Raw genomic sequence first — 72,089 nt, 5'->3', positions numbered from 1 at the left:
GCATGACAATTTGAAACGTGTAAAATTTGTATGGATCTTTGTTTTTAATCGAAGTTAGTAGAAACTATTTATTTTGTATGTATATAAATGTTTAATTTTGACCCTTTAAGTATGGAAATGATAGTTAAATCTGAAAAATTTGGTTTTTGTAAGTTATATAATAATTTTTATAAACATTTTATATTAAACCCAAAAATTTATATAAATGTTTCCGAAATGATATAAATATTTTGTTTTGTTTATATATAAATGTTTTTGTAAATTATAAAATATTTATGTGAACTTTTTTGCTTTATCTAAATTTTACTTATTTAGACATTAATTTATAAATTTATTTTTGTAGTAACCAAAATGAAATTGCTTAAGGTACATTTTCAAAAAGAAAATTTTTTTTTTTCATTTACGATCTGAAATTTTTTATATATGTTATTTTTTACTCATTATCTGTAGTCTCTGAATATTTGCTCTAAACTCTAAAATTATAAATTTAGTTCAATTGGATTTTCTATTTTGTTTTGCACACTTCTGAATTTTGGTCGGGTCACCGAGATTACAGGTTACATATAATTCTAAAATTCTGATCGGGTTATCAGGAGTACAAGTGAAATTATGTGGCATGAGTCTTAAAAGACATTTCGGCTTAAGATCAGTATATGAAAGTTCAGAAATAATTTGGTATTTATACATTGTTTCATATGCTTACATATCTTGTTCTGTTTGATTTTCTTTGTCAATATTTGAAACTAAATGCTTTTGCATACATATATCACGTTTAGTTTTTGCTTATCGAGTTGAAGGTTCACCCCCTTGTTATTAATTTTTCTGCAAACTAGACTTGACATAGAGTGTGAGTGACTATTTATCAATTGGAGAATAAGAATAAATAAGGCTAACAGAGGAGATTGAACGCAAGAAAAAAAATTTAGTAATTATTTGATTTTGTGTTTTCTGTTAAAAACAATTTGTATTTAGGACTTTGTTTAGTTAAGAGATTTCTTAATCCTATTGTATGTATGTTTTGTGATGGTTTTTGGGATGTCACAATTGTGGTATTAGAGCCTGCAATATGAATCTGTAAAATTTAAGGAAAAATGTATTATGTTTGAATGTGTTTAAGACATGAATCTGGTTGTTTGCTGAAAAATAGTGTGAATATGGATTTTATAGTTAGATCTAATAAGTTTTATTTAGGATTTTGGCTATAAGACTTGTTCCCACCCAAGGTATAGTGAAATCCCAAAGTCCTACTCTTCAACTTTGAAAAACCCAAATACTCATTCATGAGATAATTTCTATTAAAAATCTCAGTTAAGGTTAGAGGTAAAATTATCATTTAATAAAAAAATTAAAATTTTATCATATTTTCCTCCCTCAGGTTTAAAAATCTCGCAATTTCCCTCCACCCAAAGTGTGAAAAGTGACAATTTTTCTTTCGGATTTTTTCTTTTATCTCTGATGATGATATGTCATCTTGGACTGTTGGCCGTCTTCCCTCCTATCTTATCTCACATTCTTGATCTCACTCTCTTTCCTCTTTGGTCACGAAATGACCCAAATTGTTTGGAAATCAAGACGATTTTTTTCTGGATATAGACAAAAAGATCTCTTTGTTTGGAAGACGAAGTGTCCAAACATTTTGTCTAGACATTGTCATCCAAATGAAAATCATTTGGATTTCCAGGCGATTTTCATCAAGTTGTAGTGGGAGAGGAAAAAGAGAGATCAAGAAGGAGAGATAAGCCAGGAGGGAGGATGACTAATGACCGAAGACGATAGATTGTCACCAGAGAAAAGAGAAAAAAACACCCTAAGGGAAATTGTCATTTTTCAAACTTTGAAGGAAAATTTAGAAAAGGGGTATTGTGAGATTTTCAAATTGAGAAGGGAAATGTGATAAAAGTTTTCTTTTTAAATTTTGTTGGTTAAATGATTATTTTACCCCTAACTCTATTTGAGATTTTTAATAGAAATTGTCTCATAGGTGAGTATTCAGGTTTTTTGAAAGTTAGATGGTAAGACTTTGAGATTTCACTATACCTTGGGTGGGAACAAGTATTTTGGCCTAGGATTTTTGATAACATGTGAGAATTTACAAAATATTTTGATTTAAGGTGTTTAGAATGCATAACATTGCCGATATACTAATATATGGTTTATAAAACTTGCATGGTTAATTTTAAAGGTAAGGAATTCGATGTAGATCTGCTATTATTAGACATGAACAACTTTTGAGGTTATGGTGATATGCGGATGGATAGGTTAGCAATGTATCATGCTAGTATGAATTCCTTTTAAAGAAGTTGTGCTTCAATCGTCTAAGGAAGTAGAATTTCAATTTTAGATAAAGTGAAATTTTCATACTACCTTAATCTTTACCATTAAAGCAAGTAAATATTTATGAAGGCTTGTAAAGGATTATTAGCTAGTGTAATCACAAATGTGGATGTTGGGACATGTCTTGAAGATATCTCTATATTTAAGAAGCTTTTTTATATTTTTCGAAAAGACTGGCTTGGTTGACCCTTCGAAAAAGAAGTTGAGTTTGCAATTGGCTTAGTATTAAAGATTGCTCTTATTTCAAAGGCTCCATATAGAGTAATGCCTTAATAGTTGAGAGAATTATATTCAATTATTAAATTTGTTGGATGAGAGTTTTATTCCCCTAATGTATCACCATTAAGTGTTTTAGTGTTATTTGTGAAACAAAAAATGATGGTACCATACTAAGGCATTAGAATGGATTAACAGTCACTGAATTATTTTTCAAACATGACCAATTATAACAAGTCACATAGTTATTGCAATGTAGTTAATGACTTATCACATGATTATGCTAGTGTACGAAGTAATCCTCTTACTTGAGATATCATGGTTAAATCAAATACGAATGCGTATGTTTCATATGGTGCATAAATACATGGCTAGTTATGTTCTATACAATAAAGCCAAGTTGGTCATATGTTGTTTCTATATGGAGACGAATGATGATAAAAAAGGGATTCATTGACTCAGAGTTATTGGATTCAACTCGAGAATAATCTGGTTTCAAGCTCTTGAATAAATGTTGATAAATATTGGAAACAAAATCTTTGACCAGAGTATAATATAAGTCATACGAAGGATGTTTGTGATGACACATTCTGAATATATTGATCGACGATTTGCAGAATATCAAGATTAGGGTTTTGACAATCCATAAATCTAAACTCAATTAAGATTTGAAAATGGAAGGATCTTACCTACATAAAACATATTAGAAAAATAGGTTCGATGGAATATTTCTTCATTGTGGTATAGGGATTATGACACATTACTAAATGTTTATCATAATTGTTAAGTTTTCAGACATATTTTTTGGATCATCTGAAAAGAGCTTACAACTACACCATGGTGAACCTAAAGGGTTACACCAATAAATCAATCATTTTTTAGAGTAAGAGTTGATTATCTAAGGTTAGCTAACACCTTCTGAAGGGTAATAAAGATAACATCATATGAAGTGTTATATGGGTGTAAAAGTAATATTTTTAAGAGTTAATATGTTTATGAGATAAAATTAAGATGACTAATGTATATGTATGATAAACATGCATGGCTATTAATTAAACTGAAAATTTGCAAGGGCCCATGCAACAATGAACAAATTGTTAATTACACCTACCAATAAATATGGTTGAAGTTAGTTCATTTAGACTAACTTGAACTCATTTTCACTAAAGAATTTCTCACTGGAAATCTCTCTCTAAACTATCGCCAAGGTATATTTTGCTTGGTTTGGTGCACTTCTTTGGAGATTTAACACTTAGGAAGCTTCTCTTCATCATCTTCATCAAATAAGCAAGCTAGGAGAAGATATAATCACTAACCTTTCTTCACACTTTATTTTACTGCATTGATTCTTGATTAAATGTTGTATGCATGTGATTTTCCTTCTCAATCTTCACAAAAAACTTTCAATTAGAGATTGTTGAAGAGCTAATGAAAGGTAATAAATTGAAATTCCGTTTGTCTAATAATGATATTTCAAGGTTTGAAAACTGGATATGTGTTCCTAAAAATGATAATTCAAGAATAGAAATTTTGAGTAAAGGATATGAGTTTGCTTATAATATTCATCCAAAAAGTACTAAAACGTATCATCATTAAAGTATAATTTTTTGTGGAAAAATATGAAGAATTATATCAATGGGTATGTCTTTAAATGTTTGGAGTCTCAACAAGTGAAGATTTAATATTAGAGACTTGGATGGTCATCTAAACCCTTAAGGATATGTTACGAGCTTGTATGTTTTTGGAAGGCTATTAACAATCGATAGAGTTTGTTTATAATAACAGTTTCACTCTAGTATTGTAAGTTGGACTTGAGTTATAGGACCAAGGCTTGTTCAAATTAATTTTGATAAAATCAATTATGTCTCGCATACAAGTTGATTGAACTATCGGGCTACTAACTATGATGATACCTTGATCACACGGGGAACTAGTCATAGTCCCTCCTTTACCACATATGCACAGCTAAGGGACCACTAACTGAAAACCACCCTCATGTGGCTTTTATCATGGGCACTTGTATGATGCATTCCGTTAACTACTTAAGGAATTAATTGTGAAACCACTCCCTTACCATGCACCCATAAACTAAATTATGTGGCTAATACGCCTCAATGCTAAGTGTATGATACATCTCATTGGTATATATCTCTTATATAGTCTAATTGCTTTCACATTACTAGCCACTTATATACATAGCGAGTGGCTAACTAAGTATACACCTCTTTTCTAGGTTGTTACTATTTTTTACTCGATTCTTACTTGGACAAGGTTTGTTATCATTGTCTATACAGTCGAGAACCTTTAATTGGGTAATTATCCTTTTTCTTTCTTTCTTAGGCTTTCCTAAGTTTTTCTAGTTTAAATCCCATCATGCACTTAACTTAAGGGTAAAAGGGTAATTTTGTCTATTTTGGACTACACTAAGAGCCTTTCTCCTCGTTTGCTAATTGTTACCATGAATAGACACTCATCCAATACTGAACATTTGTTCACCCTAAAAATTTAGAACAATTATCTCATATTTGAAGTGTCTAAAATCATATCACAGGGTACCATTCAAGAGCTTATTAGTGGCCCTAGGAAACAAAATTTTATAACCTAAACTTGCCGTACTCTCCTTAAAATTTTCTAGCCCAAAAACCAAACACCTAATGTGTCCAAAAACTCTCGGCTACACCATGCAAAGTCTCCTAAAATACCACAAGACATGCACACACACAAGTTTCTCCATGCAAGCGTTTTAATCTTTACCACATGCATGCAAACCTTGATGATTCGACACAAGATCTCTAAGACTAAAAACAAGGAAATACAACCTACATTGCTCTATCACAACAAACCATAATTGTTGCCAAACTTAACCTAAGCCATCCTTAATGCATTAATTATATTTGAGGTTCAAGAATGCAACCTCTTGCATCACTTGGAAAATTTCCAAGATTCTAGCCATGAAAATTATCAAAATAGTCCATAATTCATTCAAAAACTCATCCAAGATTCAAGGATAACAAACTAACAATAAAATTATATCAAGCATCCAAGAAAACTAACCAAGATGCAATATCTTGAAAGAACAAGCCTACACTACTTACCTAAAATTTTCCAACAAAGAAGACCAACGTTGTTGCTTCTTTTCTCCCTTTTTTTACTATTCTTGGTCTTCTCCTCCTAGGCTGTCGGTGGTTGGTTTCCCCTCTAGCTTTATTCTCTTTCTTTCTCAACGTATAGACACAAAAAAGGTAAGGTGACACCTTGGTTTTCTTTTCTTTGGCTATCGGTTCTTGTTTCTTTAAAGTTCCATTTCTTCCCCTTTCTTTTTTTCAACTCTCTCTTTTCTTTTCTCACTTAAGGTGGCTGAACCAAAGAACCCTAAAATTTGCGTGAAAAATAGCTTATATAGTCTATCAACCCTAAGGTACTTAAGACTTCTAACTAACGAAGTCTCTAATGTCTTTTAACTAATTAGAAATCCATCACTTGTGATTAATTTATATGGATCAAACATTAGGCCCAAACAAAACTTCCATATCTAATTTTAGCTCAGTAAAAATAATATCTTCAATTCTGACTCGGTTTAAAATTGAAATTAAAAAAAAAGACATTAATACGCTTAGAATTTACTTGTGGGTGTTACATGGACTAACAAGGTTAAAGGCCATGTTATTTGTCATGCATGAGTCTAGAGTTTTAGCCATCTTGATCAATTTAATTATATTAAACATTTGAGTTCCATTCTTTGTTTTGTCATCCATTTTCTAATTAAGGAAAATGAAAGAGAAGGTTTAGGATACTAGCAATGGTTACAAAGGATGATGGTAATGACCATTTTACCTATAAGAGGGATGATTATAAGAAAAACAAATAGTAAGACCCTAATGAAGACAATATGTGATGGAAACCATTATGAGTGTGTCCTATTATGTGGATGATGACACAAACCCTGACTAGAATAATTTCGAGTCAAAAATTAAAAATGATGTATTATATATTAAGCCACCAAGTTGTGTATAGTCTGGTCGTGAAAATGTTAGGGCTAGTTTGTGTGACTTGATACATTTTGATAAATTATACACTGATGTTGGGTGTCTTAGCATCTGAGATGCTTGTGCATACGCTGAGGTCAGACGTCTTAACATCTAGGATGTTTGTGCAATTTTGGAAAAGGTTCGGGGTCTTGTTCACTTGTGATATGGTATCCATAACCCAAAGTTCAGCCAATATGGGTACACCTTATGATAAACATTCAGGATGTCTCATACTTTGACCAAGCATTTAGGACACCAACATATATCATTTGGCACTAGTCATCCGGGATGACACTGCCATTGAAGATAAAGTGTTGAGGGTTGAGATACTTAGATGGGCATCTAAGATGCTTGGAAAACATCTAAGAAATCACAACATGATTGGATATGGAACACTGTGCTTACCTACTCACTGAGTATGTTTCATTCACCATGTTCTTTTATGATTTTGCACGTATGATAGTTGAGCAGCGAGGCATCAATGAAGTTAACGGGTTAGCTTGTGGTGGCACCTGAGTGCAAGGGCATTTTTGTAAAATCTATACGTTGGACATTTTGATGTACTTTATTTTTACCCTTTTATATGCTATTATTATTACGGTTTGATTTAAGATGTGTGTATTTTGTTTTACTGAATAACAAATGCACTTTTGAGATTGTAGGGATTTATTAAATATCATACATGCTTATCGTTGTTTAATTTATGTAAGAAATTTTAAGTCGACACATCTCTTCAGGTGCGTATTCCGTATAGAGATATGTATCTAGAAAGCAGTGTTACACTACCACCTACATTCACTGTTGTTATGAATTTTAGGGTTTTTTTTTTTTTCTACCTTCAATCAAGACTAAACCCTAAAATTGAATACAACTTTAAACCCTTATTTTAATTGTTGAAAATTCAGATTCTATATCTATGTTGTTGTTCTCTGATAACACATGTAAAATTTAAATCTGATTTAACTTAATCACGCATAACATATAGAATGTCGAATTACATGTTTAATCTAAATATATAATAAAGAATAGGAATGTAGAAAAATCTATTCGAGTCATGCTTTTGAATTTGAAGAACCTTAGAAATCACCTAAAAACTGAAAACACGTTATGACAGGTTTTCTGCTCTATGTCATTGTGCCTTTATAACGGTTTTCAATGGGTAAAGTTGTATAAAAAATTAGATTTTAGAGTAGGGATCTTGCCGATTTATATAAAAGATTACACCCTTTCATCAAAGATCCAATAACCTAAAAACCCACATTAAACCATCCACCTAGACTAATAACTTTTAAATGTATTTAATTTATCTTTATCAATCGTTATAGCCCCAACAAAAATTTCTAACATCTACCGCTCATATATGACTGCATAACACATTGCTTCACTGAATACAACTGAATTATCCTCCAGCCTTTTTCTTCTTGAGCATAATAATAAATGCTGATCGAGTGTGGCTTTCGTGAAACCCTCTGCACTAGTGCTCAATAATTGCGATTTCTTTGGAGCCCAATCAAAAGTATTCAAATTCATGCCAAGTCAAAGTAGAAGTAAGTGAACAATATCCCTTTTTGTATAATTCAGTTAAATCTTTAAAGATTGTAGAAAATGCATGCAAATCGTAGTTTATTTATATAATTTGTGGTGAGCATGTAAGTATGGTTCTTTGGTCTGCATATATTTTTAGCAATCTTTGATTGACTTCGAATCTCTTAATGTTATGAAGGTTTATCATTAAGCCATTAGTGGTGGAAGCAAGGGCAAATGCTCGAATGCAAAGTGCAAAAACCCGAAACAGGAGCATACAAAAGAAGGTAAATTATGGCTACCCTCTTTTTGGATATTTTTTGGAATCTCATCAGTGGAGCTCCTTAATGCTGCCTTCACAGGAATCTGCTGAACGTGTTGATGAAGAGCTTATCCAAAATTGTATTGATCTTAACATTAATGAAATATCACTCTAAGATTTGTGCTCACAGGACAAAAATGCAAGCCTTTGAGATTACAATATCTCATCACAGGTTTCTGCTGCACTAGATCAGCGTCTAATTCTTTTTTAACCTTGAGATTACAATATTTCTTGTGATGTAGAAAACGAGGCCACATAATGGCAGAATTTGTTGATTGTACTGCATATTTTTCTAGGAAGCATATGTTTTTTTTTTTTTTTGCTAATGAGAAATTTCATCTTAGCTTAATCATCACTTTCAGGACCGAATCAACTATATTGAATAAGACAAATCCAGTGACAGACTCTATAACCACTTAACAAGTAAATTAAAAGTTTAATTTTGATATATTTCAAGAAGAAACTTAAATTCATACATTTTTATATATGTGGCCGCATATAATAAGCATACATTCCCAACAGTTATTTTAGCTTTTTTCTTTTATATCCTTTGGAATGTGTTGAGCATGAGCGTGGTCCTTGCATATTTATTATTTGGGGAAAAAAGACTATTTCCCACCCAAATTTTAGTCAAATCTCAAAGTCACACCTATAGGAGATGAAAAACTCAAACTCCTATCCATGGCTAAACTGCCATCCAAATTTTCAGTTAAAGATAAGGGTAAGATCATCATTTTACTTATAAAATTTAAAACTTCAAAATTTTTATCATTTCCCCCTCCAAGTTTTAAAAAGTAACACTTCAACCCATCCTCAAAATTTGAAAAGTTTAGATTTCACCCTTGGGGTTTGCTTCCTTCTTTGGTCACCACCAACGGCCGATTGTTTCCACCGATCTCCCTTCTCTGGCTACAAAGGATGATGACGAACGAATCTTCATTGCCTAGATCTAGATGACGAAGCGTCATCCTGATCTGGAAGAATAGACGAAAGATGACGCTTCGTCGTCCTTCATCATCTAGGTTGTGCGACAAAGAGATTTTTGTCTCTTCGTCACACCGTGTGACGAAGAGATCTTCGTCTCTTCATTGCACGACCATCGTAGCACCAGGAGAAGGAAGAGGTCAGAGATGACACTGGAGATGATGCCGGAAGATAAAGTTGAAGAGTGGGGGTGAAATAACTATTTTTGAAAGTATGGGGGGTGGATGAGCTTTGAAAAATATGAAAACCCTAGGTTTGGGGGTGAAAATGTTACTTTTCAAAGTTAAAAAAACTTTAGGTAAAGGTGAAATATTAGTTTCTAAAACCTGAGGGGTGGAAAATAATAAACTTTATAACTTTTAATATAAACAGTAAAATAACTATTTTACCTCTCTCTTTAACAGAAAAAATTAACAGAAGTTTGACTATGAATATGAGTTTAGGTTTTTCATCTCTCAAAAGTGTGGGTTTGAAATTAGGCTAAAATTTGGGCGGAAAATAGTCCTTTTTCCTTATTATTTGTGTTGGTCAGTATAGGTTTTATTCTGTATGTTGGAATGCTTTTATATGCTTGAATGAACTTTTACTTTGGCTGGAGTGAAGTGAATCACTCTCTCACCAAAGGTTTCATCTTAGAAGTTAAAACATTTTTCTTCCCTCTAATTGATGTAAATAATATTTTTTTTAATAAAAATCAAACATAAATAATAATTTTTTACTCAAAATTAAATTGATAAAAAAAACAATATTAGAAAATAAAATTATCATTTTCTCTCTACTACTTTATTTTCAAAATTATCATATAATTCTAAATTACTAAAAATTAAAAATAATTTTTTAAATATTCAAATTATGTAAAAATCTTTTTAATTTTTTTTCCTTTCACCCTCCCCCTTTCTTTCTCACTTCCTATGGTTAGGGGTGTCTTTTTTATGCATCAATGAATAAACTATAATTTTTTTAAAATACTGGGGCCAATTTTGAAAAAATTTAGTGGTTATTAGAAATTGGAAAAAGTTTAAAGTCTTTTAAAAATTTTTAAATTATTAGTTCGCCCCAATAACTTTAAAAATTATAGTTACACTCCTAGATAATTGTGCATAATACAATAAGTTATAGGTATAAATGTTATATTACAACTATTGAGGTCATACAATAATTTCAAAATATATAAAAATTTAAAAAGATTTTAGAAATTGATTTGTGAATTTTAAATTTTTTTAAGGATTAAATTATCATGTCTAAAACGTTTGAATTTGATAGAAAGCTTCCGTTTTTTTAATCTTTTTCAAAGTTAATGAATGGTAAAATTACTTGTTTATGCTCACATTATTAATTCTTTTAAACAAAGTTTGATTTTAAATGAGAAACTATTATTTATGCCAACTAGAATTGGACATGTGTTTTTAGGCCAAAGTTTGGGTTTGGAAATTGTTAGTTACTCCTTAGGGAATAATACCTCTCGAATGTCAACTTTACTTTGTGGCAAAGACACCCTTGATTTCAAATAAAACCGTATTCATCATCCTTTCCAAGCAAAAGTCTAGTTTGCAGAAAGTCTTCCCAACTTTACTCCATTTTAAATATAAAATCTTACAACCATATTTGTGTTCGACATACTCCATCTTTATCTCTTTATCTTCACTCCATTTAGGCAAACCATAAACGAGAGGTGGCAAGCAGTCGGGTGTAAGACATTCTATGTTGAAAGAGACTTAGAATGGCTAGTAAACCATGTATGAAGTCTTCATTTTCTAGTTTAACCCAATTGGACAAATTCTTCGTGCATGATTCGGCTAACTTTTTTGGAGTTTAATAGTCATATTAAGGGTGAGGAAGAAACTTGGTCAATAATGGGTTTCAATAGAATCACAAGACTCGACTAGGATTTAATTAATATCTATTATAAGAATTCTAGTCAAATGGGCTTTTAGGCCAAAATCATTCAACATTTGTTTTGTCCAATTGGTTGAATTTGGCTCTCAAGAAGGGTTTGCTAATTTCTCCTCTATACCTAGGGGTGGATTCTAGTCGAACCGAGCCTGAACACCCCTTAACTCAAATTCAATTCAGATAAAAAATGATTTGACTTGAATTCAATTCAAGTTCGTTGAGCAAAAATTAAGTCTGGCTCGAGTTCAGCTTAGATTAAAAATGGCTTAGCTCAATTCAGTTCGAATTTGACTCGATTTTATAGTTTAAATCAATGGTTTAAATGCATAACTCGGTTCAGTTCGGTTTGGTTCGAATTAATGGTTCAAATTGATGGTTCGAATATATGGCTCGGATTCATGATTCATTGACAAAACGAAATCGTTTTATCCAAATAATATTTAAAATTTCTTATTCGAGCCACGAATTCAAGCTGAACCAAGCCACAAATTCAAACTATTGATTTGAGTCAAATTCGAATCGAGCCAAACTGAACACCCATTGGCTTGAGTTCAATTTGAAATAGAAAACGAGTCAAATCTTCTGACTTGAGTTCAATTTGAATTATAATCAAACAAATTTGAGTCAAGCTGGCTTGGATCATATCTAGGTCTATCTATACCCCTTCATTTTAGAAACTTTACTTAAGAAAAGTTAATTCGAACTCTCTCATGCCTCTCGACAAGACAAAAACAGGCTAAGCCTAGAGATGTCATTGTTAAAATGCTTTGCCAATCATTTCCAATCTTTAGGTAAATATGGTAAAAGGTGTTGAGAAATAAAATCCAATAGCCTAATAACCAAACAAAATAAAACAATGGTCTAGAATTAAAAATACTTTCCAATCTTTTATGCAAACGTATTAGGAAAATTAAATAAATTAATGAACACCATAATGGAAAGCCTTGTGATAAATAGAAATAGAAAAACGACTCTTCTTCTTCCTTTTTTCTCTCTAATTTAATAGGGTTTTCAACTGTATTAATTCTCATCTGAATAGGTATTTATAAGTTTTCATTAAACTTAGTGAAATGACTAAAATAATCATCGTCCACATTTAACCAAAAGATCAAAAATGGGTAAAATAGTAAATAAGTCATCCTCTCACATAAGAGGGAAACTCTAACAAAAGGGATATTCAAATAAATCCACTAAGGACTAATGCCGAGAGATTTGATTCCTCTTGTTCTCTTTCTTTTTCTTAACTTCATTAATGAGTCCTTTTCTTGATAACACACCAATATTACCCTAACTTTTTCTAAGGAAACTTCTTGTTCTTGTCAGTTCATGTCTATTGAATTTCATACTCCTGAGTAGACATGACACAGCCATTACCTTTCTCTCAATACTAATATCGATAATTGAAGCATCTAAGGATGTTTTAATTGGGGATACCCAACAGAAGGAATTGTTTAATTTATAAACTCCACCTTCAACAAGTGTAGATTTGTTTTTTTTGGTAATAAGTGTAATTTTTTTCCACAATTTTTTTTTCGTTCTTTTCTATCTTGAATTAAAAATAATCAAATCACACCATCACTGTAATAGATAAATGCCTCTTTTTCTCTTGATGTTGTTGGAATTATTCCTAATAAGATATTAGCTTCAATTGAAAAAAGATTTTATCAATCGAATTTCCATTTATCCGCGATCAAGGCATAGGTAAAAATCTATTTTTGAGTTTAGGGTGTTGACAAAATTAAGACTCATTTTATGAGTTTATGGTATATTTTACTTGGTTTATTTCCTGTCTTGTATCTTATAAGGAATGTCTAGTATGATATATAATTTGAAGACAATAGACGATTGTATACAATAAATCCTACATATATACCCTCACTATGCTTGTTTCTACTTTGAGGGCAACGAAGGATTCTTTCCATTTTTGTTCTCTACTCTTCATAAATAATTTTGTAGTACTTAATTGTTATATTAAGAGAGATTCTTCGTAAATAATAATTCGATATCTTGTTATTCAATTTTTATATCACAGGTAGGATATATTATTTGATTTATGGTTGACGATGCTAAATGAATTTGTCTAGTATATTCATAACTTCTTATTAAACACAAAACAACAATTATTTATCGAAAAATTAATTACCAATTATATTATAATTAATATATAAATATATATCTATATATATTACAAAATTTGTCAACATAATCATGTTCCATCAAATTCCTAATACAACAACTTGACGCTACAAGACACATTTGTTTAGGTAACCTTGATCTTGCATTCGTCAGTTACTGTTTGTTGGATCATAAATACAAGTGTATTTTTATTCTATAAGAACATCTATATTTAATGACGAATAGAAATGCGAGTCGCTCTTCTTGTGTTAGAGTTAGATATGGAACCTTAAGAAAGATTACTATTACTAACACTAAGAGATGATAGTGCAGCTAAGAAAGCTCTTGTATGAAAAAAATTAATAAACAAAGCCTGTGGAATTGTGGAATTAAAAGAGTGTCCACTACACGGCAGTATGGCCTCCTAACCTTGTATCCACCAGTTGTTGAACAAATCTACACATTACACCTAGTTCAGTCACCATGCACATTGTGTCCACCATTCCCAAATAATTTCATTTGATTCTCCATCAAGTTTCCCCATGTAGTTTCTAACATATTTATATGACAAAGGTTTGTTGCGACCGTTGGATAATACGAATCCTTCGTCGTCTTCAAATCATATATCACTCTAATCATTCTCTATACAACACAAGAAGATATAAACCAGGAGAAATAAATCATAAACTCAAATAATAAATTTTAAATTTTGGCCAATGATTTAAACTCAAGAGTTGGTTGAATGGAGGCATTGACCTAATTCAGTCAACTAGACTAAATATATATTGGTTGATTCTAGCCTGAAATCCCATTCACCCAAAATTCCTACAATTGTATAATATCAAAATTCTAGGAATTTTGGTCTATTATAGGAAGGTCTACAATCTAGCCTGAAAACATTCCTACAATCTACCCTGAAATCCGGTACAAAGATGAAGAACCTATTGTAGAAATTATCTTTGCATTTTCTAATCAAAATCTTGTGTTTTTGGCCAAATCCATGGGTTTCAACAACAAAACACAACCTTACATAGAACTTAGTTGTCTGGTTGAAATACATAGATTCTATCAAAAAACGTAACGACTAAACGTTGAACAGTCTTCAAACCATAGATTCAAGGGTGTCAGCTAATCTACATGACTCAATTAACATAAAGAGATTAGATGAAGGTGGACAGATCAACGAAGATGAATAGGAGTGAAGAGAGAGAGAGGTGAAAATGGAATGAATATGGAGATAAGTGACGATGAAAATGGTTTATGTTATTAAATGCAACGGTATTTCTAACAAAAGTAATATTATACGTATTCACTTTGGGTATATAAAATTAAAATACAGATAATAAGTTATCATGTGATTAAATACTGTTTTATCTTTAATTCAAAGTCACATAATCACATGACTGTATACCCATTTTATGTAATTAAAATGTGTAAATATACTTTTATTGTTCTAACAATAACAATTCATGAAACTGGAGAAGCTTCATTCCTTTGAGAGATAAAGTTAAAAGTTTTGTTTCCAATTAAAAGGTTTCAGTAATGCCATTTGTTGGAAAGTTTCACCGTAATCCTTGATCTGGTTGTTGATTTAGTTAGATTAATTTCCAATCTCTGGTTCCTTTTGTATGATAAATCATAGATTTCTTGGGATTTATTTAATTTGATTTATTATTGTACCAACATTAGTGGGAATAATATCTTTAGGGATTGTTATTTTGTCTTTTTAATTTAGGGATTTTTTTTTTTTAAATAGGTTTTAGTTATTGTTTGATCCATTACCTAATTTAGTCATATTGTATCATGTACTTACGCCCTAATGAATTGAATAAAGAAAATAAGTCTTTCCTAATACTGCTCAGTTCCATGGTATCAAAGTGGAGTGTTCCAAACAACATAATTTTTTCTGTTATAGAGTTGTCGACACCATTAAAGTGGGCATAACCAGAAGCCTTGACTCTCCAGTTTCTTTCAATTGAAAAATCAGAATTGAGTGTTCCTGTCGCATAATTTCTTTTCACCCATTCCAACATAGGGTCGACAGCACCATCAAAGCAGGCATAACCAGAAGCCATGACTCTACGTTTTCTTTCAGTTAGACTCTATGTTTGTTAGAGCTTGGTCACCCGAACTGTGCCATCGTTTTCTTTCTTTCAAAAAACCGAAAAAAAAAAAAAAAACTTCTTACAATCTTGCATGTTAGAGCAAGTTTAATTAAGAAAAGAGAGTGTATCTTATAAATTCAAGGTTGAAGTGATCTATACCAACTCTTAAAAGACTATAATTCAAACTCAACTTAACATAGTCATATCCTCAATAACATCAATAAGCTCGACCAATAAAGTCATATTAGGAATGAAAAATCAAGAAGAGCCTTTACACTATCAATGGAACGAATTCTTATAGGTCATGGGACCAACTTGCGTCAATATGTGTAACATTTGGGTTACAAAGCTCTATGTTGTAACTTTACTCGAATAATAACATGAAATACTCCTCTATAGAACCTCTCTACAGTATCAGTTATAATTTCCTTGGCCTATACACTTGATCCACCATGACAAGACATTATTTTCAATGTTTGTCCTAGTGCACAAACATCGACCTACCTATGATTAGGCAAGATTTGATCTCTCAAACATGAGCGGTGACTATCCATTTGACAAAGTTAGAAATACTCACAACATTTCAACTTTTTTGCCCTTGTAAGCCATAAACATTGTTCATGATGACATCTAATCTCTCATTTATTCCTTGTTGACCTAGTGGCCTCTAAATGCATCTTGCAACATGTCTTTGTCTTTAAAGATATTCATCACTCTAAAACCTCACACTCGTTAAACCATCAATAATAAGTTATGTTGGCTGCTCAAGGAGAGAAGATACTTGATGCATTGAATTAGGGACTGTTTGATTTTCCATCATTGATAAGTTGATGAGTCAGGGTCTTCGATGTCACATGAATAGTATTTGGGCTTGCTTTGTGAGAAATACCCTACCTTAAAGCATGTAGTTAATGTTTTATGCATGTCAAACTTTGGTTTTTCAAAATGAAAGCACCACGACTTAGGATTCTTACTTTACATCTATAAACCTAATCCTCAACAGTTGAGAATAACCTTTAATCAGAAACATCAATAAGATCGTCATCATCAACATCAACATTGGTGTTACCCTTTTCATGTGAATTCTTAACTTCAATATTGGCTCTCACGGGAGAATGATATAGTTCTTGACTATCAAATCTATATGCTTCTTTAGCAATATTTAGAGATGTCCTTCTCGATTTTAGAGATAACGTCACAATTAGAGGAAAGAGTTGTATCATCTTTTGAGCAAGGATTATGATGCAACCAATATCATTACCATTCTTGATGTTAATAGACATCCCATTGATGACATTTTCAAGTTTTGTGGTATTATGGATAATATTCTGCCTAAAGCCAATACGTAGACACTTAATAAATATATATAACAACTATTTCTAGACACATACCTGAAGAAATATGTCAAATTAAAACTTTCATGTAGCAATATTAAAGTCAAGCGCATAGTAATAAATAACATCTCACAACTCCAAAAGTATATTTATTATTTGATAAATAAAATAACAAAGTCTGAATACCAATTATAAAATCCAATGTGCAAGGTAAATAAGTACGACTGAAAACAAGTAAAAAGTCCAACCATAGAAAATGTGCAAGACAAATATAGTTGACTCAAAATCTATAATGGTTGTGGGTCCTATACCACATGGGCATTTGTTCATTCTCAATTCCACACTCCCCTGGCATTACCCTAACACAAGGAGAAATTCTCCTAAATCTACAAAGGCTTGTGTCGACAAATTTTCCAAAACTCTGATTTTCGTTTTCTTGCATTTTCTATACTACCAAACACCACTACCATACCTCGAAAAAGGCATTTTCATAGTCAACATCTTACCATACTTTCCTATGTCACAATGTATCTACAAATAATTGATTTTAGCATCACTAACATGGCATAACATATCTTCAAAAAATCACTCCTTATTACATTCTATATTTTATAATATAACCATTTAAGCCTAAACTTACTCGATTTTTTCCAGCCCTTAATCAAAGAACAACAGACTACCATAATTATTTTAAGCATACCATTACCTATATACAAGGAAACCAAGATCTAAACAAGATCAATAAATCTTTAGCATAATCAGACAATAATTAAACATCAATTCAAGCAATCTCTGCCTCAACGATAATTAAATTATGATCAATTACTCATCATATGCATATGTAATAAAAAAACTTCATGATCAAGTCCATCTAGACCAAGATGAATAAATAGTCACACTACTTACATTTCTTCTGGGGATTCGCTTGTCTTCATATGGCTTAGATTACTCTCCTAAGGCTTCCTCTCACATCCAAGGCTTCAAAGCTCTCAAACTCCTTGTTTTTCTATGGAAAATAATAGCATAAAACTCAGCCAAACGTGAATGTGTTCTTTTTATTTTTACTCCAGACAGTGATATACAGGCGTGCATATTGTTGCACAATTAAAGCTATGTTTCAAAATCTCTACAAAACACATCCTTATCGCAAGATTCAAATATGTTGAGAATGCATGGGTGTGCATATCTCTCATACTTAACCAAATATAAAACAACAAACAAAAAAAAGATAATTTTGCCCTTTTTCATAACACACATGAGTATGTAGTTGTCCCTCACAATTGTGTGTCATGAATATTATACATTTGCAATTGTTTAAGCAATAATACATATACACACAAAACCAAAAGACAAAAATAACCTTGAGCATAACTACAGGTATTACATTTCTCCCCTTTAAAAGAATTTCATCCCTAAATTCACTCGAATAGTTGTAGGAACCTTTGTCTCATATCCTACTCTACCTTTCAAATGGCTTCCTCAATTCGATGGTTTCTACAAAGAACTTTAACCAAAGAAATTTGCTTATTTTTGAGCTATTTCACCCATCTATCCAAAATCTGAACTTGGCATTCCTCTTAGACTAGATTATCTTGAAGTTCCACCTCATTAACTCTTGGCACATATGTCGGGTCAATGAAATACTTACGCGACAACAACACATGGAAAACATTATGAGTCCTATCCATGTTCATTGGCAATGCAAGTCAATAAATAACCTTACCTACATACTCTAGAATCTCGAAAGGTCTCACAAATTTCAAAGCCAATTCACCTCACCATTCAAACCTTATCATATGATAGTCAGTGACAACTCTGACAAAAAATGTATCATCCACATCAAATTCCAAGTCTTGTCAATTCTGATCAGGATAACTTTTCTAACAATTATAAGTTTGTTTCATCCTCTCCTTGATTAGCCTCACATCTTTGATCATTTTTTTTGTTATCTCTAGCCCCAAAGCCTGTGTCAAAGGCATTTCTTTTGCCTAACTCATCTCAATGAAACAGTGATCTTCATTTTCTCCCATAAAATGTCTTGTACGAACCCATCCAGATGGACGCCTAATAGCTATTATTATAAATAAACTCCATCAGTGGCAATATATCAATCCAACTCGATTTCTGATCTAGGCAATATGCTCTCAACATATCCTTGATCACTTAATTCACCATTTTAGTTTGCCCATTAGTCTAAGGATAATAAGCAGTGTTGAATGCCAATTTGGTACCCATAGACCTATACAAACTCTGTCAAAATACTGAAACAAACCTCGTGTCCTTATTTGACATGATTATCTTAGGTATCCCATGAAGCCTCACAATCTCTTTGACATAAACCTAACCCAACTAATTGGTAGTTTCATTGTCTTTGACAGGGATGAAATGTGTCAGTTTGGTCAATCTATCCACAATTACCTATAAGACATTATATTCACCTTAGACCTTTAGGAAACCAACCACAAAATCCATCGAAATATGTTTTTATTTTCACTTGGGAATGCACAAAGGCTATAATAATCCTAAAGCTCTTTGATGTTCAACTTTAACCTGTTGACATACCAAACACTTGGTAATAAATTATGCCATGTTTCTTTTCATACCAGTCCACCATAATGATTTCTTTAAGTCTTGGTACATTTTTACACTTCTAAGATAGACAGTGTAAAAGGAACTATAAGCCTTAACAAGAATCTTATCTCTTAATCCTACTATACTTAGAACACATACTCGACCTCTGAATCTTATCATGTCTTCAACAACACTAAGGTCTGACTTAATACCCTTGATAACCCTTCGCCTCATCTAAATGCACCAATCATCTAACAATTGAGCCATACGAATTTCATCCAACAAGTTCAATTGAATCCTCAATCGAACTAACACAAAAATCAACTCTATTTTATCTCTCTCTAACTACCATGCAATTCTTGGTAAGCTATAATTTGAGATAACATCACCTTTCTACTCAAGGCGTCAGCTACCATATTAGCCTTTCTTGGGTGGTATGTAATGTCACAATCATAATCCTTCACTAGCTCTAACCACCTAATTTGTCTCATATTTAATTCTTTTTGGGTGAAGAAGTATTTTAGACTATTGTAATCTATGTAAATATTACACTTAACCCTATACAAATAATACCGCTAGATTTTTTTATACAAAGATAACTACGGCTAACTCCAAATCATGGGTGTGTATTGATTTTCGTAATCCTTGAGCTATTGGGAAACATATGCTATCACTTTCCCTTTTTGCATCAATATAGCTCTCAAACCTTGGTGAGAAGCATTCATATATAAATCATAATTTTTGCCTTTAGTCAATAATGCCAAAACTAATGTCGAAGTCAATCTCCTCTTTATTTCCTAAAAACTTAACTTATAGGCATCCACCCATCTGAACGAAACACTATTCCAAGTTAACTCAGTCAATGATTAGGCTAACTTAGCAAAGCCCTTCACAAACCATTTATAGTAGCCTATAAATCCCAAAAAACTCTATATCTCTTTTGTTATCTTAGGTCTTTACCACTCTAACATAACCTCAATCTTACACAGGTCTACCGAGATACCATTAGCATATACCACATGTCCTAGAAAAGCCACATAATCCAATCAAAACTCACATTTTGAGAATTTGACATACAACTACCTTTCTCTCAGCCTTTACAACACAAATCTCAAATGTTGCTCATACTTCTCCCGAGTCTTGAAATGTGCTAGTATGTCACCAATGAACACAACTAATAATTTATCAAGGCAATCTTGGAATACTTTGTTCATCAGATCTATAAAGAATGTTAGAGTATTCGTCAATCTAAAGGACATTACCATAAACTTATGGTGCCCATACCTCATCTTAAAATCAATCTTCAAAATATCTCTCTCGATAACCCAGACTTGATGATACCTAGATCGTAAGTCAATTTTAGAAAACATTAAGGCATGCTTAAGCTAATCAAACAAATCATTAATCTTCGGTAATGGGTACTTGTTCTTGATAATCACCTTGTTAAGCTTTTTATAATCAATACATATACATGTTAACCTATCTTTCTTTTTAACAAAAAAGATTGGTATACCCCAAAGTGACTAACTAGGCTTGATAAAAACACTATCCAAAAGCTTTTGCAATTTCTTTTTTAATTCCTAGAGTTCAACTGGGGCTATATGGTAGGGGGTTTTAGAAATAGGCATTGTCCTAAGAGCCAAATCAACGCTAAACTCAAACTTTCTCTCTAGTGCCAACCCTATCAGATTATCCAGAAATAAATCTTGAAATTCAGATATGATGAAAGTATCCTACAAGCTCAGGACTGATTCATAAACTTTATTCACCATATGCACCAGATATCCTATACATCCCTTACTCAGTATCTTTCTAGGTTTTACACTATTGATCATCAAACTTAACACATGACCCTCTCCAAAAAGTGAACTTCTCATCATCATCTAGCTAAAACTAAACTTTCTTTTTCCTACAGTCAATCTCAACTCTATAACAACTTAGAAAATCCATTCTTAGAATGATATCAAAATATGACATGTCAAACACAATCAAATCTATAACCATCTCGTGGCCTCTTAAAAAGACTGAATTACCCACTAACATTTAATTACTTAATATTTTATCTCCATCTGGTATTTTGATGTTAATGGTAATCATATAAGTAGGCTCTAATGCTAGCCTCTTTATAATCCTCCTGCAATGAAATTGTGAGTAGCTTCAAAATCAATTAATACATATAATAAACAAGAATGGAAAGATAACTAACCTGTAACAACAAAAAGACTAGTCTCAACCTAAATCTAGATCATCATATAAACTCTAGCTTGTCCTTCCTCTATTATCTATTTAATGGGTGCTAGTGTTATCTCGTGTACTCAGTAGCAAAATAATCTAGCTACTTGCATAAAAAGCAAACCCTCTAAGCTATTACACACTCACCAGGATGCCTATGACAATATCTATAATAAGCAAGGATTTCTTTTCATCTTTATTCCTCATCTCTTCAAGGTTGTTCATCATATCTCAGTTTCTTGCCTTCCTAGCGTTTTTTGAAGCCTCAAGATTAGAAGCTCCTTTTACTCCTATTATCTTGGCTGCCTCATGAAATGGACAAACCATATCACATAACTAATATGGTAGATCTATGTTATTTTCCCCTTTCTCAAGCTATCTTTTCTCTCATGACTTTAGATTTAAGGGCCTTATCTAATACCTCTATGTATGATCTGGGTAGGTTTTCTTCAATCAAAACATCTTTGGTTATGTCAAATCTCAGCTTGTTGATAAAGATCTCCATCTTGCCCTTGTCCATGTTGGCTAACCAGAGGCATACCTGGCTAATGCATTAAGCCAGGTAGAAAACTCTTTTACTATCATGTGCTCCTACCTCAAGTTGAGGTACTATTGGGCCCAAACATAGAAAATGTCTATTGTCATGAACTTTCTCTCAAAGGCCTCTTTAAACTCAACTTAAGTCATCATGTCAGTTCGTTGAGCATCCCTTAAAGCTCGTCATAAGTTCTTAGATCAACTCTTAGCAAGTAGGTAACATATCAAATCTTTTCACAATCTATCTTCTCAAATGGCTTTATAGCCTCTTTTACTACCTCTAGCCAATCCTCAGTTAACACTAAAGTACCTTGTACCAAGGAGCTCCAAGGGCTGATGTCTACTTGCTAAGTTATAAATGGGGTAGCTCTATCTTTTATTTTCACTTATCATCACTAGTCTATGTAAAGTCTCGTATACTCTCTCATATTAGGGCGAAAGTCAACAATCGATGGCTATTGGTTAACAATATGGGGAACCTAAATTGGCTGGCCCATACTCTCTAAAGCCTCATAATTAACTCAAAAGATCTCATGCATAATCCTTATGATGGTAAAGTCATCAACTTAAGATGTTGCAACTGTACCCAAAGTCTATTCTTGAGCCATCCCCTAGCTACCCTCTTGGGTCGATACTCATTATCAACATGCTTATAAACAATACCCAATAATCTTTTGGATCTCTTCATCCTAAAACATTAGTGAACATTTCCTAAACCCCATATAGTTTAATATCTTGCACTTCCCCCTTCCCATATCAAAGTTTGTCTTTTTAGTTTGATATTTAGCATATGGAAAAAGAAAAAAAAAACTCAAGAAAATTCTGCAATCTTGCTTTTTTTTTTTTAACAATACAATAATACATCAATTTAACATAAAAGAAAAACAAGTAAATATTGATCTTATTACCTGGGATTCATGATTTTCTTTGTTTGAATTTGTACTATTTGTATGAGATTTTAGATATGAGTTAGAAAAAAAAAATGATAGTTAAGGTAGACTGACTTTAGAATTTTTGTTGAAAAGTCAAGGATGAAGTCAAAATTATATTTAATTAAGTTGTTTGACTATAATGGATTAGTGCTTTGGTGCTTGGTTATTTTTGTACACCCCTTTCACCCTCAAAACATGGTTATTTTAATTAAAAAACCTTTTCTTTCTTTTTTTTTTTTTTGTAATTATAAACTTAAATTTCTGATAAGTCAATGAACTTACTCTTGGTTCTTTATTTCTTTTTTAACTTTCTACATCAAACTTTTATATTCTAAACCCTAATTTGTGCATCCTTATTCAAATCATACATGATGGAATTGAAATAATTTTTGGAGAAAGAAGTTTCCAATAGAATTATCAAATTACAAGCAAAATAAAATTATCTGTTTTTAGTTGTTTTATAATTTTTTTTTATAGATGTAAGTTAATCTTTGATGAAGAACCGATCAAAAAAAAAAGAGTAAAGGTCTTATTTTAATTATGTTATTTTATTTTGAAATAGAATTATTTGATATACTTCTAGTAATGTTAATAGTTTCTTTTTTAAGTTTTCTAATTGCAAGACAATTTTTTTTTTATTTGTAGTGAAATGTAAATTATATTTTCCCTTCAAATTATTTGCAGTGATTCTAATCTTAATAATTATTTACAATAAAATGACATGTATTGATAATAAATATAAATTTAGATATTCATGATGATATATTATCATATGTTTAAGTTATTTTAAATTAAAAATAGAGTAATATTCAATTATACGGGAACACATCATATTTTATACTCAAGTTTGGACTCATTATAAGTACACATTAAATTGCTCTATTATTTATGTTGTTGGTGGTATTTTATTTTTGGGTTATAGTTTTTCCTAAATCCTTTTTAGTGTATAAAATTGCGTTTAAGAACAATTATTTTAAGAGCGAATAATGAAAGGATAACAATAATTAATTTTTTTCTAATAAAACAATAATGAAATATATATATATATATATATATATATATATATATATGGGGTATGCAAAACTTTTAAAAGTTACATTTAGAAAATTGGGATTTATTTAAATAAAAATTGGATGCAAATAGAATCACTAATTGGGTTGATAAAAAACCTAACTCTAATCCAGTTTTTGAAACTAAGCCCTAAACCCATAAATTCAGGCTTAAACTACTTTATTATAAAAATTACTAAGAAAACCAAGTGGAACAAAACTTAGTGAAGGGAAAAAGAGTACAATACACATTTTGTTCAATATGTGATAAACTTCAAAGATTTGCTCCCCCTGATGAATACTCTCTTTTTTTGTAATAGGATTAATTTGGTTGTTTGTTAAGCCGTTGCACACCGATGTTATATACTAACTTTTCAAACATTGATGTCGGTAATGTCTTGTTGAACATTAAAGCGTAGATTATGTATCTATCATATTTTCTGTGAATTGTATTGCGTATTCAGTAGGAAATTGATGATTTTATAATTGAATTATGTTTAAATTTAGATTTTGGGCAGGAATTCAATTTGACCAAAATTGTATGAAATTGGTGACGCGAAACATGTTAGATGATTGATTAGAATTGTATTACATGCATTGAAATGAAAATCTGATCGAATTAACACTTGAATCAATAAAAATAAAGCAAAAATCGAGACCAAAAAGCATGTTATTCAAGTCACTATATCGCCAAAATCCGATGACTTTTGTGGTTGCCATTGATGCAAGAAGAATAGTCGACTTGTTGCCATTGATGCAAGAATAATGGTCGACTTATTGCTTATAAAAGCCTTATGGTCTCGTCACCAGAAAATTGTCAAAAGCTAATTGATTTGACAAATAGAATTCTAGGGTTCATCGTGCAATCAAGGTCAAAATCGAGTTGGAAAAACTCGATTGCTCGACTTGTCAGTTAATGGGTTGGTCAAAATCCATCAATACCGATACAATCAACTAGGTTAGCTCGACCCGATCAATGTCCACCCTGGTCAGTTGATCGGTTAATGGTCAAAGGTTGATCGTCACCATTGACCTACATGTGTGAGTGTGTGGAGGTGCGTGAGACCTTGCTTTTTGCACTTGTAGGTGCATGACAGTCTTTCCTGATGCGTGGCAGCATATTTGGCTCATTCCTCGATGAGTGGGGGCACATAAAGGCATCGACTCGGTGCATGACAACACGTGATAACTTCTTTCTAGGTGTTTTGGCACATGAAACCATTCTTTAGATCTCGGCAACTGTGTGATGCTCGGATCTGTACTTGTGATGTGTTTCATGGGTCCTACGGCGCCTAAGGACATGTAATACCTCATTCTGACTCTCGAAAACACATATTGGTGTTTTGAAATACATTTTTCTAATTCATGCAAGTTTATTGACTAGGGATCATCACATTTCATGTTGAGACTATTTATAATCTGTTGAACTCTCTTAATTGGAAAATAGATAGTACACGGTCTAATAATATCCATGCACAAATATTAGCCCCGTAACTCATGATCTTGTTTAGGACAAGAATTTGAAAATTTTTAGGATTGAATTGATACATTACAACTTGCTAAAGAGCAATGCTAAGTAATGTATAAGAGAATATCTATCGCTATGGCATTATTCCCAAATTAACGAAATGTGAGATATTTGACCTACCGTAAATTTCATAGAGACCTTATCATGGATAAAATGACTTTGAGGTCAATATGAGTTAATGAAATGGTCCTAGTCAAAATAAATGATGCATTTGTTGTATTATATACTTGTTAAATGTTAAAATTCTAAGATTGGTAGAATTTAGTGAAATTTTCATCCAGAATTAATATTAACGCAATTAGATTGAATTTTAAAATGTCAAACATTTGTGTCATGGAAGATGATTAGGAATATAGTGAACTTTTGATTTTGTGTCTTATGTGAGATATTTTAAATTTTAATGTTTAATTGCGACAACTGATGTGTATTTAATTACGTTGATTGAGTTATATCTGATATATATCTCTGTGATCTAGTTAACTATAATATCTTAGGAAATGATGACTGATTTGAATGAGAATGATACTAAATAAAGAGAATTCCAACGTATGACATTTAAAATGCATAATATCCTAGATGAGCAAAAGGCTTTGGAGGCCATAGATCAGGTTAAGATAGAGTCGTGGCTAACTAAAGGATAGAAACCCAAATGATGCCTTACATAAACATGATACGAATGCACATCATGCATGTAAGAAGCAAGACTCACTTCATGTGATATCTTAATCAATTTCATGAATAATATTCTGGTATACGAGTACCAGTAATGCTCAATTGTTTTTGCCATAAGTTTGGTTTTGATTAAAAAGTTTGGAGAAACTGCAGTCCTCAAATGAAATAGTTGATTGTTATAGAACTGAATTCAGTTAGATGCAACCTAAAAAATCATCAATAGGTTCATTTAGTAAAGTGATCTCTTCCCAAAAGTGAAAGAGTATAAAGATGTATATGACCTACAATGAAGATGGAAAGACTTTTGTTAGTTGTTCTAGTAAGATAAAATTAGAGGATAAGCGTTTTTTAGGTAGCTAGACTTGGTAATTGTGCATACATTACAAAATCAAGTTTCAAAAGTGAGTGGCCTAAGTTTGAGTAGTGGAAGAAGATCATATAATACTTAAAGAAAAAGATCAGGGAATTGAAACAGAAGAGTGGCAAAAGTACTAAAAGAAGAGACGAAAATAAGATGAATAGTTGCAATAAAAGTAATGAGAATTATACCTCCCGTGAATAAATGGAGCTGAAAATGATAGTCTTATTGTACCTAAAATGATGAAACTTTAATTTTAATATTATAATATTTACTGAGTATTATCCTATGTGGATTATGGACTCTGAAGCCATTGACCAAGTAGTTTATGATAGAAGATCTTTAGTAGATCTCCATCGAATTCCAAAAAAGGTGAATTAGATATATGTAGGCAACAACACGAGTTGTAGTAAGAGGATTGGACACGAGCAAATGAGTTTTGTGAGGTGGTCGAATCCTATACCTACATGAAATCCAATATGCTCCAAAAATTAGATGAATCTTGGTTAAAGTACTTGTTCTTCTTAAACTAGGATATAATTTGAATTTTTCTAGGTGTTTTATCAAAATGTTATAAAATTGATTTCTATAGATTTGGTTTGTTGGTTGAATGGTGATATGGTGTTTGTCACCTTGCATTTTAATAATGTTAAGTTTTTCATTATTTGTTTCTCTTATATGTATGGATGTGAATGCAAATATATAGCATACTAGATTAGGGCATGTTGGCCAAGATATGTTGAATAAATTGGCCTATGAAAGTTTATTAGGAATTTTCACATAAATAGAACTGTCCACGTGTGAGCATTACCCAGCTAGAAAAACTTCTTGAAAACCATGTGACAAAACTGTAAGAGTTTGACTTCCTTTACAAATTATATACTTAGGTATATGTTTTCCTATGAATGCAAATTTTGAGAAAATATCTCATATTTCATTGCTTGTGTTAATAACAATGTTTGATTCGGTCTTGTCTACTCGATCTCTCATAAGTTAGAAGCAGTAAACTGTTTTAGACAATGTATATATAATTGAGGTTGAGATCAATTAGACAAAATGGCTAAGAGTTTTAAGAACCCACCAAACTCTTGAGTATTTGTTTGAAAAGTTCAAGGAACTAAGTATTGAAAAAGGTATGACATTTAATGATTTCAAAACTTTGCAACAAACTGGTGTAGCAAAGTAAAGTGATTAAACTCTATTGGAAATGGTTAGATCAATGATAGCACATGCAAAAACATCAACGTCCCTTAGTAATGATATGATGTTAATTGCTACTTGTGTATTTAACTAAGGGCTTACTAAATTAGTTGTTTCCACTTCCTATTAGCTATGGTCAGATAGAAAACCTGAGTGGTTAGCAATGTTTATCCATAGCTTTTCCCATGAGTTTGAAAAATTAAGACCAAGAAGAAATGAATATATCTTTATCAAATATGTTAAGCATTTCAAAGGGTATGTGTTCATTAGGGAGGATTCTGCTAGAAGATTAACTGAAATTGTATTAAGAGATATTATATTCATAAAGGATATTTTTTTCATACTAGGGATTGCATTGATAAAATGTTTCATCTGAATGAGATGAGAGAATAATAAAGATAGGTACAAGAACATTAATCCTCAGTTGCATAGTAGTAGACATTCAAAAGTACTTCAATGACATTTTAGAATGAAAAAGAGGTTTTCATAACCACTCCCCTAGATGATAAAGAATTTAAAATCGTAAAAGAAGTTGTCTTATCCCTAGATAAGTAAAAATGGTAAGATGCATTGGAAGAAAAAATGAAATACATAGAAAACAAACCAATTCTAGGTTTTGGTTAACTTATTGTCAGGTTGAAAACCCATTGGGAACAAGTGGATTCCCTAAATAAATCATAAAGCAAATGACTTAATAAATAAATATAATTTCTCTTTACAGCAAAAAGGTATACCCAATGGGAAGGTATAAATTGTGTAGAAGGATATTTTTGTCATTTATAAGATTTACTTCAACAAGTTTAATTATAGTTATAGTAACACATTTGAATTTAGAATTACACTAGATGAATGTTAAGAAAACTTTCCTTCATGGAGAACATTGACAAAGAAATCTACATGAAATGAGATATAAATCTCATTGTTATAGGTCTCAAGCGCAGAGTATGCAAGCTTCAAGAATGTTGAATGACCTAAAACTGTCATTCATATGCTAGTACTTGAAATTTCATAAGTGTTAATACCTTATGACTTTAAAATGATTTATCAAGACCACCATGTCTATGTGACAAAGTCTGATGACAAATTTGTAATCCTATGAATGTGTGTGATGATATGTAGATAGCTAGAAATGATTTGAAGTAAGTGATGATCATCAAATGATGGTTGTCTATACTTTTGACCTACAGGTTGTGGAAAGCATATTACATATTAGGAATTCATCCAAAATGGTAAGTCGTAAACCCATTGATAATCTTGTGTCAAATGACGAATTATTGAGCTGATAAATATGTCTCAAAACTTAAGATAGAAGCAGAAAAATGTCAATAGTTATCTATTCAGATGTTATCAGATGTATTATGTATGCTATGGTGCATGCATGTCTAGACATTTATTTTTGTTGTAGGCTGGTTAGTCAATATGAGTTAATATTAAGAAGAACATTGAAAGGCTCTTTGTAGAATATTGATATTTTAAAAGGCTCTGTGGATTATTGTTTAAGTGATTAAGGATCGAATTTACATTTGATTGGCTATTAAAATGCCAATTGCGAAGTGTTTAGAACAACACAAATTAAATTAAGGTTATGTTTTTTTATTCCAAAATATATCTTAGAGCAATAAAAAACAGAGATGTATAGCCTTATCCACAATGAAGGCTAAATATATAGTCTATTCAGTGATTATGCAAGAAACTATTTAGTTAAGAAGATATTTTGTGAATCTAAGTAAACAAGATGATATTATCAGAGCAATAATTGTCTGTTGAAATAAAAGATATTGAATTTTATAGGATAACCAAACGTATCGACACTAGACACAACGTTTTAAGAGATTTTATTTCCAAGAAGAAAATGAGCATACAATATAATTTTATGCATTGTATGATCATTGATCCTTTGACCAAGATTGATCCAATAAAAGTATATCTTGCACATGTTAAATCTTTTAGATTACGTAGACTATGATTGATAAGTGTTAAGCTTATATATTATACTAGTGACACAACATCGAAAACTATGAATTCAAGTTTAGTTTATATTTGAACTTGTGTCCCAAAATTCATAGGTTTTCAATGCATACGCATTGTTTTTAGCTCAACAAGATTGTAATGTCACACAAGTTAGAGATTGACTAACTCACACGAGTAATCGCTTTTGGTGCTAAGAAAGTGAGCAAAAATGAGACATTATTTTTTAAAAATGTAATGCTAAGAGAACATACCAGTGGGAGACAAATTTCTCGAGAAAAGATTTATTAAAGATAAAATGTCGCTTTAATAATCGATTAAGATGAGGTCATGGAAAGACATATTTAAAAATGGCCGATTTGGATTTTTCATCTCCAAATAACTTGTGAAAATCAAATATGAGTTCTTAATATCGATAAAATACGTGCAAGTGTGAAGATGATTAAGAACTCAAGTTAGATGTTAGGTGTAGCGATTGAACTAAGATCTGTACAGTGTTGTAAATGATATTTGAGAAAATACACACTGTAACACATGATTCATACCGTGTGTGCATAAGTAAGATGACCAATTAAAGTAGTGAAATGATGAATCCTTGCTCCCTCACTGTATGAGACTTTATGAGGATTATCTCATGTTAGTACCCTTTAACTCTTTGTTGTTGTTTGATGTTTACTCTCAATGTTACTATCTTAGGTTGGAATCTATGGTCATGCACAATTCAGTTTATAAAACATGACTAGAAAAGCAACTAAATTTAAATTGAGAATTTCGAGTAGAAGAGGAAGACTTATATATTACGTGTGTCTATTGGTCAGCCGATCATGTCACTCATATGGGAGAATGGGCTTGATCATGGATACATAGGAAAATAACATAATGCTAATGAAGGATTAAAGGGAGCTAGTGTTATTGAGTAAGTTTAGGGTACTATGAGCCTAACGCTTAATTTTGTTTTATTCAAGTTGAAGAGATTATGTTATTCCTAATAGATGCATAGTATTTAGCTCCCAAGTACAGGTTGCTCGCGAGGTCACATGACATATTTGCAAATATGAAATGTACTGTTGTATGCGATTTTATGGCTAAGTATTTGGTTTTGGTCTTCTGTCATATGTGAGTGAAAGATATTGAGTTTGGCTCCACCTATGATGGGCGACCCGATCTAGTTTATTTTAACCAACTGCCATTGAGAGTTGATGTGAGAGTTATCGGCAGTTCGACTTTTATTTAAAGTCTGAACTACCTTCCCAAAACAGAACTTACGTTATTTTTATAAAAAGAAGAAAAGTCTTCCTCTCCATAGAAATGCAATACGTGAACCAAATTGGGTCGTGGAAACGATTAACATCAACACTTTGTGCCATATTCGAATAGACTTCATTGGAACATGAATCCAAGTATGCAAATTTACTATTTATATAATTTCACCAAATTTATTTTTGACATGATTGTTCCCAACATAATCTTTTAGGGATGTGATGCTAGTAAAATACTAGCCTTGGATTTGTTGCTCCATGACATTTTATTTAATTAATTTTTCAATGCTCATACATTCGAGGTAGAAAACTTTGTCAAAGCCTATTTAATATTATCTATCCAATTTTAGGAGCTTCATGTTCAAATATTATTCATATTCACAAAACTTTTGGTTTTTTTAAGTATATATTGGGATTAACCTTTGAAACTTCAGGTTTAGATATTATCTCATATTTATAAAATAACTAATTTTATAGAGCAAATATTGCAATTAATTTTTGAAATTTTAGGTTCAAATATGATCTTATATTTACAAAAGTTCTAAATTTGTAATTAATATTCAGAATATTATAGTATTTAAAACTTTAATTCTAATAATATTTTGGATTTTAAGTCCATATTTTTCATAATTTACACAAACTTCAAGTTGCAAATGAGATATAATTATTAGAAAATAAATATTTTGATAAAACTTGGGACTTTGGGCCCATATATATATTTTCATGATTTTATAAACTTCAGATTATAATCGAATAATATAAATAAATATTCAAATGATATTGAAGACTTCAAGTCCAAATTCATGATTTTGTAAACTTTAAGTTACAAATGAGATACAATTACAATTTGCATTTACAAATATGAAACAGTTATAAAAATTAACATAATTACAGTTTGCTTTTAGCAAATGAAAAATAAATTTAATGGAAAAATTAAACAGAATAACAATAAGGGAAAAAGACAAGTTTCCACCCAAGCTTTGTTGAAATGACAAATATATACACATAGCAGATAAAAAATTCAAACACTCACCCAAAGATTACTCTGTTAGGACACACTCACATATTTTCTGTTAGAGTTAAGGGGCAAATTCATCATTTGAATAGTAATATTAAAATAATTAAAATTTTATTTCATTTTCCCCTTTTAATTTGGAAAACCAACATTTTTCCTCATGAATTAAGTTTTAAAAAATTTATTTTCTCTTTTGAAACTTAGCCACTTTCTCCAACAATGGCCAACCAACAACAGAGGAGTCTTCGTCCACAGGTAGTCCTCTGGACGACGATCGTCGTCAAAGGATAATGATTGTCATCCAAAATGTGGACGACGAGTGTCATTCAGATCTAGACTATGTTTCATCGTCCAGAAAATGGATGACACTCGTTGTTTAACCTCTAGCCACGTCAATCGTCGATGGCCGAAGGGAGGAGGTTTAGGGTGAAGAAAAAAAAAGGATTGGGGGGGGGGGGGGGGGGGGGGAGAGTCGCTTTTCAAAGTTCAGGTATAGGTGTTAATATTATTGTTATTGTTAAATCACACTTTTATCCTTGTATTTAATAGAAAATTTAACGGCAATTTAGGAATAGATGAATATTTTGATATTAAGCTAAAACTTGGGTGAAAAATAGTCCTTTATCCTAACAATAATAACTGAAACAACCATGGTTTTTATTTTTCAAACAAAACAATATCATAATTAAGATATTTATTTTGTATCATATAAATAAAATAATAACACAATTGAAAATAACTAGTAGTAAAATATACCTAAACAAATCATGCTAATAAAGTGCTATAAATGTACTTTATTAGGAAGAGAGATGAAAGCAAGATGAAAATCTATTCAAATGCGATTGAGAAACGGAACACAAAGTGGAGAGAAATATGCTTTTCACTTTTTCATACACACACACACATTCTTCATCCAAAATGTTTTTGCTTGATGTGAAAATATTCATTGGAATTTAAAAATATTAACAACCCCCCACCCAAAAATAAATAAATAAATAAATAAAACTGACTGCAGTAAAATATATCAGGCTACAAGCAATACAAAATTTCAAAACTCCTTACTGTATCACAAACAAATTTATTGTTAACTATATGGTAAATTTACTATTAATTCCACTCTGCCAATTACGTGCGTTAGTGAATGTTTTTGTAGCAATTCCTTCCTCTTTTCCATGGTCAAGTTGTTAGTTACAGTTGGAATCACGGCTCACAAACATACTTTTACGTTGAAACCAAAAGCAAATTTTGCTCAAAGTTCTCTAACAAAATCTCGTAGTAAAACTATTAGCACTCAATTTTAAATATTCAATTAAATATCTTGATGATATATTATCATGTGATTGAATGACGTTAAACTAAGGGCAAAATAGCATTCAATCACTTGATGACAAATTTTCTAAATACTTAATTGAATACTTAAAACTTGGTACATATACCATTCCTCAAAATCTAATTAGTAAGTGATCTCTATGCAATAAGGCACATCTCCTATATGCACTGCCAAAAAAATATTCCTATACTATTTATACATAAATAATCATCAGCCCTCTAGAAGAAATACTTCAATTTTTTTCTACCCCTCATTTCTATCGATTAAGCTGTCAATTATATTTTATATTCCCCATCCAACGTTCATCTCCTTGATGTTCTTAGCTATAATAAACCAAAACGGCATATAGCAGTATGCTTATCATTCACCACAACAGCGAGGGACATTTCCTTCCTGAAGTTTCTGCCACAAGCACAGCATTTCGCTAGGACCTTGGTAATGAGCAACAATATAACCATCCTTGCACCCAGCATTGTACACCTTCTCTTCCTTCTCATAGCGGATTTCTAACCCTTCTTTCTTCATTTCGGCAATCCATATGCCCATTGCTACATCTTCTAACTTAAACATCTGACATACAAAACAAATAATTTGTTTATTATGATTGCAAATGTCACATGAAGCTATGTATATGCGAAAATAATAGAAAAGTGCAATAAATGCTGTTGATTTTCCGAAGCTATGCATCTAATGGCAATAAAAGAATAATTCAACACCATACCTTTAAACGGCCTTTTTTGTATCTCTTGTATACTGCATTTGCTATGTCACTTGACACAACATACCCAGGACCATGTGCCCAGGGGGGATAAGTCCCTTCAGACCATTCCTATAATGCAAAGGGAACAATGTAAGAAGTAGAAAATAAAGTCAAATTTCAGAAAATCCACCAAAAATTTCGAGGGCTTATCAGTAGCCTAAGCGATTGAGATTGGCCAAAGGCACCTTATCGTACAATCATGAATCAAGCTGGCGTGGTTGATATAGCTGAATTCAATGTGCTATCTCAAATGGACATATTCCAGAGCAAAGAATTACCTCAGTGCTGACATACCACTTGCTATCAGGATTCCTATGAGGTTGGGAATCTGTATTGATGAGTCCATAAAGCAACCCAGAATTCACATTGATTCTGGTTACAGAAGCCAGTACTTCATCCACACGGACAAATGCATCATCATCTGTCTTCATGACAAACTTTGCTGAAACAACCTGTGTCTGTTGAGGAAATGAGGTCAAAAAGGAAAAGGAAAAATCTTCCTGGTATGAGGAAGAGACAAGATTTTACCCCAAAGATGCAGATGGCTAAAGTTTTCCACGTGATGAGATTATAATAGTCAACAAAAGGCATAAGCTGTATGTCTCCATATGTCTGCGCCTCTTTCCAGAGTTCCCCATTCACTATCTGGTTTTTGTGCTGCAATAAGCTTCAATCTTGATAAGTAATTCAGCAATGGTATTGCTTATTATTCAGCAGATATAGGAAGATATAATAGTGAAGATAGAATAACAACCAAACTTTTATTTCAGATACTGAAGAATGACAAACTTATCACCACATATAAATCATAATAGATGTTGAATTTAGCACTAAGATCTGTTAAATCACCTTATTAGTACTATAAACACCATAAGAAACTTCTTTTATACAAATGGTAGGAAAAAATTTGTTTGACCCATTAAAGGATTATCTTTATAAATTGTGTAATTGTATTTCACAAAATTGGGGTCTGTATTTATGCTTTCAATCTACACTCCTAGATATAACCAAAAAAAATTCACACAAAGATGAAAAAAGAAAAGAGACACATGAGAAGCTCACCAAACCAACAAAAAAGCGCACTGCAACTGCTCCAGAACGAACTGCAGGGTACTGCATCCATGTTCTTCTGACAGCCATTCTTCGTTTAAAATTGTTTGCCGTTGAGAAAACACCAATGAAAAGATCAACTGGTTGATGATTAGAAAGACGAGAAGATTTTAGTGCTTCTAAATCAATTGTATGCTCTGAATCCTCTGATGTGGGTAAACCACTAGCCAAGACAGAAATTAGTTTCAGGTCTCCAGAAATCCTCACTTCATTAACTAGCCATGGCTCTAAAGTCTGAATATATGATCAGCAAAGTGAACAAATAAGTTCATTGAAAGTTTTTAACTAAAAAATTCTGATATTTGCAACAGCAAGAGTGAGAATTTACTTCACGATAAGCAAAGGATGTTATGTGCTTTCCATCAACTGTCATTTGTATTCCCTCTGATCCTACTCTAATTGTGGCAACAAAAGGATACCCTTGCTTAAAAGGAAAATAAATCCTGTTTTTAGATCCTTCCTGAGCCACTGAAGACCTCCTTGAACTGTTCCCATGATTGCTAGTAGTAGAAAACCGCTTATCTTCTTTGCCCACTAACTTATTGCACTGATCCAACTCATCAACTGCAACATGAAGGAATAGAGTTACATCATAATATATAAGAAAAAAAATTAAAAATTTATTACTAGCCTTGTGGAAGTAAACAAAAAATGAAAAATGAAGCCTTTAGGAAATGATTTCATCTTCAAACATTCTGCTAGACTTCGTCACTCAATGGAGCTTCACATCTACTTAAAACCATATCTTTCCTCACTACTGAAACTGCGGGCCTTGACATTGAGAAGAGAGTCTAATTGGGTAGTTTAAGCTCAACAAAGTTCCAATTTCTAATCACTTTATATGGGATGAATGTAACATGCATAAGCAGCATAGAGCAGCTAAATCTTGATTAAACACAAATCAAGCTGAATAAACATTTATACTGCCTTTTTTTCACGCTCATTAATTTAAAATGAAAGAGATACTTTCACCTTTTATAATCTTTTCAGGAGAAGGAGATGGGCAGCGCTCCTCTGGTCCCCAATCATGAGCTAAAGTCCAGGTGTTTTGAACAATTACAGGATTCTCAGTTATCTTATCACCATGTAGCCTCACATTGTAATGCAGAATAATGGGCGGATCTGGCTCCCCTGGAAGTGGTTCTCCCGTTAAGTCAATCCGGAAATTACCAAGAAGACCATTTGGAGTACCAATAATTGTTATAGAAGAACCCTGAGTCAGTCCACAAGGAACCTGCAACTTGAAACCACTGTTGACTAGATCTGAGGCATCCATTTTGTTTAAGAAATGTGGACATTGTTCCTCTTTTGCTCTTGTGGTTGAACTTTCATTGGTATAACCAATTTTTTCCTTTTCAACAGACACCATAAGGTTATTCCAGGCATTTCCAGCTTCCTTTATAGCTTCTACTCCATTTGGTAAAACTGTAGAATAACTAAATAAGTATTTCAAGAGATTCCATGTCTGCAAAGATTGCCGCTCTTCCTTGGAGATATTCCTCTGAGCATAGAGACTAGAGGCTAATGTATCAATTGGAATCACTTGAGAGGCATTGTCAGGATTTTGAACTGCAGATGGAACTGCAGCATGAATCCATTTCAGAGGATCACTTGCATTAGAGGTGACAGCATTTGTTACATATCTTTCCCCAATAGGATTTTTCAAGAAACCATACCTCAGCATTAACAACATAAACATGGATGCAATTAGAACACCACCGTACCATTTCTTCATTCTGCTCCTTAAATGATAGCATCAATAGTTTTGAGCCTATTTTCCATAGAGATTGAGTTTAAAATACCAAAAAAGCTCAGAGGTGACTAAAACATGAATGAATTTCATCCATAAAACTAAGTTCTAAGTGGAAATTCTCAAAGAAGAGCTGCTAATGAAAAACCAAACAAATCTCCACAAGATATAATCCAGTTATCATTTCAGTTCTTGCAAGAAAGCTTCAGATCTACTTCTGATTTGACCATGGAAGCTTTAGCTAAATAAAAGAAAATTTCACAACATAAACTCTCCTCAAAGCATCTGGAAGAAGACCGTCATGCTGGAGCAAATAGAAAAAGTGGTTAACCACAACTGAGAATCAATATTTTTTATATAAAATTCCATGATTCAAATGCATTCGAGTATGAGCGAGTACTATCCATGCAGCCAAGAAAATAATTATCAAGAAAAGAAATGAACCAAACCAAGTAGCATAAAACTCACAAAAAATTTAAAAAAAAAAAATCAAAAATAAAAACCTGGTGGATCTACACATGTTAACTTTCAAAAATCAGAACCCAACTTGAGCGGCAGCTTCACCACAGTTCTTTAGAACAAGCTTAGAGGAACTCTGCTCATTCATGAATACTGAGATAAAGTTTCATCGAAATTAAATACATCAGGTAATAACCCCCAACCGGTCAACTTACAGAAAGTAGTTCACTGTACACTTCCAATTGCCGTATTAAAATTCATCGTTGACTAAATGAACATTAGACTAAACCTATATAAAATCCTTGTTGCACAAAACATTTATCAGTATTTTATATGAATACAACACCAGATCAAATAGAGTAAGGTCCACTTAACCCTCGACGGCCGGAAATAAAATATTTAAAATAAACAGAAGCAGATTCAAACTAAATTAAAACATGATGCAAGAAATTGAGATCTCAACAGGAGAACAGTCAAATAAATTGTGCCTCTAGAAGCATTTTCGCAGAATGCATATATTTAGCATTTTTTTTCTACTTAAAAAATGCAGTGACGAAATTGAATTGTAACTTAAAATCTTACTAATTATCAATTAAAAAAAAATATATTGACTCATTCAACCCTAATATAACAACCAAGCTTAGCTCAAGAGAAGATAGTCACGTCTGAAAAAGCTAAAAACACAAAATACAGTAACAACCAAAATATTTAATAAATTGACATTCTCTTGATTTTCCAGAAACAAACAGATCCAAACACATTGCGCTGAATCCAACTTACATGGACAAATAGCCATAATAACTGATTTAAAAACTGTAAAAGCAGCTTCAAAAATTGGAAAGTCCATAAAGCAACAACACAAGCAAGTAGAACTAACCGTTTCGAGAGCCAAGTAAAAACTACTTCACTAATCTGTCCATAGGAATTCCCAACAAAGTGCGAGAAAATTCGAGTAGAAATTAAGAAAAACAAGGAAAGTTCAGAGTTCCATCTTGTGGACTTTAGGTGCACGCAGGAATAGTCTTCTCTTCAAGTGGAATAAAATAATTGAGAAACGACTTTTTGGTCTGTTAAAGAAAAGTAACATGCGTTTTCCTTTGTTGACTCGCAATTTGTAAATAATGTCGATCTCAATTAAAGATTGTGTGTGCCAAACTCTCCCGCAGCCTGGTATTCGAAAATTGACCGTGTCGATTTGGTAATCTATTTACCGTTAAAAATGAAATGTTATCACAAACATGGTCTCAAAGATTACTTGTACGTGCTTGGATTTGGTAATCTTGTTATTGTTAAAAAATGATATGTTATCTAAAAAATTATTATGTATAATTGACAATAATAAAAAATATTAATATATTCTTTACTTAAATATATTTAAAAGATTAATAAATAAGTATTATATTTAATTAAATTAACACTTTTTATATTAAAGTATTTGTTTTGTGTACATCTAAACAAAATATTAATAAAATATTTTTAAAATTAATAATATACTAAAATTTTTTTATGTTATGAGATTATGAAATTAATTAATTAATTAAATTATTTTTAAGTTATTATCTTATATTTTTATAAATAATTTTCATATTATTTGATATTTTAATTAAAATTTAAATATATTTATTCTAAAAATTTTATAAATAATATATAATTGTAATAAAATTAATACTCGTAGACTCTTAATAAAATGAAATGTAAGCCCCATTAGGTTGCCAAAATCTATGAGTAGTACCAGTAAATTAATAGGGGATTACCCGTATTAAAGGCACCCTAATATATATTATAGTTAAATATTAAGTGGATAACATTTCCACTCTGGGTTTGGTCTTAAAACATTTTTCTACTCATAGTTGGTATAAATAATTTTTTTTTCATATAAAGTCAAATTTTGTTAATGAAAAAATCAATGTTTTGATAACTAAATTGATAATTAAACTGGTATCTCACTAGTTTATGAGATAACCTAGTCAATTAGATAGTTTAACTGATTTCTAAATTATAATATATTTCTTAAATATTATCAAATATTTTTCATATTTTTTAAACATAAATAATATGTATTTAAATATAATGATTCAATATCACTTATCTAGCATTCTCTTATTAAAAACACTTATATAAATAATTAACTTATTTCAACCCACTAAAATCAATTCAATTAAATTCTTCTCTCTAATTAATGTTTATTTATTTTTAATAACTTTTTTCTCTCTAATTAATATTTATTTATTTTCAATGACAACTATTTAACTTTTAACTAATTAATCACTGATACTCTTTTAATATTATTCACTTTCATTTTGATATTTCTATATATATATATATATATATATATATATAAAGACAAAAGCTAGTCTTTTTCTCAATGAATCAGACCAGACCATCACTAGAAAAAATAATATTTGAAAATAAAATTACCACTTCACCCCTACTATTTCATTTTCAAAATTATAATATAATCCCCAATGAACTTAAATTAAAAATTAACCTTTTAAATAATCAAATTATATAAAAAAATCACTTATTTTCTTTTCTTTTTACATTTACTCTTATTTCCTCTTTCTCAGGAATAGAGGTATCAATAATGTGTACTCATATATTTAAGAGCAATATAATTTTACGAAAATATTAAGGATGTTAATGAATTTTTTAGGGGGTTCGAAGTTTTTAAAAACTCTAGGGGTATTTTTAAAAATTTTAAAATTTTAATATATCTTTCAATAATTTCAAAAATAACAGTTATACAATCAAAAAATTGAACAATACAAAAAACTAGGGGTGTAAATGTCATATTATGTACTATTGAGTCTACAAGAGTAGTTTCAAAAAATAAAGGGTTTGAAAAATATTTTAGGAATCTATTTATGGGTTTTTAAACATTTTTTAATATTAAATTGTTATTTTTAAAAAGCTTGGGTATTATCTATATAAGTCAATTGTTTTTAATTTTTTTAAATCAATATAAAATAAAATAATTATTTTAACTTTATATTATTAGTTTTTTTAATTAAGTTTGATTTTAGATTAAAAATATATATTATTTGTATAAATTAACGGAAAAAAAAGTATTTTAGGTCAAAATTTAGATTGGAAAATATTATATATTGTTAAATATTTTAAAAAGTTCTACAGTTATATATATAAAAAAAACTCCACTGGTAACTTTAATCCTTAGTTTATATAGAGGTAGTCTACCTTCACAGCCGTGTACGTACAGTTTGGTCACAGTCAAGTCAAAAGGGTGGATTATCTTTACTAAGGGTCAACAAGAAGCTAACCTTCGACTAAAATAAACGGTGACTGATTTAGATCTATATTTACTATACTGTTACGATAGCATGTCTTCTGTCTTTAATTAGCTTGAATAAAATGACAAAGTCAAATATTTCATGCTCACTGGAAGTTAATTAAATTCGTCTTGTCTTATTCATGTTGTACAATTTTAACCCATTTTTGCCATTTTACCATTGTAGCCAATAAAAAACAATTTATTGAAATTGCCCTTATATAAAAAAGGGGGAGCACCTGATTTTCATTACTTCACCTACCAATCCCTCCCACCTGTCACATTCTACTCTGGATTTTGGATGGCTTCGGCTCCAAATCGTCAATTTTTTTTTTTCTCAATCATATTCATCTCCAAAATGGTTTCATATGTTAGTAGCATATTCATTTTATATTCATTTTCGGGTTTGCTTATATTCGAATAGTGTTAAAATATATTTCTAATATATATTTTCTTATATTAGAATATATCATAAATATATGATTTTCTAGGTTAACAAATATTTTAAATATATTTTTTTCCTCTTTACATTATTATATATTGATTATATTAATTCATATTTTCTTATATAGGATATATAATAAGTACAAATTCATTACTATTCACATAGAATTTACTAGAAATACAATGTATTCATATTTTCACATAGTATCAAAGTCAAACCCACTCACGCCTTCACCTTCACGTATGTGAAAAGTAAATAGATGTGTTTATTAGTTTAGCATGCTCACACCTTCACTTGTTTGGAAAAGTAGATAAAGAGTTTATCAGTTTGACTTATTCACAGCTTCACTTATCTGAAGAGTAAAAAGATGAATTTATCAATTTGGATTGCTCACGTCTTCACATATGTGGAAAGTGGAGTGATAAGTTTTTAGTTTAACACCATCATTTCTTGACTTGCATTACAAACTCAATTCAGTAAAATCTTTGCTTACTTGAGTTTGAGCTGGGGTGTTAGGGTATGTTAAAACATATTTTAAATATATTATTTTCTTTGTTAGAATATATCCTAAATATATGATTTTCTACGTTAGCAGATATTCTAAATATATATTTTCCTTTTTTACATTATTGTATATTAATTATATTGATTTGTATTTCTTTATATAAGATCTATGATAGGTATACATTCATAGTCATGTAGATAGTTGAATATACCAAAAATTACAAGTTATTCATATTTTAACATATAAATTTATGTATCATTCAAATAGTTGAATATACTAGAAATTACAAGTTATGCACATTTTATTATGGTATCAGAGTCGAGCATCTTGTTGGCATGTTAGTTACACTAGTTCACGCCTTTGCCTTCACGTATGTAGAAAATGGAAAAATGTGTTTATTAGTTTAACCCACTCACACCATCACCTGTGTAGAAAGTGGAAAGATGAGTTTATCAAACCCATTCATGCCTTCACCTATTTGGAAGGTAAAAAGATGAGTTTGCAAACTCAATTAAGCAAATTTTTTGCTTACTTGAGTTTGAAGGGGTTTAGAAGATATTAGAATATATTTCAAATATACGTTTTCTTATGTTAAAATATATCATAAATTTATGATTTCCTAGGTGAGCAAACATTCTAAATATATGTTTTCCTTTTTTACATTATTTTATATTGATTATATTGATTTGTATTTCCTTATATAGGATATATGATAGATACAAATTCATGTACTATTCAAAATAATATACCAAAAATAAAATTTATTCATATTTTAAAAATTAGATTTTGCAAATTTTGGATTGAAATTTTTTTTAAAAGTTTGGAAATGGTTATTAGTTAATGGGAAATCCTTATTTGTTAGCTTAGGAGGTGATTTAAGTGTTGAAACTGATATTGTTACTAGAAAATACAATGTTCCCATCAACTCAGGGTTTAAAATTTCAATTTTGACTAGTAAATTGATGGTTCTTTTAGTTTAAATTGGTTGTTAGATTTTAAAATATTGTTTTTTGTTAATGTCTTGATTGATTTGTGCATTGAATCGATGAAACTTGTTAGAAAATGGATGAACACGCCTACCACTATTCAGGGGGAAATTTGGTAGATTGGATACCTAAAAAGGGCAAATTGATATTTTTCAAACACCACCTAGTACTATTCGGGGGGAATTGGTAGGTGTAAACCCTATAGGTACATCTCAAAGGTGGTTGGCTCATGCCTTCGCCTTCACGTTTGTGGAAAGTAGAAAGATAAGTTTATTAGTTTAGTTCACTCACACCTTCACCTATTTGGAAAGTGGAAAGATGAGTTTGCAAACTTAATTAAGCAAATTCTTTGTTTACTTGAGTTTGAAGAGGGTTGTTAGAAGATATTACAATATATTTCAAATATATATTTTCTTATGTTAGAATACATCATAAATATATGATGATTCAAATTTTTTGATGTTAGAATACATCATAAATATATGATGATATGAATGAGCACTCTTCAAGTTAGTGCCAAACTCCAATTGCAAACTTTATTTCGATAAATTACTTAGTTCCCCACTATGAATTACATCTTTTTCTTATAATCTTTATTACAAAATATTCTAAAAAGTGCTAAAGTTGTGATAATTTAAAATACAAAATATGGATAAATCTTTTTATCTAGCTTTTCTCTTAGGTTGTTAGAGCAACATTTATCCTATCCAATCTTTCTACATCTACATAACAAAATCATTAAACCTTGTTGGCTTCCTTTTTATTCTGGAAGGTGGGATTATGGTGCCATTGTCCTTTTTGTATTCCATTGCACCTTTGTATCCACTTAATAATTTAATGCCTTCCTAAACTTCTAAATCCTGTCTGTTTCTATTGGTTTATCTAGTAATCCCTTTATCTTCTAACTCAATATCAAACCAATTATCACTTCCCTACCCATAAAAAAAGACCTTGTCCTCAAGGTTAAGAAGGTGATACAACTTGCAAAATGCTCAAAATCTTCCCAAGTAGCATCTTCTAAAGGGTTATGAGACCATTGGACTAATACTTGGTGAGCTTCTTTTCCATGCACCTTTTAGATTCAAACAGATATGGTAGCATTTGGAGAAAGGATAGGCTGATTATTGTGACTGACTTCAGGTAGAGGATAACATGATATAGTTGGGTTTCCCTTAAGTGCCTTCAATAATGAAACATGAAAGGTAGAATGTATTTTACTATTAGGTGGAAGTTAGAGTGTGCAAGCAATGGGTCTTGTTACAGCTTGCCCAGGAAATGGTCCAAAAAAAATGACTACTCAGCTTTGGGTTCAAGTATTAAGCTATTATGGATTGCCTATAAGGTTATTGTTTGACTATTACCAAGTCTCCTAGCTAAAAGATCACCTCTTTTTTGTGTCGATTTGCCAATTGTTTCATTTGATTACAAGCTTGTAACAAGTGATGTTTAAGTTTTCTTAATAGTTCATTCTGGTTGCTTAATATTTTGTCAAGTGCTTGGATAGATGAGGAGCCTCTCATGTATACAGGAATGGTAGAGGGAAGTCACCCATAAACTGCTTGGAACGAATTCATCCTAATTACAGATTGGTAACTCGTGCTATATTGCAATTCAGCCCATCCTAAGTAAATGTACCTTTGTTTGGGTTGGCTAGCTGTGAATAAACATAAATATTGTTTAATATATCGATTTAGTACTTCAGTTTAGGCATCCTTCTGTAAATGGTAGGTTAAGCTCATTCACAAGCGAGTCCCTATTTGTTTACATATTTTTCTCCAAAACTGACTTGTAAAAATATGGTCTCTGTTGGACATTATTGAATAAGGCATTCTATGTAACTTCATCACCATGTTACGAAAAAGATCAACGACCTTTATGGTTGTATAATGCTATGGAATTGCTCAAAATGTGCATATTTTGAAAGACAATCAATAACTACCAATATGGTTGTATAACCCCTCGAGTTAGGAAGCCCAACTATAAAATCAAGGGGTAAGTCCTCTTACACCTATTTTGGAACCTTCAACGGTTATAACAACCTAGACGGAGCCTCTGTAGAATACTTGATAGCTTGAAAAACAACACACTTGCTAACAAATTCCTGAACTACCATCTTCATCCCATGCAAATAAATATTAGTTGTAAGTCAAATATAGTTGCGCTCCACACTAGCATGGCCACCTATAGGAGTTTCGTGGAACTCCTTCAACATCAAATCCTTTAACTTGGAATCTTTGCTTAAATAAAACCACCCTTTAAACAACAAGACCCCATCTTGTATGTTATATTCCTCTTTAGATAATTTATTATTTGCTAAAGCCTTGTGTAATTCTTGCAATTCTAGCATTTTTGCATTCTCTTTTCTTAACTCCTTTAAAAACTCAAAGCATATAGTAGTAATGGCCATATTGCACCTGGTTTTGCTCTCCTCATGCTCTTCATCAAACCTCCTTGAAAAGGAATTTGCTATTGTATTTTCACTACCAACCTTGTATTCAATTGTGAAATGAAATCCCAATAATTTCCTGAGAAAAAACCGTTGCTCTAGGGATTGCACCACTTGGGTGAGTAACTTGTTGAGATTGCTACTCTAGGAAATGGCTATTAGTTTATGGGAAATCTATATTTGTTAGTTTAGAAGGAGATTTAAGTGTTGAAACTGATATTTTTGCTAGAAAATACCATTTTCCCACCAAATCAGGGTTTAAAATTTCAATTTTGATTAGTAAATTGATGGTTCTTTTAGTTTAAATTGGTTGTTATGTTTTAAAATATTATTTCTTATTAATGTTTTGATTGATTTGTGGATTGAACTGATAAAATTTGTTAGAAAATGAACGAACATGCTTATCACTGTTCAAGGGGAAAATTCGTAGGTTGGATGCCTAAAGGAGCAAATTGATACTTTTCAAACCCCATATAGTATTGTTTAAGGGGAATTGGTAGGTGTGGCCTTACATGTACATCTCATGGGTAAAATAGTAATTTCTCATGTAATTTCATGTGTGAGTGTACTTGTGCTTGAGTTAAGATGAAAATAAGTTGATTTAATGATTTTGAGATGATAAACGGAAGTGCATGGGGTAAAGATGTATGTGGATCATTTGTCATGTAAATCAGAGTGGATAATTGTTATGTCGAAGAAATTTAAATGATGTATGACGATACATGTGAAACATGAACATGCATTCATGGCATTACATAGAAGTAGTTTAAATAAAGCATGTTAGCTATGTTTTAGGGAGCTTTATCGCTATCAAATGTTTGCAAAACTGCCGATGATTATTGTAAAGGCTCTGGTGAGGCTATTATTAGAGAAAATGAGGGTTGTTGATCATCTCAGAAGTTCAGGCTTGGAAGACAAGTAAGTAAGACCTCTTCTTCCCTTTCTCTGAGTTTTTGTTCATGCAGTGGACTATGGCTTTTGCCTTTGACAAACTTAATACATGTGTGTATGGTTTATGTAAGTGTGACAGGAATTGTGTATTAACATGTTAAATATGAATTTATATGGACAATGCAATTATTTTTTATTTCTATATATGTATGTATGTATGTATGTATGTATGTATGTTAGTGATGATTTTAAGTAGTAGATGTGAATTTAGATTAATGTTTTGTTGATTTATTTATGGATTATAGGTTTCAATGATGGATTATAATGGTTAGCATTAATTAAAGTTATGGTTGAATTCACAAGTTTAGCGTTGGAGTTCAGTGTATGAGACATCATATTAGGGTTGTAGTTCATATACTTTGATTGTTGAATTATGTAAAAATAAGGTTTACTTGATTAGATGTTACATAAAGGCAATTAAGAATTTAGGATGTGAAAATGTGTCATGAACAACCATTTATAGCGAAGGAATGATCGTTCATGCTTGTAACATATAAATTATAAGTCATGAATGGATGTACAATATGGAACACATGCCCATTCACACAAAACACAATTTGTAGTAAGGATTCTATGGTGACCTAATCACTGCTAGATGCCATTGACCAATAAACAGTCAACTAGGGCATAAAGTTTGTCCGTCCATGTTTTAAGAACAACCATACATAGAGTAAAATGACAGATATACCTATAGGAAGTACATAAGTAAAAAATGGTTCAATGATGAGGAACAAAGTTTAGACCTGTATAAAAACCCATTCATTCGATACGTGAACTTTCATTCATGTCCTAAGAGATGCATGATAAGGAACAAACGAGAAAGATTATCATTCCTAATTATCAAGTAAGTGAACGCCCGTTCACATGAACTAGGGATACGTGTTCATGATGAAAAAATATGAATTTTCTTGAAGAACTAGTCATTCACAAAGAGGAAATACAAGAATGTTGATGCACTTGATACGAGATACCCGTTCACAATAAAGAAAGTAAAGAAAATGTAATAACCCTAGGCATGCCTAAGGTTATTTTTGTCTTTTGGCTTTGTATGTGTGTTATTATGCTCAAATATTTAAATAAATATGAAATTGGTGATACATAATTATGTGGAAAGGCCATTTGCTTGTATGTAGTAAATAAGGGCAAAATCATCCTTTCTTATTTGCTAATTAATATTTGGCTAAGTTTGGAGGGTATGCATGCCCATGCATTGTCAATGTGTTTGAATTTTGGGTAAAAAGCAGTTTCGAAAGGATTTCAAATACTACCATAGTACATAATGACACACATAACCATGTATGAATAGTACACGCCCATATGTGACGTTATTTATGGAAAAAATAAAAGATGGCAAACACATTTGGTTATAGGTATTCTTCATATTTTCTCATAGAAAAGCAAAGAGAAAAAAAAGGTTTTGAGAGATTTTGAAGCCTTGGACACAAGGAGAAGGTTTTAAGATCAAGCAAGCCATGAGAAAACTATTATTTTGCCAGAAGAAAGGTAAGTAATATGGTCCCCCTTCTTTAGAATCTTGTTTTGATAAAGTATAAGGCCATGTGAGATGATCTGAATTTGTTACATACGTGTTCAATCTAGTTTGGATTGGATTATTACATTGATTATGGTATTTTCGTATATGTTATGTTAAGTGATTGATTAGTGAACACTAGGTTATAATTATGTTGTGTTATGATTTGAGATTAAAGAGTTTGCATTAATGGGAGACGTTGAAGACAGATTGTGTATTGGTGTTTTGAATCAATCTTATATATTTTTGCATTGTAACACAGATTAAAATTGAACATGCCATTGTATTGAGTGCTCCAACAACTTGAATATGGTATTTGATGTCATAATCTAGATGATTGATAATGTATTTGATTGATATGGTGAATTAGAAACATGCTAGAATAAGTTTGCCTTGGTTTAGAGACATCTTATGTACATTAAACTAGGTTTGTGTTACTAAAAATCACATTGCATATGAACACAAAATTCTGGAAATTCACACTACACACTTGTGTGTCATATGACACACAACTATGTATAATTAAGGGAATTTCTACCTGTTTTAAGATAAGCTACAGGAGTATAGATTTAGGAATAGACATATGCTCGTGTGATATGGGACACACTACCATGTACCCTACCCCAAATATGCACACTTATATGCTTAGGGTTTTTGTTGTATGGATTAAATAACACAGCTTTTGTGTGTGATGGATATGTATCCATATACTTTTGGGGAAATTTGAAAATAAAGACATCGGGAGTTAGTAAAAAGTATATGAAGTTTAGATAAGAGTATAAGAGTTTGGTAATGATTATTTTACCCTTAGGAGGGATGACTATGAGGAAAACTAACGATGAGGCCCTAACGAAGGCTGTTTGTGATGGAAACTATGATGGGGGTGTCTAATTGTATGGAAGATGACATATACCCCGATCAGAGTGGTTTCAAGTCAAAAACTAAAAACAATGTATTACATTAAATTAAACCACCGAGTTGTGTATAGTGTGGTAATGAAAACAATAGGGCTATTTTGTATGACCTTAATACCTTGGATGATTATGCATCAGTGTAGGGTGCCTTAGCATCTGGAATGTTTATGCAAGCATTGACGATGGGCATCGTAGCATTTGGGATGTATGTATGATAGCAAGAAAGGCCTAAGCCTCATTGCTATTTTGATATGGTATTTTTAGCCTAAGCTCGACCCATATATGTATAAGATACACCTTACGATTAACATTTAGGATGTCACATGCTTTCACCAAGCATTGGGGACATCGATATACATTATTTGACACTAGTCATCTAGGATGACACAATTATTGAGGATAATGTGCTAAGCGTCAATGTAATATGGATGGGCATTTGCAATGTTGGAAATATTCATAATACCACAAAGAAATTAGTAAAGGACACACCTACTTACTGAGTGTGTTTTACTTACTATATGTTCTTTTATGTGGTTTTGCAGATAGAGTTATGGAATAGCAAGGTGACAATTGGGGTTGCTAGTGGGTTAGCTCATGGTGTCACATAAGGGCATGGGCATTACTGTCATTTCTTAATATTGGAATTGTGTAAGCACTTTGAATTGTATTTGTTGATCTTGCACATTAGATTTTATGATTTGTTTTCTAGACTATGTTGTTTTGACTTATTAAATAATAAATACACTTTTGGGATTATCAAGTTTTCTTTAATAAAGAATATTTGATATAAATTCTTTGTATACAAAGTTTTAATTAGACATGTATTTTTGGATGTATATTCTGTGTAGGAGTATGTATCTAGAAAAGGGTGTTACAAAAAGTTAAAAATAACCAGACTAGATATTTATGGGGTTGTCCAAAGAGATAGTAAAGATATTTTAGGTATGTTGCAATACCCAATATGCCTAAGAGATGATATAATTTTAGGGCATAAGTTATGGATAGGGTCAAAGGTAAGATGAGCCTGAGGTGACTTGTGGCACGGGATGTATGCATGTTAGACACATCTAGGATTACGAAGGGGCACCATAGGTATATACTTTATACATTGCCTATAGTAGGGTGCATCCATAGTAGGATATTATACCTATAATAGAGTCTTTGCTCGTAGTGGAGCATAGTTACAATTATAGTTCAATAGTCTAATAGTGGTATAGGCGAGTGGACTATATTGGTCCAGTCTAATTAGCCTAGTATACAACTAAGTTACAAATAAGATAGAACTTTCACTAAAAGATAATATGGTCACACCAATTTGGGATCCAAAATGATTCATTAGTGACTAAGTAAGACATAATAGACCTTGAGAAATATGTTATGTAACGTAGAGGTTATTGAGTTTACAATTATAAGATATAAGACCTGTTATCATTTTAATGAGAGTTTAGTGATAGACTCTGGATGACGGAGTTATGTTGGGTCAAGATAGTGACATTTTAGGGATTATATAAAAGATAGTAGTAAAGTCTACTACTTATTGAGTGACTTTTCTTTCACTCCCATAATTTTCAAGTATATAGGTATAAGTGATTGTGATGATTGTAGGGCGAATGGTGGTTAGCGAGCATAAATCTGGCATGAGGGCATATATGTCATTGTAATAGTTTAATGTATTTTGCTTATGTAATGGAGACCTATGACATTACTTTTATGTTTAGCTACACATATATTTTATATGTCTATGTTTGGTGATGATTTTTATTTTATTGACATCCTTTAATTTGTTTTTGCAATGTTAATTAATAAGGTATTTTGGTAATTTTGTAAATATTGATGATGTTTATGGTGTTTGAATTTTAATTATCAAGTGATTTCATAATCATTAGGGCAAGGTTAGTGACATGTTCATCTGGAGAGCTATACTTTTAAAGAGGGTGTAATAATAGGTCAAATGTCTATGAGGTGTCAATTGATATTTTCCATAACCCATTAGTACTTTTATGATACTGTTCACATTTAATTTTGATAGAAAAGTTAACAAAGCTATTGTTCATGTTATTGTTGCAATTACATATGATGGAAAATTTAATGGAAGTTATTGTTCACAATACCACTTATTTTATTTTTTTTTATTTGACTTAATTTCTCACTTTATTTGTTTTGTGCGTGTTGCATTATTTTTTTAGGTGTTGGTTTCATTGACAAACCTAAATGTTATTTTAAATTTTTTTTCAGAGATTTCCAATGAATCACCATGAAAGTGAATTTAAATTCAATGATGCTTACTAGTTTAAGGTCTAATTAATAGTATGGGAGTGCAAGGAAACAATTGTAAACATCCAAACAAAGCTAACTGTGACGCAATAGCAACTATGTTGGGAAACATGTTTTGGGCATTTTCTTGATTTGGAACACCAATTTAACGTCGTGCTAATACATTCCGTCCTTTTTTTGATAGATTAATCAGGGTGACCTTACACAAGAGTTCTGGTTTTAGTTAAATGGAATGGATATTTGTTTCAGCCCAATAGAGTTTGCATTGATTATGAAGTTACTATTTAGTAAGGACACTTTAATACAATATGTGAAGGTGTCAAGGGTACCTCGATTGAGGTGACACTACTTCCCCAATTTTGTATCAGTTTCATAAAAGGACTCACACTTGGCTTTTGAGTTATATCCATAGGGTGATAATGATGAGTTGTCAAGTTTGTCTTCCTCTATTTTCTATATCACTAGATGATGAGGCATATAATAAGAAGGTGTTTCCAAACTGTCTCCTAATTTTAGTAAATGATTTGGACGTATTAAGTCATTACCCATGGAATTGCATGGTATAAAACTTCATTGTTGAATTTATAAGGAGAATTGTATATAAAAGGTATGAAGGTATTGATCATCAATATCTATCATTTCTAGATGCCTCTCTTACTTTATAGTAAATTATGCATTTATCAGTTACTCATTAGCCTTTCTCATAAGGAAATTGTATATTTTTCTAGGAATTTAATAAAGTATTCATTTCCATTATATATATTCTAATCGAAATCTACTTTCATCATGTATCTATGGATAAATGAGACCTTGGGAAATCTAGGGTATTTTGTTAACTACTTGGAAGTTGGTAGGGTTTCCTAGATGTTGAAATAGAGGACCGCCAATCTCCCAACTTAGGAAGATGTTATGACAATTTAAGGGCTCTAGCAATATGTAGTTAATAGTTGCTTTCTTTTCTAATTATTCTTTTTCACTTCTACTATTGTATTGATATATTTATATAGTGACCAATTTTTTAAATAAATTTATCTAGATATTGTTACTCTGATTTTGCTTCTTTCAAGATGGAGAAGGAAATTAAGTTAAACAATTAAGTCATAAAGTACATAGGATTTGAGGATGTCCCAGAGACGTGCCTCCTGCTATTGCATGCCCTTATGTTGTAAAGTCCTTTGAAAAAATTCTACAAGTATAGTGATTAACAAACTACGAGCATTTTGCAATAACGCATTAAAGTACTCAACAATGTTATTCATCATGATATTGTAACAAAGGCCATTGAAATATGCACACATGACACCCAATATTTGTTAAATAGCCAACTACACTTGGATCATCAAAATTAGAGAGATGTTATGCCATCATAGCTTTTAAAAATAATCATTCAATGGTCTTTGTTTTTTTGTACTCAACATATGTTTTGCCTTTGATATGTTGGTTATAACAATTGTGGTGAACATTAGGAAATATGTTGGCAATTGCAACAATGATTGCATTTTGCCAATATGCAATAATAGACAAGTTAGGAAGGTTACCAATGGACTTATGCAACCTCCTCATAGACAAAGTCCATATCTTTGTTTCTTCTTTCTACAAATTTCAAATACCATTGGATAAATTTGATTATTACCATATTTTTTTTATAGTTATAAAAAGTGTCTTGTGGTATCTGCCTTTAAAAAATTCACTGTGAATACAAATTATCAGATGATAGTGTTAGATTTTTTAGGCATCAAAAATCAGTAAAAAGAGTAAAAGATAAAACAAAAATTTTTTAGAAACTCGAAAAACTTTGGATGGATCCTATTTTAGGAAGAAAGATTCATGAAAAATGCAAAGAACATTCAAAGAAAGTTTAAGAACCATATACATGTGTTGGACAACTCTTTTGGTCTTTACCTAACAAGAATATCGTTTTCCAACTCATTAGAAGGAGAAACCTTAGTATCTACCTGAAGCACAAATAAAATGAGGCTTTGTGTACAAAAAACACTAGGAATTCAAAATATATAGGATGGGTATTTGCGTGCATAAAATTAGGCATCAATAAAACTAAAAATACAATGATCTTTATACAAAAAAGACCTTGGGAGCTAGAGTTTTAGTCAAACCCATATATGAAATCAAAATTATCCAGTTAGGATAAATCATAATCCAATAGATATATGATTTTAACATTATCAAATTAGGAAAAAAATCCTAATGTAATGGATATTGCAATTGATAACGTCATTAATTGTTATTATTTTAATTTCTAATTCCCTTATGTTGTGTGGAAATTTAATTCAATCTAATAGAATTATTTATCTTTTGCACTTAGAGAGCTAAATATGGTTTACAGTGGCAGAATATTTTCTCTTGGTTGAAGGGATCTGAAACCATAGAACTATAATGATTGTGAGATTAAGTTTTGTTCTTTAATGCATCTTTTAATTATTCAAGTATTGATTATCTTTCTGAATTATTTTTCATGATTGTGTTGGTTGATTGCTAAAGTGCACGATTAGTTTATCAAATAATATAATCTACTACTAGTTTAGGTACTGAATTCGTAATTGTTCAATCCATCTAATTGAAGTGGTAATTGAGATTTATCGTTTGCTACTTTAGAAACTGTAAATCCAAGGAAAATAATCAACTGGATTAAATGAAACGTCGTACGTTTGTGTTGTCTTACTTCATTGGTCTTTCTAATTCGTAATGTTATTATTTAATTAAATTCGAGATCGTATCCGAATTATTAATCAATAAGGTTTAATTGGAATACATGTTTTTGGTTAACTAATTATAAGGAAGAATAGGTAATTAATACTGCAAGAAATATTTGAATAATTAATTTGATGTTTTTCGTATCGATGATCAATCAAAGTTCAATGGTGGATGTGATCGTAGACCAAAGTTTGTTTAATTGATTATTTGTTTTAGATTATTTCGCTGAATTTTTATTTATTGTTTTTAATTATAATTTGCATTCAATTCAAAACCCCCATTTATTTTCTTGTTTTGATTTATTTGTGACGACGTAATAATTAAAACTCTTCGAGAGAACGATCCCTATTTTTCTTTACTATTTTTTTGTTGTAGGAATTTAGGATTTTAATTTGGGTGTCAACGATAGCACGTACCAAATTTTGGCGCCATTGCTGGGGAGTTTTTCCTTTGTATGTTCGTTACACGATCTTCAAAACAAGCTGATTTACAATTTGATCCAGAGATTGAAAAGACTGCGAAAGGGCTGAGAAAAGAAGCAAAAAGAAGTTTGCAAGCATACAGATCTACTTACAAAATAGAAGAACACATAGTTGAAAATCAGACTTTAAGAGAGCTTGCTGCTCTAGATTTGAATCAACAACCACACTGCATTACTTTCCTTAATTTGGATATTAATACTACATTTGAATTAAAATCTAGACTGATCCATCTTTTACCTATTTTTTGTGGCTTTGCAGATGAAGATCCTTATAAACATTTAAAGGAATTTCATGTGGTGTATACCGGTATGAAACCGAATGGAGTAACTGAAGAACAAATCAAGATAAAAGCTTTTTCGTTTTCTTTAAAAGATGATGCGTAAGATTGGCTTTATCATCTCCTTGCTGGAAGTATCACCACTTGGCATAAGATGAAAAGGCTATTCTGGAGAAAGTTTTTCCAGTATCAAAAGCTACCAGCATAGGGAAAGAAATCTATAGGATTAGGCAGCATAGTGGAGAGTCTTTATATGAATACTGAGAGTGCTTTAAAAAACTTTGTGCACGCTGTCCACATCACCAAATTAGTGACTAGCTCCTTATTCAATATTTCTACAAAGAACTCCTATCAAATGATAAGAATATGATTGATGCAACGAGTGGTAGAGCATTGGCTAACAAAACACCTGAAGCAGCCCAAAATTTAATTACAAACATGGCGTCAAATTCACAACAATTTGGGAATAGATAAGACCATTCGTCTCGGTGTGTCAATGAGGTAAATGTTTTTTCTTTTGAAAGATGACTTAATGATCTAACTACTCTTGTACATCAAATAACTGTAGGAAAAATGGAGGCAGCAAAAGTTTACAGAATCTGTTCAGTGGGAAGACATCCAACTAATATGTGCCTAACACCTTAGGAGGACTACTCTGAACAAGCTACTACAATAGGTGGATTTCTAGGACAACAACAGCGAAATCAGAATTATAATCCTTATTCGAATACTTACAACTCAGGTTGGAGAAATCATCCTAATCTTCGTTATGGGAATGCACATGCAAATTAGCCTTTGAATAACTTTCAGCCATACTAGTAGCCTTACATTTCTAGACAGCAGCAACCAACTCAAAATTCTAGTTCAGGTACACCTCTTGAAGATATTGTTAAAACTATGACTGCTAACACTGTGAAATTTTAACAGGAAACTAGAACCAGCATTCAAAATCTGAAAAATCAAATGAGCCAAATGGCTATTGCAATCAGTAGGCTGGAAGCACAAAATTCAAGCAAACTGTCGTCACAAACTGTGGTAAACCCAAAGAAGAAAACAGAAAACAGAGAGGAACTGGCAGCAGAAAATAATTCTGTTAAGAAGTGGAAAAGTGCTAGAGATGACGATTAAAGCACCACCTGCACCAACACAACAAACAGAAAACAAAGAGGAACTGGCAGCAGAAAATAATTCTTCCGAAAATGCGTGACAGGTAAATATCCTTCTTTCAGCGAATAAACTGGTGTAGTTATTCAGTTGGCCGATAGATTGAATGCATATCTTAAGGGGTTAATTGAAGATGTTCTTGTTCAGGCTAATGATAAGTTAATTTTTCAAGCTGATTTTTATGTTCTTGACATGGAAAATGATGACCAATCAACACATATTTTATTAGGAAGACCCTTTTTGAAAACAACTAAAATAAAGATTGATGTTCATAAAGGCACATTGACTATGAAGTTGTCCAGTTTAATATTTATGATGTTATGAAATATCTTAATGTGGATTTTCCTATTTATTCAATTGATTTAATTGATTCTCTAGTGCGGGATATTTTTGAACTTGATAGTGAAGATGAGTTGGAAGTGGCTAACCATGAAAATATTTTGAAAGAAAATAATGAATTTAAATTAAATTTAGATGTGCAGAATACAGTGGCAGAAATGAATGAGTTTGTGGAACTCAAAAATACAAGTAATGTATCTTATATTGAGCTGCCAGTTGTACCAAAGAATACCGGCATCACAGTGGTAAAAAATCAAAATAATGAATCGGTTCCCACTCAAGTTCAAAATGGGTGGCAGGTTTGTATAGATTATAGGAAATTAAATGTTGTAACCTGCAAAGATCATTTTTCGTTGCTGTTTATTGATCAAATATTGGAAAGGTTAGATAGTCGAGCTTAATACTGTTTTTTAGATGGCTTTTCAGGTTATTTTTAGATTGCAATTACTCCAAAAGATCAGAAGAAGATGACTTTCACATGCCTATTTAGAACCTTTGCATATCGACGAATGTCATTCGGAGCTTGTAATGCACTGGCCATTTTTCAAAGGTGTATGGTCAGTATATTTTCAAATTATATTGAGCACATTATAGAAATTTTTATGGATGATTGTACTACTTATGGGGATTCATTTGATAATTGTTTGCATAATCTCGCCCATGTTTTACAAAGATGCATTGAAACTAACCTTGTTTTAAAATTTGAAAAATGTCATTTTATGGTTGAGCAAGGTATAGTTTTGGGGCATATAGTTTCAGCTAGGGTTGGATTCGAGCTGAGCTGAGCTCGGCTCGCAGCTAGCTCAGGCTCGGCTAGGTCTATTTATGGCCGGCTCGAGTTCGGCTCGTTTACGGCTCGGCTCGACTCGTTTTTCATATCAAAACGACATCATTTTGTATATATATATGGATCAAAACGATGTCGTTTTGTATAAAAAATTTTTAAAAAAAATCTACCAAGCCAACCAGAGCTAGCTAGAGCTCGATCGAGCCGAGCAGAGTCCGGCTAGTTTCGGGCTCGAACCAAGCCGAGTCGAGCTTGAGCTCGAGCTGGCTCGGCTCAAGTCCAGCCCTAGTTTCAGCTAGGGTTATAGAGGTAGATAAGGCTAAAATTGATATTATTCAATCTTTACCTTACCCTACTAGTATGCGGGAAGTTCGTTCTTTCCTTGGCCATGTAGGTTTTTACCGACGCTTTATTAAAGATTTTTCGCATATTGCATTGCCATTGTGCAAGTTGCTGCAAAAGGATATGGCTTTCGAGTTTGATGAAGGGTGTAAAAATGCATTTGACAAATTAAAGCAGTTATTGACTTTTGCACCAATAATTCAGCCACCTGATTGGAGTCTCCCATCTGAAATAATGTGTAACGCGAGTGATTATGCCGTAGGAGCTATTTTGGGCCAGTGAGTTGGAAGGGTGCCACATGCTATATATTATGCTTCGATAACCTTAAATGATGCACAAAAAAATTATTCAACCACTAGAAAAGAACTTTTGGCTGTTGTTTTTGCATTAGAAAAATTTCGTTCTTATTTATTGGGTACTAAAATTGTTATTTATTCTGATCATGCAGTCCTTAGGTATTTGATAACAAAGAAGGAGGTTAAACCAAGGCTTATAAGGTGGATTCTTCTACTGAGTGAATTTGACTTAGAGATCAAGGATAAAACTGTTAGAATATGCCCTAAAAACCAATCGCTTTAATTGGTTTTAAGGGTTGTATATCTTGCATATATATTATTAATAAAAGAAGAGTTTTGTCATACTTCACATGTTTTCTATGTCACTTTTATATCTATGTTGTAGTTGTATATTACATCCATATTAGCTACATGCATATTACATGTGAAAAGTCCCGATGAGTTTTAATAAATGTCATCAAATCGTTCCCTACATAGGCAATCTGTTTGGGCAATAGTATTGCATAGTGGGTGTGAGCTATATCACCATAGTATATCAATGGATGATATTAGACATGGTGGATATACACATGGGTAAACAATGGAACCATTTGATAGTTAGAGAACTAATCAAAAGTTATTATATTATATTGTTTATCGAACGTGACCGCTGAACGATGATCACATGGGCATTAATATGTAGTCAATGATACATCGTAAATCATACTAGTGTATAAATCCTTTGACTTGAGATATCATAGTTGTGCTTATTTCCAAAACATATGGTTCATATGGTATATACCACGAGGCTAATCATGTCTCGTTCAGAAGCCACTTTGATCATATGTTGCTTGAGTGAGAGGACAAGTGATGATCACACAGGGATCTGTCAGCTCGACTGCTCCTGAGTTCCTATACGAATATCAAGAAATATGAAAATCTAAGACACTGGCCAGTGTAAATAAAAGGCCACATGAAGAGAGTTTCAATGTGGCACGTTATGATGTATCACTTGATATTCAAAAAGATTAAATATTGGATTTTGACATTCCATGAATCCAAGTTCAATCGGGATGTAATGACGGAAGGATTGGACTACATGGTAAGAAAGGTTCAATTGACATTATGTGAAACTTGTACTTCATTATGATGTAAGGGTCATGGGACATTGTTAGATGACACTACATGATCAGTGGGAGCTTCGTTTTGTAGCAGAAAACAAAATATATTGGTTAACGACAGTTTTGAGTTATTTAATGATATAATAAAACGTACCGTCTGATATGGGGCCCACAGTTATGTCACTATGAACCTTGAAGGTCACACCCATATTTCAAGGAAAAAATGGTGCTATAAAGCTGAAAATATTTATCCATGGTTGGCTAGCACTTTCCGAGGATAAAAAATTGTGCTTTTCGAATAAGATTCGAAAATGGGGCAAAATTGTCATTTTACACTTTTAAATTGTTTAGAAAGTTAGAATGAATAATTTTGGGCACAAATTATTCAACATGTGTCAATTTCTAATTTCTCTTAATTATTAACCAATAAAAATTGAACACATGTTTTAATTTGATAAATATCAAGTTTTAGTTTAATAAAAGAGAGAAAAATGTAGAAAAATATTACATTTTCTCTTTTTCTTCTTCTTTTGCAGGGAAAAGCACCATTTTTCTTCTTTAAAGGGTGCAAGTCAAGAGATCACTTATTTTAGTGATTCAAGCTTCCAAACTTCAAATCAACTTACAAGGTACAAGGTAGTTTACATGTTTCTATGTTTTATTTCTTGAAACAACATGTAAATTTTATATTACCATTGTTACATATTTTGTGAACATGTATAAACTTGCAAAGGACTAGAAAGAGGGAGAATTTTTTGTATTGATGCACCTTTCAATGTTTTACACGGGTTCCCTTTATAGGAGAAAATACAAGAACAAAATCTGGAAACTAAAAACGTTAGCTGGCCTAACTAATTAAAAAGTTGACTAATCAGTCTATTTACAGAAAAAATCATAGCTAATCAATTTATTTATAAGAAAAATCATAGCTAATAAAACTCCTATTATTCGATGTTATCACTACTGAAACTTTCCTTTTTCAACAACATGATCTAAAAATTCTAATTTTCTTGCCAAAATCCTTCAAAAACTAGACAAGAGAATCGCGTTGCTGACCATATAAGTTGTCTGATTCATGTGAAAACAGAGTAGAATCTGTAGGAGTAATTTCCTGATGAGTAGTTATTTTCAATAAACTGTAGGCTGCCCTGATACACAAACAATGTGAATTATTTGGTTACTAACATACTGCCAGTTGATTTATCTAAGACTCAAAAAGACAAACTGAAAAATGATGCAAAGTATTACGTATGAGATGATTGGTATTTGTGGAAACATTACGCTAATCAGGTTATAAGAAGATGCGTACCTAAAACTGAAATTTCTTCTATTATTACCTTTTGCCATTCATATGTTTGTGGAGGCCATTTTGGAGCCAAAAGGACAGCAAGAAAAATTTTAGATTGTGGATTTTTTTAGCTAACTTTATTTCGAGACACATACTCTTTTTGCAAATCTTGTGAACCCTATCATAAAACAGTTAATATTTCATAGAAAAATGGAATGCCTCAAACTCCTATTTTAGTTTGTGAAATTTTTTATGTTTAGGGTATTGATTTCACGGGGCCTTTTCCATCTTTGTTTGGTTACGTTTATATTTTATTAGCAGTTGATTATATCTTGAAGTGCATAGAAGCGAAAGCTACCAAAACTAATGACTCTAAAATTGTTTCAGGTTTCCTTAAATCTAACATATTTAGTAGGTTCGGTATTCTGAAGGCTCTAATTAGCGATCAAGGGAAACATTTTTGTAACTGAACAGTAGAGGCGTTGTTAAAAAAAGATGGTGTAACACACAAGATTACTACGACGTACTATCCACAAACCAGCGGACAAGCTGAGGTTTCGAACCGAGAAATTAAATCTATCATTGAGAAAACTGTTGGTCCAACAAGAAAGGATTGGAGTTTGCGCTATGGGCATATAGAACAACATACAAAACACCAATTGGTATGTCACCATACAAGTTTGTATTCGGTAAGGCCTGCCATTTTCTAGTTGAATTAAAGCATAAAACATATTGGGCTGTCAAGTAATGCAACATGAAGTTGGATAAGAGTGGTGAACATAGGAAATTACAGTTACAAGAATTAGAAAAAATTTGCAGTGACGCTTACGAGAGTTCTAGAATTTATAAGGAGAAAACAAAAACATTTCATGACAAAATGATTTTCAGAAAAGAATTCTCACTTGACCAAAAAGTTCTCCTTTATCATTCAAAACTTCGATTGTTTCCAGGTAAATTATGTTCTCGTTGGATTGGACCTTTTGTTGTTATTAAGGTTCTTCCTCATGGTGCAGTAGAGATTCAGAGCTTAGCGACCTCAAAAGTGTTTAAAGTTAATGGCCACAGACTCAAACCTTTTTACGAAAGAGTGCAAATTGCAAATGTTAAAGAAGTGGAGCTGAAAGCTTCCGTATACATTGATAAATAGACGAAAGCATTACGTCGAGTCGACGACTGTAAAAAAAAGCGCTACTTGGGAGGCAACCCAAGCTTTCAATCTTATTTTAATTAATACTTCAATTTTAATTTTACTAGATAATTGTTTTTAATTTCGGTTTATGTATTTCGATTTTAGTTTTAAATTTCAATTTTAGGATTTTTAGATGTTTAATTAGTAATTATTTTATGATTTTCGATTAGGTTCATTTTAATTTATTTGTATGTTACTGTTCAATCATCTTCTTCCTTCTGCCAGGTTCCAGTTAGCCTTCTATAAATGTTCATAGGGGAAAAATCTGCATTTTGATGTTCTGGAACTAGGTAATGCATTTCTGTCAAAGTCTAGCTCTTGTTTTGTTATTTTCTTAAATACAAAGGGCCCATATGATTTAGTGTAATTATAAGGTTGGGGTTATATGTTTCCAAAAATCATATTTCCCAAACCCACGCACCACACTTTCTTTCCCATTAAAAACCTAGTAGCCTATGTGTCGCCATGGTTAGAACCCACTCACAGCATCAAAGACCAGCAAAATCTACCTATTGGAGACCCCTTACACCAAAGCTGTCATTAGAACCTGATGAATCACCTGTCAATAGAACTCAATAGTCTTTACCCTCTCTTGCACATTCAACACCTTAATCATCATCTTCCTCACCATCACCTCAGCCATGACAAACCGCTACTGCTTTAGTCCATTCTGGTCCATGTTCGAGCACTCGAAAAGGGAAGAAAGTAGAACTCTCTAGTAGCCTAAAGCTCAAACTAGGCGACTTCAATACCTTCATTGATGAACAAGACCAATAACGATATGGGTCTATGTTTGAGCATAAAATCTACCCCTACAAGTTTGTTCACACTTAAACTTCTGATCAATTGGGCATTCGTAATGAAATTGATAAGTTAGTGAATAGGCTGGATTAGAAAAATTATGTATATGTGGATTGCCCTGCCTTTATTTAGCTAACCCATGAATTTTATACAACATGTCAATTTAATACTGATGAGGAGTTTGATTTGTTTACCAAGGGAATAATTGAGTTTAGGATAATGGGGAGAGAATGTTCATTTTTAATTTCTGAATTTAACATTGTTTTGGGGTTTCTGAAAAAAAAGGATGCAAAAAGTAAGCGATGCATGCGTTCCCAATGTGATTACAACCTTGATTTTAATCCTACTGATTTGTGCCATGAATGGTCGATTGATTTTGCTCCGTACAACCCTAGTGCTTCCAAGAACTCTTATTTAAAAAGTCTTGTGTTTAAATATCTATAGCAATTCTTAGCTTTTAATTTTTCTGGAAGGAGAGATAGTACAGGTACAATTTCTAAGGTTGAGTTTTATTTTTTATGGTGTATGGAGCATAATATTCAAGTTAATTTAGGTTTTTGGTTACTCATTCAATTCCAATCAGTAGTCTAGAAGAAAAATAAACCTTTAATCTTTGGTTCTTATATCACTCAATTAGCCATTAATTTGGGTTTATTAGATATTTCTAATCATAACGTGCACGTTACTTGTGAGGTGGAACCATTGGATATGACTTGTTTAGATAGGATGGGAATTATGACAAAATAAACAGATGACAGTTTCAGTTTCGTTCAACTTGGACCAGTAGTAATGCCTCATTCTATGCCAAATAGGCAGCAAAGAACAACAACGGAAGTAGATCCCAGCAGCACCCAACCACGAGTAGACATTCCATCATCTTCCTATCCTCATTCATTTGATAACATAAGGGCACAACTGCATAGATGTGAACAAAAATTAGACCGTATAGAGCGTAATCTGATGGCATTCTTCAATTCTCAAGGATTCACGCCACCCTATCCTTCATCTCCATAATTTAAACTATTGCTCCCTTTCCACAAACCCAGAGAAGTTTCCTTTTTCTTTTCTTTTAAATTTCAGTTTTCATCATTGTGTGTTTTGTTTAAACATTGTAGACAATGTTTGGTTTAAGTGTGGGGGAGGGTTTAGTTATGTTTTATTTTCTGTTTTTCTTTACTTGTCTTCTATGTTTCTGATCTATTCTTATGATTTGTCCTTCTGTCCTATTTTTATTATGTTCTGTTTTACTATGCTCTGTTCTTCTTTACTCTGTTTTTTCTCTCTTTATTCTGTTTTGTGTTTTTCTTCTTGTGGTTATGCCTTATATTTTGTCTTGTTATATCTATGTTGTTGTTCTTTGCTGGCGAAAGTTTGGTTTTTGGTTATGTTTTTCATTGATGTGGCAGCTATTGTATTCTCCCCTATTGTTTTTAGTCAACCACACAACTCCATTAATTTCATTTTGAATGAATTAATTTGTATGCATGCCTTAGGATTTAGCTGATTAAGTAGGAGAACAATGTACACTGATTTGTTAAATTAACTAAGGGTATGCACTTAAACAAATTTTGATAATTAAATGATAGAGCTTTGTTTGAAGTTAAGGTGAATTGATTTAACCTGAGTTTTGAGCTGAAAAAGATTGAAACATACATATCAATTTATGTCTTCTTTGATGAGTGATGTTCTCCCATGTGAACATTTCTCTAGAACTTGCTTTGAACCGTTTTGAGACAACATTGATACATGCATGCATGAAAATGATAAAGGCATTCTTGTTTAAAACCTTTAGCTTAAAAGGCCAACCTATTTTAATTTTCCTAGTTAGCCCCTTGAGCCTTACAAAGCCCTTGATTCTTTGTGCTAAAACCATATTACAAACTCAAGCCTTCAAGTAAAAATCCTCACCCAACCATGAATGTTAGTAGGGCATTTAAACTAAATTTTGTTGCTTGGTGAATTTCCTATTTTGAAAAATTTAAGTGTGGGGGAAAAAAAGACTTAAATGCATTAGGATGAGATGATGAAAAGAAGTTGGCATGAAGATTGTTATTGTTACTGTCTTATGTTGTTATCCTTATTATCCAATTCTCTTAGTTATTCTAAAAAAAATAAAAAAAAAAAGATAGTAGAAAGAAATTACAAAAGAGAAATGTGGTGAATATGATAGTTTTAGCTTTACATTTTTGTTCCCTTTATGTGTTTAAATGCTTTGTTAATGCTCATGGTTTTAACCTTTTGTATCCATTAATCCTTATCTTTACCTAAAGCCCCATTACAACCTAAAATAAAGTCTTTTTGATTTATGCATGTATATAATCTAAGTGGTGGAGATTTGGTGCATAAGCAAGCTTATGGTAGAATGTTTGCATTGGAAGAATTTGAGCAAAGCACCGAACCATTAAACATATAAGTGGTATGAGTGATAACCGTGAGGAGATTTACCAAAACTTCATACATGCTTTATAATGCAATTGTCTTGATTTGTCTTTGTGCATATTTCCTTGTGAAGTTTGATGATGATGTGTGTTGATGCTTGAGTCTTGGTTGGCTTGAATCCTAAGGTATGCACACTTTTTGATATCATAAGAAAAGAGATTGATGGAACCTTTTTGTTTTTGCTTTGTTTTTGTTTTTGTTTTACTCAAGGAAGAGCAAAAGATAAGTGTGGGGGAATTTGATAACGTTGTTAATTGTTATAGTTTTGATTTCTAATTCTCTTATATTGTGTGGAAATTTAATTCAATCTAATGGAATTATTTATCTTTTCCACTGAGGAAGCTTTGAATATTTTTTAGAGTAAGTTGGGCCAAGAAGTCTAAAACTAAAGCAGATTTACTTCCTAGATCAGCTGAAAAAGTCCATAAAATGTCAAGATTTGCTTCCTAGAAAAAAGATAATTACTAGCTGGAAAAAAGAATTAATTGAGATAGATAAGAAAGAATATTTTTGGAGGAAGGATATACATTAAAATATATATCTTTTTCTTTCTGTTTAAGAAGATATGTATCACCTTTGCTTAGTTGGATTAGGAGATTATGATTGACCTTTATTTCCAAATCTGACTAGGGAGAAAATATATATACTTTTATTTTTATTTTGCTAGGATCATTCATCATTGTAATTGGAGGATTAGAGAGCTAAATATGGTTTACAGTGGCTGAATATTTTCTCTTGGTTAAAAGGATCTAAAACCATGGAACTACAATGATTGTGAGATTAAGTTTTGTTCTTTAATGCATCTTTTAATTATTCAAGTATTGATTATCTTTCTAAACTATTTTTCATGATTGTGTTGGTTGATTGCTAAGGTGCGCGGTTAGTTTATCAATTAATATAATCTACTGCTAGTTTAGGTGTTGAATCCATAATTGTTCAATCCATCTAATCAAAGTGGCAACTAGGATTTATCATTTGCTATGTCAGGAACTGTAAATCCTACGAAAATAATCAACTGGATTAAATGCAATGTTGTACGCTTGTGTTGTCTTGCTTCGTTGGTCTTTCTAATTCGTAAATGCTATTGTTTAATTAAATTCAAGATCGTATCCAAATTATTAATCAATAAGAGTTAATTGAAATACATATTTTTGGTTAACTAATCATAAGGAAGGACAAGTAATTAATATCGCAACGAATATTTGAATAATTAATTTGATATTTTTAGTATTGATGATCAATCGTAGTTTAATGATGGATGTGACCGTAGATCAAGGTTTGTTTAATTGATTATTTGTTTCAGATTATTTCGCTGAATTTTTGTTTATTATTTTTAATTATAATTTGCGTTCAATTCATAACCCCCATTTATTTCCTTATTTTGATTGATTTGTGATGACGTAATAGTTAAACTCTTCGAGGGAACGATCCCTACTTTCCTTTACTACATTTTTGTTACAGGAATTTAGGATTTTAATTTGGGTATCGATGACAGCATGTACCAAATTTTGGCGCCGTTGTCAGGGAGTTTTTACTTTCTATGTTCATTACACGATATTTGAAACAAGCTGATTTACAATTTGATCCAAAGATTGAAAAGACTGTGAAAGGGCTGAGAAAAAAAGCAAAAAGGAGACTGCAAGCACACAGATCTGCTCACAAAATAAAAGAACACATGGTTGAAAATCAGACTTTAAGAGAGTTTGCTGCTTCAGATTTGAATCAACAACCACACTGCATTACTTTCCCTAATTTAGATGTTAATACTACATTTGAATTAAAATCTAGACTGATCCATCTTTTACCTATTTTTCGTGGCTCCGTAAGTGAAAATCTGGAATTTCATTTGGTATGCACCGGTATGAAACCAAATGGAGTAACCGAAGAACAAATCAAGATAAGAGCTTTTCCATTTTCTTTGAAAAATGATGCACAAGATTGGCTTTATTATCTCCCTGTTGAAAGTATCACCACTTGGCATGAGATAAAAAGGCTATTTCTGGAGAAATTTTTTCCAGCATCAAATGCAGCTAGCATAAGGAAAGAAATCTATGGCATTAGGCAGCATAGTGGAGAGTCTTGATACGAATACTGGGAGCTCTTTAAAAAACTCTGTGCAAGCTGTCCAGATCACCGAATTAGTGACCAAATCCTTACTCAATATTTCTATGAAGGACTCCTATCAAATGTTAGGAATATGATTGATACAGCGAGTAGTGGAGCATTGGCTGACAAAACACCTGAAGCACCCGAAATTTAATTGCAAGCATGGCGTCAAATTCACAACAATTTGGGAATAGATCAGACCATTTGTCTCAGCGTGTCAATGAGGTAAATGTCTCTTCTCTTGAAAGACGACTTGATGATCTAACTACCTTATTAATGATTGAAGAAAAAAATTGCCTTAACCAATCCTTCTTAATGAAAAATTCCTGTAATTATAGAAACATTTTCGGTAAAAACAACATTTTAGAGTGATAAAACAACTCTACATATCTAATTCCTATCCACAAGATGAAATTTGTGATTCTAACATAAACATTGCAATTTAAAAAAAGTAAAATAATAAGTGAATTACAATAAAAAAATCATAACTATATGGTATAAAAATTACATTAATGTTGAAAAACAACAAAAATTACAATACAAAACTATTTTAGATATTCAACTGGTTGTTATCCTTGACTAACAGATGATGAACTGCAATCATTACATGATAAGTTACACTGATTTTCTCAGCAGGATACACATTAAGAGGATGTATTGGGCACAGGGACTTGAATCACACAATTGACTCTAGTATGTCTAGGTCATTGGCATAGATTACAAAAGTGTTCTTGAATTTCCTGATGATTGCCAGAGCATCAACATTCCATTATGGGTGGATATATGACAGAAAAGTTGTCTAGACAAATCCAATCTAATAGATGTTCTAGTGGATTAGCATTTTATATGTAAATAGTATTACATTAAACATATACACTCGCACATTAGGTCAAAAGGTGTAAAAATTCTAAAATTATTAGTAATTTAATTTAGGATTTCTATTTATAATTATTGTAATTACTAGATTTTTTTTCTATATGTAGGAAAATATGAAGAAAACAGGAAGCTCTCAAAGAGATCTCTTAATCATATTAGGATTACGCTAACAAGGACGAAAGGAGGAAAAAATCTAGACCTATCAATATCAAGAGATCAGGAAAGTACAAATTTGGTACTAAAATAGAATCATGAAATGATATTCAAGATAGTCTGAGTGTATAAGCAGAAAGAAGGATATAAAAGGTGTCTAAAACTTATTGAAAAAAAAGACTTTCATGGAGAGGCTTTAACGATATCTTTAGCATTTATAGTTTGCATTTCGAAAGCCACTAGAAGAACTAACAACAACACATAATAACAACGAGAGCGTCAACCAGCCCTCGAAAGCATGCATTCATACTTAATACTAGTTTTTCAATTTTAAATACAATGTTCCATATATGTTATTGTGCACATGTATTTAGCATAAGTGGCAAGGTTTTCTTTATTCTATAAATTGAAGGGGGACATGTTAACCTCATAAGTCTATAGTAAATTATTTCTTTACTATAAATTGTTATATTTTGCTTTACTGAATAGTTGCTTCATGCTTGTAATAAAGATCTATCTTTGCACATGTTTTTAAGCTCATGTAGACAATCGAAAGATAGGTATTAAGTTAGTGCATATATTTTTTGAACTTAGATCACTGATATTAGAGATAGGTAAGCTCTTCATAGAGTAATTGGAATCACAACTCGTAATGGGTAACAACTGTCTAAGTTATCACGAAAGTATAAACTTTTTTAAAAACTACATGTTTAGTCAACCTCACAAGGGAAACTAGGTTCAAACAGGATATCCAACCAATGATAATATCGTGATTACTTTAGCAGTTTTATTATGTTATAAACATATAAGCTTGTTATCAACAAACTTGAGGTCCTAGAAACTTGACATATACGAATTCTTTAATATTGTCTTATTTATTTTGCTTTTCTTTAGTTACAATTTAGTTTGAGTACTTTGTTTTATTTACATCTGAGCATATATTTGATTTCAAATATAATCTCCTTAGCTAAACTGAGCCTTGGTTTAGTTTGTGGTTGATTCCCTAAGTCATGTGGGATTTATATATATTATATTGCTTGAAGACTCATGTACTTGCTAATGGGATGCAACAACTTGGCACCTTTCTTATTCAATAAGTGCTTGAGTGTCATGTGATTTGTGTATACGATCACCTTTAAACTTACTTGATATGATTGAAACTTATCAAATGCAAAGGTCATTGCTAATAGTTTTTTTCTGTTATGACATAGTTGATTTATGTTTCATCTAGTGTATAGCTCATGTAGTAGATTGCATATGGTTTGTTGTCTTTCCTCTATCCTAGTACTGCTCTAACAATATAGTCACTTGTATCACACATTATTTCAAATAACAGGTCCTAGTCTAGTGATTGCATAATTGGTGTTGATATCAATGCTTCCTTTAACCTATAAAATGTGTTAAGATATTCTTCATTAAAATCAAAGTTTGCATCCTTAATAAGTAGATTTGAGAGTGGTTTTGCTATTTTTGAGAAATCATTGATGAATCTCTAATAAAATCCTATATGACTCAGGAAGCTTATGAGTCCCTTCATATTTGTGGGTGGTGGTAGCATCTCTATTATCTCTATTTTTGCATGATCTACCTCTATCCCTTATTTAGATACTAGGTATCCTAGTACAATTCCTTCTTTCACCATGAAGTGGCATTTTTCCTAATTAAAAATGAAGTTTACTTTTTCATATCTTTGAAGTACCTTAGAGAGGTTTTCAAGACAATTATCAAAACTGTTTTCATAGACTGAGAAATCATCCATGAAAAATTCTATTATGTGCGTAACAAAGTCAAAAAATATGGCTATCATGTAATGTTGAAATATGATAAGTGTATTAGAAAGTATCAAGATTTGAAGAAAAAATTGAGTATTTGTCTAGGAAACAAGAATACGAGTAGTTTGCGAGCCTATCTAGTACTTAATTGATGAAAGATAATAGAAAGTAATCCTTTGCAGTGGCATTGTTTAATTTCCTATAGTCGATGCACATTCACCATCGTGTGACTATCCTTATTGGAATCAGTTCATTGTTTTCATTCTTTACCATTGTCAATCCTTCTTTCTTTAGAACTATATGTATTAGGCTCACCCAGTTATTGTCAGATATTTGATATATTACCTTAGCATCAGTAGTTTTATAACTTCTTTTCTAGCCACTTCTTTCATGTTGGGATTCAACTTTATCTGATTCTCAATTGAAGGTTTCTGATTGTCTAGCATATGAATCTGATGAACAAATTTAGAAAGACCGATGCCTTTTAGGTTGTGGAAATTATATATGATTATTTTCCTATGTTCCTTGAGTAACCACACTAGCTTGTCTTCTGATTTGACATTCAGATATGTGTTAATGATAACATGATGAGTAGAGTCTAATTTGAGATATATGTACCATAGCATGGCCGATAATGGCTTAAAATATACTTGCGGTGCATCTTTTTCAGATAAATGTAATGAGTTTGTACCTGATTGTATTACTGTCACATTTATATTTCAAACTTGAGGCATGCTATTACTCTTGTTGTTTTTGTAGCTTCTAGGTATTGTGCGTAGATGGCAATCTTAGTATTCTCATAGGTTGTCAAGCTATTATGGATTAAACAGGAATTTAGTGCATCATTAAATGATACTTGCTTAAGCATCTTATATACACATTCTTCAGTGATATCAATTCTGTTACACAAATTAACATTAGAAGGTTGTGTAGTATATTTAAACACGTTAAATTCTACCTTCTCTTGCCTAATTTTGAATATTAGTTTTTCATTCTTTACATCTATAATAGCTCTTGCAGTTGCTAAAAATAAGATATGGGTGTCATTTTCCGTCTCTAATATTATGAAGTCTATTGGGATATAAAACTTGCTTACACACATAAGAACGTTTTCTAGCACCTCACTCGGATATTTAATTGATTTGCCAACTAATTGTAGGTTATTGTTATAGGTTTAAGTTCTTTGATATCCAAACTTTTACATATGGATGATGGCATGAGGTTGATACTAGCGCCCAAGTTGCACAATGCCTTATTAAACAATTTGTTTCCCATTGTACATGTTATAGAGAAACTTCTTAAGTCTTTTAGTTTTAATGGCAATTTGTTTTGGAGGATTGCACTGCACTCTTTTGAACGGTTACTTTTTTGAATTCTTCTAGCTTTCTTTTATTCGATAATATGTCCCTAAAATATTTGGTGTATGCGGGTATCTATGTTATTGCTTCTAGAAATGACACATTGAGGTGTATGTGCTTGAATATTTTTAAAAATTTGTCAAACTACTAATCTAGTTTTGCCTTTTGATATCTTTAAGGGAATAGGATAATAGATTGTACTTGGTTTGACCTGAGTCTTTTTTTTCTTGTTCTCTAGCATCTTTTATAATATTCGTTGTATTTTCTTCTTTGTTTACATCTATTTTTTCGTTTAAAGAATTCTCTGGTACAACTATCTTATTAGGATACTTTAATTTTAGGGTTTCATTTGTGTTTCTACTTTTAGTAACTATAGCCTGACATTGTTCCTTTAGGTTTATCAATTTACTTGGTAGCTTCCCTTGATGTCATAAGTTTGATGAAAAGGCTTACTAGCTTAGTTGTACCTCAAACATTCTATTATGAATGGCTAGTTGCTCTATTCTTTTAGTAAAGTGTTTGATGACTTCTTCTTGAGCTTGTGTCTTTTGGTTTTAAGCTTGTATAAAGTTTTTCATCATTAGTTTTAGACTTGACTCCTGTTTCTTTAGTGTAGGATGCAAAAACTGCTATTATGGTGCTCTGTTTTGGAATCTAAATTATGACAACTTGAAATTATGGCTCATTTTAGTGGGAACTGGTTGGTTGTTCCTTGAGAAGTTTGGGTAATTCCTTTATCACAGATTATAACTATGGTTGCCTTGACTCCCTTGGTTAAAATTTATTGCCTTTGCTTGTTCCAAACTTTGTTCACCAGGGTATGCATTTATGGTGTTGCAATTTTTGCTAGCATGTCATTTTCCACATATTTCAAATTGCACAATCTCATTTACTACTTTCATATCCATCATTTCCAATTTCTTTGTCAAAGCATTAAGTTTTGTATTCACCATAGTCATTTTGTCTACTGCATATACTTTAAATGGTTTCTTTGGCATAGTATCAATTATCCAACATGAATTACTTGTGGCCATTTGTTTGATCAGTTGAAATGCATTCTCAATTGTTAGCCTCATTAACAATCCACTGACAGCTATATCAAGTGCGATTTTAATATGCCCAGGTACTTGGCTATAAAATGTTTGTATTAGTAACCAATCTAAAAGACCATTATATGGGTAATGCTAATGTAGATCTTTGTACCTTTCCTAAGCCTCATATAATGTCTCATTATCCCTTGTGATGAAGGTAGTGATTTCATTCCTCGTTTTCACTGTTTTTATGAGGAACAATTTTGTTAGGAAAATTTGGGACAAAACTTCCGAAGTCGTGAAGGATCTTAAAGCCTTGGATTTAAGTCAAATAGTGGCTCTGTCTCTAAGTGAAAAGGGAAACAATCTTAACTTCACTACCTCATCAAGTATTTCATTTAGCCAAAGGGTGTCACATATTTATGTGAATTTTCCTAGATGTGCATGTAAGTTTTTAAATACTACTCGAAATTGGTTTTACTGAATCATGTGTATAATGGATGGTTTGATCTCAAAATTGTTAATGTTGATTATTGGTCGGATAACACTTGTGATGGTGTCCTTGGTAGATGGTATAGTATAATCTTGGAGTGCGTATAATTGTGGTGGCAATTTGGATTTACCTCTCAGTTTTCCATCTTAACTTTTAGTTTT

The 72,089-nt window shown here is 31.7% G+C and overlaps 1 protein-coding gene and 1 non-coding gene across 3 annotated transcripts; both read right to left on the bottom strand.

Moving 5' to 3' along the window:
- Positions 1-33,557: 33,557 nt before the first annotated feature.
- Positions 33,558-38,651, bottom strand: LOC123217216 (beta-1,3-galactosyltransferase GALT1). 2 transcript variants are annotated; one of them, XM_044638052.1, is made up of 9 exons: positions 38,463-38,651; positions 37,630-37,738; positions 36,349-37,430; positions 35,705-35,940; positions 35,329-35,610; positions 34,795-34,923; positions 34,545-34,724; positions 34,228-34,335; positions 33,558-34,076 (listed from the first exon to the last, which is right to left on the bottom strand). In XM_044638052.1, exons 3-9 carry the CDS (start codon positions 37,109-37,111, stop codon positions 33,867-33,869), a joined length of 1,908 nt encoding a protein of 635 aa, XP_044493987.1. In that variant the 5' UTR covers positions 37,112-37,430; positions 37,630-37,738; positions 38,463-38,651; the 3' UTR covers positions 33,558-33,866. The 2 variants fall into 2 exon arrangements, with proteins under 2 accessions (XP_044493987.1, XP_044493986.1); XM_044638051.1 differs by lacking the exon at positions 37,630-37,738.
- Positions 38,652-54,595: 15,944 nt separating this feature from the next.
- On the bottom strand, positions 54,596-54,702 carry LOC123217806. The gene has a single exon (XR_006502544.1). It is a non-coding gene; the product is annotated as a small nucleolar RNA R71 (small nucleolar RNA).
- Between the last annotated feature and the right edge of the window lie 17,387 nt (positions 54,703-72,089).

The sequence above is a fragment of the Mangifera indica genome, chromosome 5 (assembly GCF_011075055.1).
Source record: "Mangifera indica cultivar Alphonso chromosome 5, CATAS_Mindica_2.1, whole genome shotgun sequence".
NCBI lineage: Eukaryota > Viridiplantae > Streptophyta > Magnoliopsida > Sapindales > Anacardiaceae > Mangifera > Mangifera indica.
Note: the sequence above shows the minus strand (reverse complement) of the source record. Positions and strands in the feature narration are given on the sequence as shown.

What these genes read in the sequence shown, in the direction of transcription:
- LOC123217216 (XM_044638052.1), bottom strand. Translation starts at nt 37,111, where the DNA reads ATGAAGAAATGGTACGGTGGTGTTCTAATTGCATCCATGTTTATGTTG. An exon ending in TAGCCATCTGCATCTTTGGG is followed by an intron (nt 34,725 to 34,794) that starts GTAAAATCTTGT and finishes TTTCCTCAACAG; the next exon opens with ACACAGGTTGTTTCAGCAAA. An exon ending in ACAAAAAAGGCCGTTTAAAG is followed by an intron (nt 34,077 to 34,227) that starts GTATGGTGTTGA and finishes TTTGTATGTCAG; the next exon opens with ATGTTTAAGTTAGAAGATGT.